The sequence below is a fragment of the Neovison vison genome, chromosome 2 (genome assembly GCF_020171115.1).
Source record: "Neovison vison isolate M4711 chromosome 2, ASM_NN_V1, whole genome shotgun sequence".
In the NCBI taxonomy this organism is placed as follows: Eukaryota; Metazoa; Chordata; class Mammalia; order Carnivora; family Mustelidae; genus Neogale; species Neogale vison.
In genome coordinates, this window is record NC_058092.1 from 51,784,641 (window position 1) to 51,856,729 (window position 72,089).

Sequence of the window (72,089 nt, forward strand, 5' to 3'; positions counted from 1 at the left end):
CTAATCATCTATGTCGTAAAAACTGTTATCATTGCCATTCCTCCTTTTTAGAGATGAGGAAACCAAAGCACCAAAAGGTTAAATAACTTGCTCCAGGTCACACACAGATAGTGGCAGAACAGAGATCTGAATCCATGTGGTTTGATTCAAGAGCCCATACTTTTAACCATTAAGATCAAATACCTCTCAAAGAAGTGACTGTCAAAGATTGCAAAGAGGCTTGCACAGGTGCAGAATGCCACAATGAAGAACCTGGGCAAAATGATATGTTTTGAAATGTAACAACCATCAAGAACTATTGGTTCTCATTAGTCTCTCTCTCTCTCTCTCTTTTTTTTTTTAGATTTTATTTATTTCAGAGAGAGAGAGGGAGAGCACAAGTTGGGAGGACAGGCAGAGGAAGAGAGAGAAGCAGACTTCCCACTGAGCAGGGAACTCAACACACAACCTGAGTTGAAGGCAAATGCTTAACTAAGCTACCCAGGTGCCCCTCATTAACTCCTTTAAAACTAGATTGTATGGTATTGTTTTCATTCTTCCAGAGTCACATGGGTAGTTTTTAAAAAGAGCATAACACTCTAAAAAAAAATGGGATGCCTGTCAGTTAAGTGTTCAACTCTTGGTTTCAGCTCAGGTCATGACTCAGGATTGTGAAATCTCTTTCTCCTGATGATTCACAGACCTGTACCCCTGGGGCAAATAATATATTATATGTTAATATATTAAAAAAAAAAGGTGCTCTTTCTTCCTCTCCTTCTGCCCCTCCTCCCACACCCTTTTTCCCTCTCAAATAAATAAATAAAATATAAACAAAAAGAGCCTAACAGCAACCTACTGAGCACCTTTTCTGTATAATGCTATTTATATGTTTATCTCATCAATCTATGTGGCAAATATGAGATAATATTTGACTCAATTTAGACATGCAGAAGGTATTCTCAGAGAGTTTAAGTGATTTTTTCCCCAAGGACATACAGCTATTAAATGGCTGAATCAGTACTGTTTTTACTGCATCAGTGGAGGTGCGTTCAGCTACAAGTAACAAACCTCAATACACACTGACTTGAAGAATAAAGAAAGGGATTCTCACATACTGCATATCCTACCTATTGGCAAATTCTGAGGTAAGACAGGTTTCAAGGTTGGTTAATTCAGAGGTGTAATGATGTCATCAAGGCCTATCCAAACTCAGATCTGCCCACTATTTGGGCAATTTGTGGGTTGGATTATGTCACTGTCCCCACAAAAAGATTATGTTGAAGTCCTAACCTCTAGTACCTCAGAAGGTGGTGTTTGTGTTTTAAAAAAAAAAAAAAAAAAAAAAAAAAAGGTGCTTTTGCAGAAGTAATCAAGTTAAAAGGAGGTTATTAGAATGAGATTTAATCCAATAGTACTGCCATTCCTACTAAAAAGGAATACTGGACAAAGAGACAGACATTCCCAGATGTAGGACAGTATGAGGATACAGAGGGAGAAGATATTGGAGTGATGCATCTACAAGACAAGGAACACTAAGGATTGGGGGCAAATACCAGACCCTAGAAGAGGCAAGGAAGTATTCTCTCTTAAAACCATCAGAGCGCAGGGCCCTGCTGACACTGTGATTTGCACTTCTAGTCTCCCAAACTGGGACAATAAATTTTTATTGGTTTAAAATATCTGGTTTGTGGCACTATGTTACAGTAGCCCTAGGAAACTAATCCAGCATTATTTCTGCCATCACTGGTATTGGTTCATCTTAGGCAGAGTGGCTGCTACACTTTAAGGAGTTACATTAGATAACAAAATTTCCAGAGGAAGAAAGACCACTTCTTTGGTTGGCAAGAAAACTCTTCTCTGAAGAAGCCCCAGCCGACTTCCTCTCCCACTTCACTGGTCCAGGTCCCATGTCCTTTCTCAAACTCAGCAACAGCAAAGGGAAAACAGTTGCTCATGACCAATCAACCTATATCTTAGAAGCAGATTGGGTCAGACTTTCCTGAGGGGCATGGCTGTGTGTAAGAGAAATAGATTCCTGAAAATAATCAGGTTCTGTGAGGAAGAAAGACAGATGAGGAGAAGGAATGCTGGCTAGGCCACCAACAGTGTCCATCATAATCTAGATTTTGTCCATTATACTATGGCCACATTTTCTTTGCTCCAGTTTCTCTCCATAGGATGGGAATGATTGCTTTTGTTTTACTTGGAGGTGAGAGAAGTGAATTTGGGTTTATAAGTTAATTGGATTTACAGAAATATTGTTTTTTATAGAACAAGTAGCTCAATAAGCTCAATGCTTGACTCAATGCCCAGAACACAGTAGACTTTCAAATGACAGGAATGGCAGAGCCACAGGAGAAATTTGTCATCCAGTCCTTTGATCTTTCAGCATCCAATTTTTGTGAAACTGTTCTGTGGGGTGGACGGATTAAGGAAGAGGCTGATTAGGCTGAACCTAGGATTTCAAAAGAATGAGGAAGATACACTCACCTCCACTCCTCATGCTCCTTACTCCTTACTTCTCCTTTGCTACTTACTGCTCCTTACTTCTGATATGCAATCAGAAGTATATAATCATATATATATACAGTTGCCTGTGTCTTCTACCCAGATCATCCAACAGTTTCCCTGAAATCTCTACTACTGGACATCTCTGTTTTTTTAAAGTAGATCCATTCCTTAGTGCCTATATAAGGAGTGCAAAATCCATTAAAGAGTTCTGAACATGTTGGGGGAAAAATATGACAGGATAAGTATGATGTAATTTAAGTATTTTGGCAGAGCAAATGGAAAGAAATTACATTTCCTATTATCTTCCAACAGTTATTGAAAATGAAATGAAATATATTCTATACTCCCCCCAAAAGTCAAGGTTTTTTTTTCCCTTAAATGCAATTTTTTCCGCAGTTTGTTCATTTGGTATGCATTCCCCTCTTTTCACGACATGGAGGCATTCTGTTATGAAACATTCAATGAAAAAAAATGGACAAAAAAAGTATACTACTTCTTTAAAATATATTGCAAGAATACTCATTTTCAGCTTTTTATTACAGCACTAGCTGGTATTCTTGCATGCAGTTTTGTAATTTATTCTGAACATTCTACTTAAACCTTTTTTCAATAGCATGATTTTATTAGAGTCAGCTCACTGGACTTTCCCAAAAAGGTATTTAAGATCAAATAAAACCAGTGCTTGGAAAAATATCATTACAATATGAAAGCAGTTACAAAAACATTAGTACTGCAAAGTTTTATTTCAAATGGCTGAGCTTGCTGTACCCTGGGTTATAGTACTTCTACTTCTGCAGACACACTTACTGGGGAGATAGGGAAAATTGTCATCTTAGCAGTTTTTGCACATGGTGGGGGGGGGTGCAGAGAGCAAGGGGGAAGATAAGGCTATAAAAATTTAAAGTGAAGCAGCCAAATTTTTAGGTGCTAGCATCGATGGTAAAAGTGGATTGCCCTCCATCCCAAACTCCCCCTCCCCAATCCACACTTTTGAACCACCCTCCACTCCTCAAGTGTCCTGGAGGATACAACAGAAATCTTTAAATTAGACTTTTACCCAGAGACAAAGTATTGTCTTCTCTAAAATATAGAGGGTAACTTTTAGAAATATGAGTAGATTGATTATTGAATTAAATGTGTCAGAATATTATATTCCTTTTTGGATTTTGTTTCATATCTCATAAACTCTTGTCAACACAGTGCCTTATTGGTCAAATGATGTCTTTTAGCACCTCTGTCTGGCCGGGCACAAAGTTTGCATCTGAAGGTTTAGTCTGGAAGCAGCTTCCCTGGGAAATTATACAGGCAAGGCTGGTAAGTCTCCAGGCTCCAGTGGGGAGTACTCTGCTGCTCTTGTCCTCTCCTTCAAGAATACTCCCTGCAGCCACCCCCCTACTCACCTTGAACTAGGCCCAGGGGTGACCCAGCACCTTACTCTCATTTGATTTCATAACTGAGCACCAAAGACAAATTTTTTTTTATTCAATTTTGATTATGTTTCTCCCTTCCCTGGTAACTGACAGGTGGTATGGCTGAAACTCAGCCTTCAGTGGGGGGGGAGTCAGCCACATCCATGGCTGCAATTTGATGGGCTTTCCCTAACCCCCAAGGAGGTTGCTTGCAATTAAAATCTAATGTTTATTAGAAGAAAAAAAGGTATAAAAATCGCTGCTACATAAGGTGTTTTTATTTTAGAAAAAGTAATCTATTAATTGTGTAGCACAAAAGGTATTTTTGGTGCAGATGAAATAAATCAGCCTTTTTAGACATTGGTATTTTTGTGTAGGTGATTAGTAATCCACATGCAATTCTATTACACGATATTTCCTTCATTCCTTTTCCTCCAAGCATTGAACCTATGGCAAAGAACCTGCACCCCTTAAGTTTGCCGATTAGGTGGTTTCTATGTGGACTTTCAAATGCGATTTTTAAATTGCAAGTTACTATTCGTATTACTTTTCTAAGGAGAAATATGCTTAAAAAGTAAAGTCTTTATTGCTTCTTAAAAGGCCTAGCACTCTGTGATAAATTCTCATATTTTGACTGTTAATATGTTTGAATGAAAATTATTTATACATTTGGGTGAGGTTGAGTGGTTTTCATTTGATTGCTGCCTCTGGAAATGAAAGCAGAGTAGCAGGAAATTTACATGTCATGCTGTGATGTATATCCAGATTATGAGATGATTGTGCAGCAGACGAACCCCAAGTAAAATCATTCCCATCAAACTGTGACAACTGCAATTCCTGACAAGGCCTCTTAGTTTTGGGGGCTATTATCATTGTACAAGAATATAATCTATTGACAGCAGGGCTGTTTAATACATTTAAAGGCAGACAGTGGAAGAAATCTTAACTGTTTTCATTCGCCACTGCACAAGGGTGCAGATCAAAAGTGAATTATATTTAAAAATATGCATGTATGATGATAAGATGCATGACATCCATCAACCTGTTTAGTCATGGTTAGGCTGAGGTGGGGAAGAGCCAATATTACTGCCATATGTGGTCTGAAATAGAGACGTGAGACTGGAAATTATATCATTGCCCAGTCAGAGTGAGTGTGCGGGGGATGCTCTTTTTTAATCCCCGCTCTCTGTCTAAGCATCAAGTGCCATCCATGTCTATAGCAGTGACTTTGGGACAAAATAGGTATGTGAGGGCTCCTGTGTCTTTACCCTTCTGTTTAGTAAGTGTGCATATGTGTACTCTGCATGGGCATTGTGCGAGCACTGTGGGTGAGCTGGAGATGAGTAAATCATTACCCTGAGAGAAGCTCTGAGTTCGACACTGACACGTGTGCCTATATAATAAGAGTGAAAACTAGGACATAGGGAATGGGAATACATCTCCAGGGACTGAGGATGGAATTGTTCAGCCTCGAGTTTCCAAATTCTATGACTGTGGTGTTGGTGGAGAAGGACTGCTTAATATCCTATCCTGCAGGTATATGCAGGTGGCTGACAGGGCTGCTTCAGGTTGCAGGGTACAAACTCAGCCAAGTGGTGTAGTAATGTTAACGTCCAATGTCAACAGGACTTAGCTTGGTCCCTTTGTATGAGAAAACTCTGGCAGGACTGTGAAGAGCTCTATGGTTTTCTATGTGATAGTGCTGAAAATAAACTGCAAGGGGGATTTTAAACTCCTAAGTTCATTAAGACTCTACAAACCACACATAGGATTCAGTCATTTATTAAAACAGAAGGTATTCAAGGGTAGTTTTTAAAAAATGGAATGAAGAGTCCTGATGGATTAATGGCATTTTTCCTGAGAAATTAGTTCATCAGCTAATATTCAGTATATAAGATGAAAATTGCTTTGAATAGAGAGTACAAGGAGAACAAAGGGTGTGGGAAATGGTTAAATGTTTAAATCTCAGCTCAACAGCCAAAAACTCCTTCTGGGTCTTTCTGTCCCTCTCCACTGCTTTGGAAAAGAAAATGCTTAAAGAAGCCACACCCATCTGTCTTTCCCCTTAAAACCTGAACTATTAAAGTGAATGCAAAATTATTTTTAGTGCTCATTCCAAAGGTTAATCATGACAAGAAGCTCTTGTCCTTTGAAAGGTTTTATAAGACTGTCCTGAGAGAAGCATGGATAGGTCCCCCACAGAGTATAAAACACTGATGAGGTCTAGGTCCCATTCAGAGTTGCCCGGCCAGGACTAAAGGATTATTGGAATGAACATCCTTCAGTGACTCGTCCAGATACCCTTGGTTATCTCTTAGTGATCACTGGCACACTGGGAAGGGACTAACTTTCTACTAAGAAGAGAAAAGTGAGCAAACTGAAATCATCCATGTCCAAGGGCAGCATTCCCACTGACCCACACCAGGCCCAAACAAGGTAGCATCTCTGAGTCCTAACATGGGGCCTCTCTTGTGAATGATAAGTATTAGTTTACATCAGCAAATATTTATTAGCTGCCTACTATATGTCAGGACTGCACTGAGTCTTTACATTTTCCTTTATCTCAAAGGACTTTTGGTATAAATCTTGGTAGGTCGATAAGAGGACAGAATAATATGAGGACGACCTTTCATTTTAGTCATTGCAGTGTGTAAAGCATCTAGCATAGTGACTGGCACAGAGGAAGCATGTAATACTGTGTTTTAATAAACATTTCAGTTTAAAAGAGTTGTGGATTTATGGAAAAACTGCAAAGATAGCACAGAGTTCCCGTATACCTCCCAAACCAGTTTCCTTATCATTAATGTCTTTTATCAGTGTGGTATATATGCTATAATAAATCAACAAATATTGATACATTATTATTAACTGAAGTTCATAATTAAAATTTCCTTAGTTTCTAAGTAGGTCTTTTTTTGTCCTACGATCTTATCCAAGATACCACATTACATTTAGTGTTCATATTTCCTTAGTTTTCTCGACTGTGACAGTTTCTCAGACTTTCTCAGTTTTGATGAACTTGATACTTTCAAGGAATTTTGGTCAAGTATTTATAGAATGTCCTTCAACTAGGATTTTTCTGATGTATTTCTCATGACTAGACAGAGGTAATGGGTTTTGAGGAGGAAGAGCACAAAGGTGAGGTGCCTTTTTTTTTTTATATATTTAAGGCAGTGGCTTTTTATTTTTTTAATTCCAGTATAATTAACATGCAGGGTTATATTCAGTTTTAGGTGTACAGTATAGGGATTCAACAATTCTATACATTATTCGGTGACCATCACAATAATTGGACTCTTAATCCCCTTCACCTACTGCACCCATTCGGTGAGGTGCTATTTTTATGACATCATATCAATTATACATACTATCAACATGACTTCTTACTTTGATGTTGACCTTGACTATCTGGCTGAAGTAGCATTTGTCAAGTTTCTCCACTCTCCAGGGTCCTCCCTTCCCAGCTTTGGGAAATTGGGTGACTTATTCAGGCACTGGATTTGCCATTTATAAAACAGATATAGCACCTGCTTCACAGGATTGCCATGACAATTAAAGGAAAGAATGTTTATAAAGTCTTTAGCAGATTGCTGGGTACACATTACATGAAGCACCCCCCCCACCACAACCACTAGCCACCCTCTCAGTGAAGTGGTCCTTGCTCACTTGGGCAAAATGTCATATGCTCAAAAACCTTTTCTATATCTCCATTATGTAGTGTAGATCTTACTGTATTATAATTATTTATTTGTTTATCTCTCAAACTAGAACACAATGTCTTTCTTTATACCCATAGTATTTAGCACAGGCCTTCATACAAAGAAGGTGCCCAATACATGTTTGATGAATAAATGAACACATGAATTTATTATTCATTTCAAATATTTATTAGGTACTTCCTGTCATGTTTAGAGGATAGGACTCCAATTACAGGTGAAAATGTAAATAATAGTGAATAACATCTGACAGTTTGCAGCATGTTTTCAATAGTTCGTATAACTGAGCTTACAGGGAATGTGTGAGGTAGAAAGGCAGGGTTTTTAATCTCCCCTATCTGCCAAACACAGAACCTGACTACCAGAGATTAAGTGTCCTGCTTATGGTCCCCAGTCCCTGCAGAGGCAGAGAGGGGCAAACACAGAGGGCTTGGGAGTCCAAGTTCAGCACTCTTGGCTCCTTGGAGGCAGTGGTGTAAAGGACTATCATCTGCATGGGATTCCTTTAGGTTAGGATGTGTAAGCGGCAAATGGGAGTCACTGCTAAGAGGAGGGAGGAGGGTAAGAAGGATGCTTCCTTGCTATGAGGGGCCCATCAAAATTATGGCTTGAAGCTTATTTTTACAGTGTAATAGCGTACCCCGTCTCAGCTGAGCAGAATCCTGTGAAACACAAGTTTAGCTCAGCAGAATTCATCACCAGCTGAGACTTAAAAATGTGTCTGAGCTCTGTACTTATTGAACACACAAAGAGTATGAATATCAAGTTATTCGGCTGTGAAATAATATCAACAAAGTTAGTTATGTTTAATTTAACTGTTGAATGGAGGTTTAGCAATTTGGGACTGAAGCCTCGATGAGGAATGGAGAATGGGCAAATCAAACACTAAATTCCCTTCTCCTAATAGCCCAGGCTCTGCCGAGAGGAAAAAGCTGATCTGTGCTTTCCCACCTCTGCCTATCATCATTAAACACAGAGCAGTACCTGTCTTGGGTCTTTGTATTTTTCCTAACCTCCTCCAGGGAAGAACAAATTGCAAACAATATCAGGTTCCCAAAGTCCCAGGAGGAGCCCTTTGAAAGCCAGAAAGAGTGAAGATCTATTCCCATTCCTTTTCTTAAATACTTCTCTAGGAGGGCAGTTAAAATAATCTTGTCTGTCTATATTGATATGATATAGATTGTGGGTTGGGAAGAAGAAAGTAGTATGAGCAGAGTTGTATACCATAATTGAGAAGGACTCTCTGTCTTCTGTCATTTGTAGTGTTAATGACAAAATGTTCATTTTCTTCTCCTCCATCCATCCTTCTGTCCCTTCCTTCACCACCCACCCTCCTTCTTTCCTTACTTCCTTTCTTCCTTCCCAGTTTCTAATGAAGGAATTTCCATGACCCCCACTGAATGGGAGTCAGTAAAGATACTATTGGCATTTGGTACTGGGCAGGTCACTGTGCAGCTTTCCTGTGCATGGGAGGATGTTCATCAGCCTTGGTTCCTGTCCACCAAAGACAATAGCACTGCCATAAACATTGTGGCTAACAAAAATATCTCTGTAAACTTCTTGATTAAGAATCACTGTTTATCTGGTTGATTTTAATAAACCAGGAAGCAAAAGGAAGAAAGAGTCTTTATGAAAGTTTCTATAATTTTCAATAAAGAGCTGAGAATCAAATGGAATGGAATTAAGCTGATGGGACATGGGAAAGGCACCCAATTTCCCTTGCTTGCTTCAAATCTATTTGGAAAAAATAAATGCTCACTTTTCCAGAAGCTTTTCCTACTACCATTGGTCATAAAGAGCCTGGTCAAGGATTCCTAAGTGGAAGTCCGCTGAGAGCAGTGGGAAAGCTTTGGCTTTTTCTGATAAATGGGAAGGATAGCTGTGGAACACCCTTTCCCTCTTCTTCCTGCCTTGCACAGAAATGTGTCGGTAGAAGCTACAGCAATTACACTGCAACCATGAGGAAAAAGCTATTTAAAGCATTTTCAGCAACTGCCCATCTCCAGATTCTTTGTTATCTGAGAAAACTAATCTCTTATTTGTTTAGGCCTTACTCTAAAGGGAAGGGAATTTAGTGTTTGATTTGCCCATGCTCCATTCCTCATCAGAGCCTTATTCTGAATAGCAGCAAAATATCAGATACAGCACCATTTAAAATGATATTTGTAAGGTAATGTAAGAATATAGAAATATTTTATGATTTAATATTGGTGAAAAGTGGGATGTGTGTGAGTGTGTGTGGGTGGTATATTTCCACTATAATATAAACCTTCCTTACACTTACAAAAACTTATTCACAGAAAAAAAAATACAGGTATTATTATAAATTATTAAATTGTGTTTTTCTTTGAATTATGTGCCTAAGAATTGTTTTCTTATTTTTTAAAAAAGATTTTATTCATCTATTTGAGAAAGAGAGAGCACACATGCAGGGGCACAGAGGGAGAGGGAGAAGCCCATGCCCCACTAAGCAGGGAGCCCAATATGGGGCTCAATCCCAGGACCCTGGAATTATGACCTGAACCAAAGGCACACAAATGACTCAGGCACCCTAAGAATTCTTCTCTTTACACTTTTCTATTCTGTATTTTCCAGATTTTTAAAATAAATCTGCATTATTTAAAAAAAACCCCACTACATGTATGTGTGTATATCACATCATTTCACATCACCTCTGAGTGTGCTAGGGGGAAGACGGTATCTACAATCACAAGCAGCAATCCTCTCACTATACTCAGCTTCCCAGAGTAGGAGCACAAGGCTGTTGAGGGTTCTAAAGGGTAACAAGATGAAGAGTACATGAGGCACTGAGATCATTAATCTTGTGACAATTAAATCATGGAAAAGAGAAGGATAAGCATTATCTTTAAGTATGTGGAAGACTCTCATGTGGAAATGGGTGTTAGTTCCTTCCCTCCATCATTCACTCCAAATATTTGTTGAGGTCCAGATGTCAGGTACTGTGCAAAGCCCATTTGAGCCCCAAACATCCATGTCCCTGTCCTCAGAGGAAATACAGTTTACTAATGGAAACAGTCATTTATCAAATGATCACAGAAATATACCACTTCAAATGCTGATCAACTCTGTGAAGGGATAGTAGGAAGAGAGGTGAACATGATCCAGTTTAGGGAGTTAGTATAAGACCTCCCCAGGGAAGGCTTGTTTGAGTTGAAGTCTGAAGAGCTAACTATAAAAAGTAGGTAAGAAGAGAGTTCCAGGCAAGGTATTTATAAAGGTCCTGGGGCCAGAGGGAATGTGGCCTGTATGAAGAACAGAAAAAAGCCTAGGACCCCTAGAGCACAAATCATGAGGCTGGAAAGGCAAGCAGGGGAGAGATCATGCAGGTATAAAGATTTTAGCCCCCTAGTATCTAAAGTCTATAAAGAACTTATCAAACTCAACACCCAAAGAACAAATAATCCAATCAAGAAATGGGCAGAGGACTTGAACAGACATTTCTGTAAAGAAGACATCCAGATGGCCAACAGACACATGAAAAAGTGCTCCACATCACACGGCATCAGGGAAATACAAATCAAAACCATAATGAGATACCACCTCACACCAGTCAGAATGGCTAAAATCAACAAGTCAGGAAATGACAGATGCTGGCGAGGATGTGGAGAAAGGGGAAACCCCCTACACTGTAGGTGGGAATGCAAGCTGGTGCAACCACTCTGGAAAACAGCATGGAGGTTCCTCAAAAAGTTGAAAATAGAGCTACCCTACGACTCAGCAATTGCACTACTGGGTATTTACCCTAAAGATACAAATGTAGTGATCCAAAGGGGCACATGCACCTGAATGTTTATAGTAGCAATGTCCACAATAGCCAAACTATGGAAAGAACCTTGATATCCATCAACAGATGAATGGATAAAGAAGATGTGGTTTATATATACAATGGAATACTATGCAATCATCAAAAGAAATTCAATCTTTCCATTTGCAATGATGTGGATGGAACTAGAGGGTATTATGCTTAGCGAAATAAGTCAATCAGAGAAAGACAATTATCACATGATCTCCCTGATATGAGGAAGTTGAGAGACAACATGGGGGAGGTTGGGGTAGGAAAGGAATAAATGAAACAAGATGGGATCGGGAGGGAGATAAACCATAAGAGACTCTTAATCTCACAAAACAAACTGAGGGCTGCTTCAGGGGATGGGGGAGGGAGAGGGTGGTAGGGTTATGGACTTTGGGGAAGGTATGTGCTATGGTGAGTGCTATGAAGTGTGTAAACCTGGTGATTCACAGACCTGTACCCCTGGGGCTAATAATACACCATATGTTAATTAAAAAAAAAAGATTCTAGCCCTTGGGTTTCCTAAGACCCATGGAACATCAAGATGGGCTTTAATCCAGGTATCATTTGTTCTGTGAAAGGGTCCCCTCTGGCTGATCTGGATCTATGAGTGGGTAGGGTTGAATATAGGAACTCCAGTCCCTCATCAACACAAGGAATTGGAGTCCATGAATGAAAGTGAGGAGGAGATGGATTTTGGCTAAATAGATACAAAACTCTAATCATAAGATAAATAATAACTACCATATACTCAGCTATTATGAACTGGGAGGCACTATGCTAAGAGCTTACAAGTTTAGAAGTGTTTTTCATTTACTCCTTAGGAGCACAGACCACTGTCATCCCATTTCACAGACTAGGGAAGTAAAGCTCCGAGAGGTTAAGTGACTTATGCAACATCACACAGCTAATAAGTAGTGAACTTAGAATGTGACCTGAGTTCTGGCTAATGCTAAAGCCTTTTATTCATCACTAAGCAACATCACCTCCCCTCACAGAAGAGTGAGCTCCCAACCTAAGGATGAGAGAAGCCTGATGTGACCTCCTATAACGGCTCCCTGCACTGAGGTTTCTTGTGTTTTCGGGAGGTAATAAGGTTGACCTGCTTCACATTCACCAGAGGACTCACCAGCAGCAGGAGGCATTTTCTTCCTGTGTCCTTTCCTAAAGAGCTGGGATACTTCTTTGTACCTCCATGGCTACCATAATTCCCACAGAAAATCATATTCTCTATATAGCCTAGAGATCCCTCTTGCCCACCATCCTTGGAGAGAAGCCACTGGCCAGAAATGCAAGTCTGGGGAACTTTCAGAACCTACCTAAGGCTGCTGGGCAAGGGGTGTTCTGATTTCTGCTGGGCCCTGGAGAAACACAACTCCATTTTGGAATCGAGGAGATGAAGGAGATAAGGCTCCTGAACAATGACCTTTGGTAGACCTGAGCCCCTGCCAGGGCAAACTACATGGACAGGGAAGTGCTTTAGTTGTTATCAGATGGTATTGATTCTCAGGAGAAGAATGAGAGATTAAGAAGTTATCAGGCATCTTCGACTTCCTTTCTGAAGTCACAGAGCAGCTGCTGCTCTGTAACAACCCTGAGCATGATGAACATTTGGGGAGAAGGGATAATTTTTAAATAAAGAAAAATGCTCTTCTCTGCAAGAAAATTTGGTCACTAACTTCATTTGACAGGTGTAATAGACTGTGGTAGTTTTGGGGGATACATGGTGTAAAGTAAAGCAAGAGAGGTAATAAGCATCTTGGCATTTATTCTTTATGTAGGAATATTTGTTCCTCAAAGTCAGACTACGTGGAATATTAGCATTTGAATAAATTATTCAACACCTTCTAGAGAAAGCAAGGGGAAAAATCTTTTCAGCATTATAACATGGCAATCTACAAGGTAGTAGAAAAAGAAGGCTGTCATTTTTTCTTCAATTACAAAAGGCAAATATTTATTATTTATAAGTATTCGCCTTGTATAGGCTTAAATGTTATTTATGAACCTGTTGCACAGTGATTTTCAATGTAACTCATTATTTTTAGCCTTAGGGTGTTGTAAAGGAGCATGGATATATTTAATGACACTCTGCTAGTCAGCGCAATTACACTGTAATCATTATGTAAAATGTGCTATTAATTAAACCAATTTCTAGTTAGAACATTCGCTTCTGCAGGGCTTAATCTTAATCTTCAGCAATCTTTCTCTCTGTTTTTCACCTATTAATTATATGATTACTTTTTAAGTTAATATGATAGAATATGTTTTTATTTTTAGGCTGAACACTGCCAATTAGGAATATTTGTCAAATGGGTCTTGTGTTTATGGGTCAAAGCTTTCTTTTCCTTAAACTGGTAAAAAAAAAAGGCTAAAAAGGTTATTTTGGGGAAACTGGATATTTTTCATAAAATCAAACTCATATCTTCCCTTTCCTGCATAGCAGCCTTATTCACAAAATTAGTTTCATGACTTAACAAAAATACCATTTCATTTTACTTGAGTCATTTCAGCATTGAGTTTATGTACTTTAAAATGTCCTTCAACATCAGACTTACATTTAACATTAGCATTTTGTCAAGGAAACTCAAAGTAGGTAAATAGTTGGTATTTCTGGTGGGTGAAGGAGGTAAATGGCCTCACTGTTCAGGCCTTTCTACCACCCCTCTTCCAAAAGTCTTGCAATACTTCTATCACTGTGTTTGCAAAAATGGGGATGGGAAACCTGCTTCCTAATCTTTACTAATGATTCCTGCTACAGCATTTCTTTTCTTTTTAAGATTTTATTCATTTATTTGACAGACAGCGATCACAAGTAGGCAGAGAGGCAGGCAGAGAGAGGGGGAAGCAGGCTCCCTGCTGGGTAGAGAGCCGGATTGGGGGCTCCATCCCAGGACCCTGAGATCATGACCTGAGCCGAAGGCAGAGGCTTTAACCTACTGAGCCACCCAGGCGCCCCACTACAGCATTTCTTAAAAAAAAAAAAAAAAGAAAGAAAGAAAGAAAGAAAAAGAAAGAAAGAAGAAAAAGAAAAAGAAAGAAAGAAGAAAAAGAAAACTTCTCTCTCTCTCTAGAATGACCCCTGGTGGAAGGGAAGGAACAAAAGGAAGGGAACAGGCTTAGTACACAGAAGCATGACAAGTGGGAAACGGCTAACACCTTGTCTTCTCACTTGGCACACCGTTCATCTGAGAGGAGGAGAGAAGAGTTTCACTTTTTAATTTAATTTTCTCTCAGTTTCTACTCATGGATTGGAAGAATCAACTTTGTTATGATGGCCTTTTACACAAAGCGATCTACAGGTTCAATGCAATCCTAATCAAAATTCTAACGGCATTTTTTACAGAAACAACACAAACAATCCTCAAATGTGTGTGGAACCACAAAGGACCCCGAATAGCAACAGCAGCGACGAGAAAGAAGGAAACGGGAGGCCTTGGGCTTCCTGACGTCAAACTCCCTTAGGAGGCTATAGTAACCCCAGCAGAGCGGTCCTGGCCTAAACCCCGACGCACGGCTCGACGCAGCAAGATGGAGAGTCCAGAAATGAACACGCACCCAAATGGTGCGGGCCAACCGGAGAGCCACACGGACACCGTCTTACACCACTGACAAAAACTAAAGACGCCACAGTTCGCCACATCAAGTCCTTCCTCTAATGGGCCCTGAGTAGTCAACCGCACATAGGAAGCTGCTTCTCACTTCTCCTTACCTTCTCCTCCCCGGCGGGGCCTGAGGAAACCGAGTTCCTGTCACCGTCGTGGGGACCCCACCTCATCCAGAAACTGAGCCTGAGCCTCCTTGCAGGTCCTGAGGAAACCCGGCTTCCGTCAAGTGTGCTCGTGGAGACGCGTGCACGTGGACACACGTCCAGGCCAGAACACGCATGCGCGGGCGGTCAGCGGAGGGTGCTCGGCTGCCCCCTGGCGGCCCTTAGGGTAGTGCAGGACTTGCTAAGCTCACAGGTGGCACCCTTTCCCCACAGTCCAGCTGAATCCCGTCAACTTTGAAATTCGAACTGAAATGAAGCTAAATCCCGGTGTCTTACTAAAAACAGTTGAGGAAACCATAATTTAACTGGAAATCATATGGGGTGAAATGAATCAGACACAAACTGTAACTTACACCGAAATGCACACAAAATTGTCCATAGCCAAGTTTAAAATGCAAACGTAGAAAGTTCTGAAGGAAACATAAAAGAAAATCTACATGACGTTGGGTTTGGTGATAACTTTTAACACTTAACATCAAAAGCCTATCCACAAAACAAAAAAGTTGAAAATGTGTACTTTATAAATTTAAAACCTCTACTCTGTATAAAGACCCTGTTCAGAGAGATAGAAGACAAGGCACAAACTGAGAGAAACTATTTGAAAAATACACATCTGATAAAGGATTTGTATTCAAAATACACAAAGAACTCTCAGAATTCAATAATAGAAAAAAATCCCATTAAAAATCTGGATAGATTTTTGTCTGTCTGAATATGCACCTTACCAAAGAAGATATACAGATAGTAAATAATCACACAAAAATATCCTCAACATCATATATCGTTAGGTAATTACAAGTTAAAACAATAGTAAGATAGCACTGCACCTATTGGAACTGCTGTGAATACCCAGAATATGAAAATATAAACTGCTGGCGGATGAAAAGCAATAGGAACTCTTCTGTTAAAAAAAAACAAAATTCAACTGAGTACATTTGAAGATCTAAATGGCTTTATTAAACAGCTTGCAAATTGGGCATTTGGAAACTACTGGGATGGTCTCTAGAAGAGTTTTAAAAATTCTGAACAGTTGAATAGAAGCAAGAATCTACTTCAAATGGATAGGAAAATAGATCCCAGAGGAGACAGTTTTGAATCACAGTTACAAGTTGCTGGGAAGTTCTCTACAACCTTCCTCTTTGTCCTTTAGGTGAAACAGAGTGCTATATAAAACTGTGCAGGGATGATTTTAATGGGAGTTGAAAAACAGAGTCTCTTATCAATATTTAAATTCCTGTGTGCACCCTGTCCCTTCTATAAACCGTGAGGCTTGGTCTTCTACTTCAAAATTTCTGGAGTTGGCTCATGAAAAACTTTTGGAAGGCCCAAGGATTCTGATTGTCGCTCAGTGCCCTAATGATATGCTTTTATTTATCTTGCTTGCTGCCTGGGGTTGACACTGACAAGATCAATCACACCCTGCCAGTGTATTAACATGGCTGCACCTGTTTAAACCATTCGCATGTTGTAACTCAGAAGTTGGGAATCAAAAGCAGTGTTATTTATATACTTTAATTTGTCCCATACTACAAAAATTCCACCCTGACACCATTTGCTAAGGAACAGGATTTATTTATGAACATGAAACACCTACAGAACCAGTATCAAATCCAGCCAACAGTTATCATGCTATGAAGCATCCAACAAAGCCCTATGGCCTTGTTTCCAAATGATTAATTTCCCTTGGTTGCTGATTTTAGTTACAATAGACTTACTGTGAAAAGTTATGTGGTGTCGATGTCAGAAATTCTCTGCCTAATAAGGAAAGGACAATGAAAGGGGGATAGAATTTTCAAATGGAGCCAAGTTCAAGAGTCTTAAAAGAAAAAAAACTGATAAATTAAGAAATTTGTATCATAAAAATACAATAAACAAGGACAAATGGAGGAAATATTTGCCTCATATATAACAAAGGGCTAATGGTTCAATATACAAAGAGGCTTTACAGATCAATAAGCAGGCTAATACCTCAATAGTAAAAAGGAGAGAAATGAAAACATGAACAGCATAGAACAAATCTGAATAGTTGACAAACATATGGAAAAGATGTTCACCTTCACTCTCATTTTTTAAAATGAAGATCACAACAATAAGAATATACCATACTTATCAGAGAGGTACAACTTTTAAAGTTTAATGATATTGGAATTAGAATATGGGGAAACAGGCATTCCCACACAGAGTGTCTCTATGAGAATCAGTGTCATCTCTTTAGCTGGAATTTAGAAATAACCATCAAGATGTAAAATGTGCACCCTTTGACCTAGTTCCATACCAGAATGGATATATGCCCATAAGAAAGCAACAATGTATGTATGTATAAAGGGATTTATTGCAGCCTAGTTTGTAAACACTGAAAACTGGAAATACTTCAATAACAGTAAGAAGAGGCTGGTTAAGTAATCATGGTACAGCCATGCAGTGAAATACTATGTAGCTATGAAAAAAAAATAAGGTCAGGACACCTGGGTGGCTCGGTGGGTTAAGCCTCTGCCTTCGGCTCAGGTAATCATCTCAGGGTCCTGGGATTGAGCCCCACACCAGGCTCTCTGCTCAGCAGGGAGCCTGCTTCCCTCTCTCTCTCTCTGCCTGCTTCTCTGCCTACTGTTGATCTCTCTGTCAAATGAAGAAAAAAAAAAGAATAAGGTAGATATCTATACCTAGATATAGATATATAGAGATATAGATTATAGCTATATACAGATAGATATATACATATCTAAGTGTGAAATGATTTCCAGGCTCTGTGACATTGAGCAACTTACTTAATCTGTGCCTCAGTCTCCTCATCTGTAAAATAATAAACTTTAAGAGTAAATAATTATCAAATATAATAATTAAGCATAAAAATTTTAATAATGGCACCTACGTCAAAGGACATTGTGAGGAAAAAATAAGCTAACCTATATAAAAATGTTTAGACCAGCTTACACATTATAGATAATAAATGTTAATTATAAATATTATTCTTGCTGTTATATATTTGTATGTGAAAAAAACAAATTTCAATAAGGTATGTAGAAGGGAAAAGCACTGTGTGAGAAAAGAAATGCACAGATGTCTCTAGAAAGATACATAAGAACAACTGAAAGTGGTTCATCCACTTTCAGAGAGACTTCTACTGTTCACTTTATACCCTTCCCTGTGACCTTGTACTAGTTTTATAATATTAAAAAAATGCAAAAACAAAATGAAAAAGAAACAGTGTAGGTATTAGGGATTTCGTCAAGATGAAGACAAAGAAAGATGTTCTTCTGGCAGATATTATTCATCACTCACTCATTGAAAGAACATTTGTTGAATATAATATCTACTGTATTATAGGCACTAGTTATAAAAGATGAATAAGATATGATGATATGATTCTCACAAGTGCATTGTCTAAAGGGGGAGAGAGACTCATAAGAAAAATATTCAAATTGCTGAGGGAACCCAGAGACGGAAGTAATAAATGTTGGTGGTAATATCTGGCTGGATTTTAAAGGAGGAATAAGGAATTTTGCTGGTGAACATACAAAGTTGAAAAGACAAAAATATTATATGTTGAGAGAAATCAGAATCATGGTTGTTCCCAGAGTACAAGGGGGATTGATCGAGACAGGGGCACAAGGGAACTCTTTGAGGTGCTAGAAAGGTTTTATATCTTAATAGGGGTATAGGTTACATAAATACGTGCAGTTGTCAAAACTGACCAAACTGTGCAATTAAGATATATGGATTTCACTGTATTTATATGTAGTATATGTGTCTGTAGTATAGAGTATACTTTAATTTTAACGGAAAAAAGTGGGGGAAAAAAAAGGATGAATGTGCCAATGAATGGGTAGGCACAGAGAGGGAAAGAGAGGGTGCCGTTGTAGTTAAAGATGCGACAGCCCTAGCAAGAAAAGGAGAGGGAAGACTGGAATCAGAGGGTGGAAGGGGCAGGAAGGCTCATCTTGGCAACGTGATAACGTGTGATAGTCCCACGCAACAGAGGGCTTCACATATCTGATAGGAAGGTAGCACACTCCCTATGTTCAAGGAGCTTCCATTCCAAAAGAGGGGAGCCTCCCAGTACAGGAAGGTGCGCCTTGCTTCGATTCAGGGCGCTGAAGACTTGGAACTCCTCATTCCAAGGAGTCCATGCCTGCTCATACCTATAGGAAAGCCTCCATCACCAGGTCTTGCTGAGCTTGGCATAATGGCAGATGCAGTCTTCACATGAGAGTGGCCTGCCCTTGAACGATTTCTCCAAGGACTAAACACAGCATTCTTGGCTCTCAGGTGTGTGACCACATCTTCTTGCTGCCTCTCTTATGTCATGAGTGAGCTTCTCTCATAGACCACTTGGGGACAAACCCTCTTCTCTCATTTCTGGGCCCATCCTGCACCTGAATTCCCTCTCCGGGCCTCAGTAAAGTCAAAGTGTTATCTTCTAGCTGGATTTCTCCTGGTCCCTAGAGGGCTGTTTGTTTTGTTTCTGTTTTTTAAAAATATAATTTGTTTTTTAGTACAGTTTTAGGTTGACAGAAAATATGTTTATCCACCCCCCTCCCCAAGTTTCTGTTATTATTAACGTCATCCATTAGTGTGGCATATTTGTTACAATGGATGAACCATTATTGACACATTTATTATTATTGTTATTTTCACTATTATTATTTAAGTAGGTTCCATGCCCATTGAGGAGCCCAACGTGGGGCTTGAACTCACACCCCTGAGATCAAGACCAGAGCTGAGATCAAGAGTCAGGCACTTAACTGACTGAGCCACCCAGGTGCCCTGATACATTATTATTAAAAATATTATTAACCATAGTTTTCTCCAGGATTTAGTCTTTGTGTTGTATGTTCTTTGGGTTTTGACAAATGCATAATGTCCTATATCTACCATTACAGTACCACACAGAAGAATTTCATTGCTCCAAAAATGCCCTGTGCTCTGCCTATTCACTCCTTCCCACCCCCACTTCCCACCCTTGAACTGCAGGCAACCATTGATCTTTTTACTGGTCCTATAGTTTTGACATGGAATGTTTTAAGGTTCTTAGAAAGACTGACAACTTGTGAAGTCTTTTGCACAGATTATCACAATATATACAGTCTAAAATGCATCTACTTCCTACTTTAGATTATCTTCTGAAATATTATAAAGGAAAGGAGAATATTTATACTATCCAGTTAATTTAGTATATAAACAGTTATTTATTCATTCATTCACTTATTCATTCAACAAATCAACCAATCTTTCTTATATCTTTTTATGTGCCAATCATTGCAATGCACCAAGGTTGGGCAAAATAATTCACTCTAGAGGCAATAGGATAAAGTGGAATAAGTAAGTACCTAATATTCAAAAGCATAATTCTTGGTATTTATCAAACACTTACTATGTGATACACAATGCTGATACCCTTTAAAAGCATTATTGCAGGTAATTCTCCTAATAAAAATCCTAGGAGGGAGAAACTATGATTATTCTCATTTCAGACCCAAGGAAAGAAAATGACTTGTTAAAAGTCTTACAGGTAAAAACTGTGGAGCTGAAACTTGGGCCCTCCTTCCCTCTTCCTTCCAGCTCCAAAGCCCACACTCCTAACCAGTACTCCATACTATTTGAGAATGTGGTGGTCCTGAGTTCAAATCCCTTTACTGGCTATTTGACTTTGGACAAACCACTTACTGTTTTAGAGATTCCACCTAGTCACTCATTTAGCTGGAGTTCCCTTTCTCTCATTTCTATTTGGAAAAAATAAACTCTTCTTTTGAAGTGTAGCTCTTAGAGAGGCAGATCCACCAGGATCTCCCCATCTTTATCTGCCCCCCTTTCCCACAACTACTCTGACTGCTCTTCTCCCTTCCCAGACCCTCCCCACCACTGGGCTTGTTTGCCTTGAGTACAGTCCATGACTCAGTCTGTAGCACTTTTTAATTCTGGATGTTCATGTCTTTATTACTTTACACTAGTATTTCTTAGCCTTTCTCATATAATTTCTGCCATATTCATGCACCATCTATATGTTATCTTCTTAGTCTCTTTCTTTGAGTCCATTTACTTTTTTGTTTGTTAGCCCTGAATAGTCATATTCCAGCAACCATGAATGCAAAGGGCTAGTAATGTATTTTTCCTAATATGCATTAAAATAAATGCTTAACTATTCAAATAAAAAAAATACTGTGCTACATAAAATTATCTCACTACCACCAGATATTCATAGGGAAACCAGCTTTAGATGGACACCTTTCTGAAGGGTGGACTTGATCTTGTTCATCTTGTATCCCCAGACCTAACACAGCTCTTGGAACACAGTGAAAGCTCCACAAATGTTTGCTGGGTAAGTGAAACTTAAACGAGTGAGTGGGTGAATGAATAGGATTTTGGAGATGGTCTCTAGACTTCCATCAATGCTTTCTTGATGTTTATGGAATTGATGGCCATGGAGCTGGAGATCAATAGGAAATTTTGAGTTTTAATGATTGTGGTGTGCTGGTCACTGGGTTAGTCCTCGGGGAGGACTAGCCAATTACATAGGAGGAATGCACAGGCCAAACCAGCATCACTGTGTGTAACCCAAAGAGGACACTGGTAGTTGCCCACCTAGCATGAATTTGAGGGGCTTTGGAAAGGCCATCTGTTATCACTGGTAATCTATTTCTTGATGGGGAAATATCACCTTCTACCTTTTAAAGTCCAGGTAGGGACTTTAGAGTCCTGGGTGGCTCAGTTGGTTAAGCCTCTGCCTTCAACTCAGGTCATGATCCCAGGGTCCTGGGATTGAGTCCCGCATCAGGCTCCCTGCTGAGCAGGATCCCTGCTTCTCCCTCTCTCTCTGACATATAAAGAAAGAAATCTGAAGAAAAAAAAATTAAGGCACATATCTCAAATTCCTTTAAAATAAACTGATTCTTGGTTGTCCTAAAGTAAGGTTCCTTTGTGGATAGGTTTGAATGAATCTTGCTAAAGACAAACTCAGCTTATTTCTCAAGTTGACTCAAGTCTGGCAAACAGGGAAAAAGGAAAGAAAGGAACTTATTGACTGTCAAGAACTGTGCTGGGCATTGGGAATAGGGAGGTTAAATGACTTGTTCATGGTCATTCCAGCCCCAAGTTGTTGGACCTAAGATTTGGACATAAGGGTCATGTTGTCTGTGCAATACATCCCACCAAATCCTTTATGCAGACAGAAACTTATGTCTGCCACACCTACTCTTGTAGAAAGAGAAATGACTTCCCTTTATAAAGAGGTTAATAGCATGAGTTAAAGAAGGTAAAATTCTTAACCCCAAACCTGGTCCACAGAAAGTACTCAATAAACGGTGTGATTTTTAATAATCTCAGCTATGCTATCAATGGCTTAGAAATGGGATATTGTCAGGTTCACAACTGAGATGGTTATAGGGAAATCTAGTGCCGAGATGCTCAAGTAAGAAGTATTGTTTTGGGGGCGCCTGGGTGGCTCAGTGGGTTAAGCTGCTGCCTTCGGCTCAGGTCATGATCTCGGGGTCCTGGGATCGAGTCCCGCATCGGGCTCTCTGCTCAGTAGGGAGCCTGCTTCCCTCTCTCTCTCTGCCTGCCTCTCTGTCTACCATGATCTCTCTCTGTCAAATAAATAAATAAAATCTTAAAAAAAAAGAAGTATTGTTTTCATAGTCTTAAATTAAGTTAGCCCCAATGAAATGGATGCAACTGAAGGATATGAATAGTAGAGTAACTTGACTTACATCTTAAAAGGATTACTTTTCGGGGCACCTGAGTGGCTCATTGGTTTAGCATCTGACTCTTGATTTTGGCTCAGGTCATGATCTCAAGGTTGTGGAATCGAGCCCTGTGTCAGGCTCCCTGCTCAAGGGAGTCTACTTGTCTCCCTCTCCTTCAGTCCCTCTCCTGGCTCATGCTCTCTTTCTCAAATAAATGAATAAATCTTAAAAAAAAAGGGGGGGGGATTACTCTTAACTTCTGCGTTGAGGCCAGGAGGAAGAGTAGGCTCAGGAAAACCTAGTACTATTTATTACAAGACAGGCAAGAGGTGATGGGGACTCAAAACATGATAGTAGCTGTGGAGATGATGAGAGGTGGTCAGGTCTGGTTTAACTTTGAAGATAAAGCCAGTTGGATGTCCTGATGCCCTGAAGGCGGGTGTGAGAGAAAGATGTCCAGGATGGCTCAAGGTTAATGGCCTAAAAATAAACTAACCTCCTTCCCTCAATGACATATGTATTGAGGGAGAGGTATGGGTTTTCTTTCCTAAGCACCCAGAGATCCAAGAAGTCACCTGAGTGATCGCCAGGAATGAAAAGCCACTGCAGCTTCACCCAACACAGAGCCATTTGCCTGAAGAGCAGAACTCATGGGAAACAGAGAGATGCGGGAGGAGGGACAATGCAGCTGTAAGCTGGTTTTTTGTTTTTTTTTTTTCCCCCTTGAGTTTCCTTACTTTCTTGCCTTTCTTCCCCATATTTATCAGTCCAGCCTTGGGGCAAGCTCCCACCCTCACCCCCGTGTGTAGGGAACACCCTTTTATGTAGGCCTGTTCCTTATGAATGCATATTTAGGAAATATTTTTCTCCCTACCAGTCTCACTCGGATGGAATGTTTCCATGGTCCAGGCACCTGGGAAGCGATCCGTGTTTCCTGAGGGCTGCAGGCATTCTCTTCCCTAACTTCATTTCCAGCCTGCTTCTTTCCAGATGAATCTACGGAACATATTCAGGCTCACATGGAGGAGGAAGATTTCTGAGGAAAGGGCAGGCAGCCTGCAAACTCCAGCTGGCGAACTGTTTGCGGTAACTCTATTTTTAATATACATTGCTGACCCTAATGATGGTCTATTAAGATGAGGGCAAGAAATGTCTGATCAAGTGGAGATTAATTTTTGACTGTGTCGCCCTGAATGCATGAAAATGCACTCCTTTTTCTATTTAGACTCCCAGGATGCTTTGATTGATTGACTAGTTTACAAATGAAGGTGATAAAATTAGGTTGAAGACCACATACATTTCTTAAAATGAGGCTGGCTGGTCGTAGAGACAATGAGGTTTGGACAGATTGTATTGCTGGTTTAGGCAATCTTCTGAGCATGTCAAGATTTATAGACCTGTACTGTAATGTTACAATTGCAGCTCACTGATATAGGTTTCTTTTCAAATTCTTTCCCATTTTATTTGAAAAAGGCCATTAGAGAGTTATAGACTATTGAAAAAGCTTTTTCTTTGCTAACCCTTAATAAACTCTTCTAAACAAGGACTACTGCATTTTTATATTAAATTTAGACCAAAATCTATAAAACATGTTATCCCAGGTTGGATAATTTGATTATTATTATCTAAATGGAGTTATGGTTCATATTGGTTTGCAGTAATGTACATAGTAAATAAAATGTAAGTTGAGATTTGTATAAGATCACAGGACACTGAGTTTTCTTTCTGTTGTCTTTTTTTTTTTTTTTCTGTGAGCCCTTCTTTGAGAAATCTCAACCAATTTTCCTTAAGATGAGAAATTAAAGAGAAAAAGAAAAAAGAGGGCCCAGTGGTGAAATTAATGCTGCGTTGTACTAAAAACAAATTGCTATTAATATTTACTTGTTCTCATCATAATAGAGGCAAGCTACAAATGTCTTAGGAGTTACCCAACTAATAAGATTTACCAAGGGAACCAAAAAGCATGAGGAAATACTCAGCAGAATTAGAAACAATTATTCCATTGTAAGTTATGATGTGAGAAATAATAGATGAGAATCTGAAGTTATTTATGAATTAGTCAATTTTGTTTCATACATTTTTGCCATCAAAATAACTTATGAAATCATTTTCCAGGCCCATAGCATTTTATGAGAGTTCTGCACTCAGTTAAAGATTTTCTTCTAGGGCTTTCTGCAGCTACTCTGAATTCTTTGGTGGTGCCCAGATTTCGACCTAAGTTCTCCACTGTGAGGGCAACCTACTGGCTGGGTTTCGAACCTCCCTGAGGCCTCCATGCTGGGATTGCACAGCCAAGGCAGAGATTCCAAGGATTTTTTTCGGTTTAGCAGGAGGGACTCCAAGACAGTCGAGAGTGTCAGATAAGGTGCAATAGGTGAGGGGCTCAGCCTGGGACCTGGCACTCAACAGGCACTCAGAGATCATGACAATGATTGTCATGGCTGTTATCACTTTTGCCATGCCTCCTGTCTCCAGGGGCAGGATAATCATGAGACAAGTCCAAAAGTCCAGTTTAGGTTGTTGCTAACATGCTATACAACCTTGAGCAAATCCCTTAGAATCTCTGTTCCTCTCTCCTTGGGATGCCAGCTACTTCTAGGAGCCGTTTTCTCCAGAGCAACAAAGTGATGGATTGGAAAGCTCTTTGAGACGTCTAGGGTGATGTAGCAACATCAGTAATTATTTTTAATCGTTACTAGCTGCCTGCTCTCTGGCCTTTGGAAGAGTGGAAAGTGGACCACGGTGAACAGTCAGTTAGTGTGCGGGACCTTCCCCAACTGCTGAGGGCAGTTTACAAGGGGGTTGCCAGTGTGAGTGAAAGGATTTAAGGGGGCTGGGGGTCAAGTGGTTTGAAGAACCCAGAGAAGCACCAGACTGCTGTCACTGATTTAGTTTAGAAGTGGATGAACTTTGAAATGCAGAACATCATTTCTGCAGAAGGTCGTCATATTTCTTGATGATTTACACGGAGAAGTCTGAAACTGTGCTGGGTTCATTTTAGATCCTCCAGTGCCAAGAGAAAATATGCTGATGGAAGGAATAGTGCCTGGGTGGCGGGTAAAGACTCTGAGTGCCAGAAGAAATGGCAGAAATGGACCGAGTCGGTTTCAGTAAAAACGCTGATGGAATCCACGGGCCTTCTCCATCCCTTTCCGGGAAACTTTGCAGTTTGGAGTTTTATAGACAAGAATCCCTCAACTGACTTTTATCTTCATGCAGCCAAGGACCTCTCAGCACTGTTTGTTCAGATTGCGGCTGGGAGATGGGGTATAACTTCCCTTTAGGAAGAAGTCCTATATATTGCCTCTCACCCAGGAGGCCCCACGTGAGGACCCACCTCCACTCCCCGCCCCGGCTTCAAGAAGTGGTCTGCAGTCCAACTGCAGGAAAGAAATTAAAAAATCTGACTCGAGGTTGCTGCTTCTCAAATATACTCATATATCCGTATTTGAAATGTTCAAAAGCAATGCCGATCTTTTTCAGTGCTTTCTGTCATTTAAATAGGTCATTTGTGTATAAGAATATACATTTTTTTCTTTTTCATTTTGAGGGAAAAAAGAAAGATGTAGGCTGTATACATTTTAATTTTTCATGAACTGACTCTCATGGGAAAAAGATTGCCCATGACTGGAGTGTAGACAAAGTAGAATCCCAGCCAGCAGAGAAAATCATACTGAATGGGAGGGGACTAGGTCCAGGCGTCCAGTGGCAGCAAAACTGACAGACTGAAGGCTCTGAAGATGTGGGTGGAATAGAGGCAGGGGTTCTTCTGCACCAAAGGGGTTCTCCTAACAATTGTCTCATGAGGCACATTTAATGAGGTTGCTGCTATGTTCCTCGTTACAGAGGAAGGTCCGTGCTTCCTGCCTTCCCATCACACTTTTGATGCCCTGCAACACACACAATGACATCAGTTGCAGTGACAAGAGACACAGTCCATTCTGCTCTGGCATGATGTCATTAGCCTATTGGTAATCTTTCTAAATGTTTGCCAGAAAGATATGAAATCTTACCAACAGAGGCACTTAAAGGTTTGGATAAGTTTGAAACACAGCGATTTTTCAATCTTATAAACCAACCAATCCAGCGGCCTGTTAGTCTACAAGTGTCTGCCATCTTTCTCATGGTGTCAGAGAAAATCGAGTGACGGATCACTTTTTGGTGTCACTGCTCGAGACCGGTGACAATCAGTGAAATGATTGTGTCTGCCTCTACACATATCTGTAATTGATTGCCTAAACCCTACGACTCTCTTTCCCAGTTGATATGATGGAACATTGGAGTGAAATCACTCTCGATGAGGAGGAGCCAGGTCCATTTGTTATTTACTTCCCTGCCTGCTTCTTTCTCCCCATCCAGTGCCAATTGTCCCCCAAGAGCACATTATGGTAATCAGCTGGAATGTATGTATAGGAATCAATCAAGGTGAGAGCCGTCGCAAGAGTTATGACATTACAAAGTCTGTTTGTAACTTTTGATTTATGGAAGATTTTCCATTTTATAAATTGGGAGTGAGGCATGTTGGGATGGCTTAACCCTTGAATTCCCTTACAAGAAAATCCACCGGGCATTAAAGCTAATAGACGATAAGGCATTTTAATTATCTAGGACCTAGAGCCAATCTGAGTTGCTGCACGTTTGGCTTGTGACTCTGGGTACATCATCCCACTCTCTCAACACATTCCTTATTCTTCTTACAAAAGAAAACTGGCTTCGTTTCTGGAGAGTAAAGATATGCAATACATATCCATGAAGAACTGACACCGACACACAATGATTTCTTCCACCAGGAGCCTGAGAAACAACCATGCCGTAGTAGCAGTCCCAGGGAACCTCCCCGTTCTGATTGTCATATGCTGAGAGGATATGACTCAGGGAAAGGATGTCACGAATGCCAACTCGGAGGCCCACAAGACATATGCCATCCTGGCCTCATCCCTTTTAATTGCTTACAGGGCTGCTGGAGGCCAGGGCATAGCCAGGTTCAAGCTATTTTCCCAAAATGGACAAAGCAGCATCTAGTGTTTTGTTATTAATAACTATGCGTGTTGAGGCTTGGCAGGTGTCATAGTCATATTTTTCAAGAAGGCGGGAAACAAAACACTATCGCTTGCTGATCATATTAAAATCGAGACCTTCTTCTTCATCTCATGCATCAGTCATTACCACACTTCACAAAGTATGCTGAGCTGGTATGAGGAGTCCCATTCTTCAGATGCGGTAGCAGAGCCAAAAAGATGAAATACATTTGTCTGAGAACATACCGCTGGTTAGCAGTAGCTCAGCAAGGGAGGCCAGGCCTAGTCCAGGGCTTTGTCAGTGAACTGAATTTAATTTGCATTTGGGATGCCCACCACGTGCAGGACTCGGTTCTAGATGTGCTTCCTTCTTGCCCCAATTTCTGGAGACCAACCATCCCCCAACGCATCTAGGGTCGCCCAGATGGGCATTTTAGGTTTCATCATTCTGACCCAGTAGCTGGCTGACCCCCTTCACAGACAGTCTCTGCTTCATGGTGCGCTGTGATTGGTTCACCCTGGCGTGTGGAAGATGTGGTTTCCTTTGGTGGAGAATGAGCTCAGGGAAGAAAAATATTTGTCCTGTTCCAAGGTCACTGGGAGGCCCTTCTTTCAATCTGCTTTTTGCTTGGCAATCTCACCACATTATTTTGTGTTGAACTAAAGTTCTGTTTCTTTTTTTATTAGCACGGTGGACCTATTCTGCTTAAGCTCCCTTTTTTTCTTAATGTGAATCTTAAAGCTAATAAGAATGCAGATCCCAGCAGACCCACTCTCTCTCTTATAATCCATTAGGAACGTGAGATCGCCGTCTCTGGAAAACTTAAAAAACCATTTAAAAACAAAAAGATGAATAAATGAAAATGTTATGAACCTGGAAATGTTAATTAAGCCATTCTCAAGGAACAGGCTTTCCAGCCCAGATTAAAACATCCCATCACTTTTTAGTAGTTAACATCTTTCTCCTTGAAATAAGTCCAAATTAAGGACAAAATCATTATAAAAAGAAATAGTAAAGGGACCAGAAAATGGTGTTAAGAATTTGGCTATCGACTGACGTACTCGAGTTAGTGGAAACCACGAAGGCCAAAGCTGTAAAGTGGAGTCTATTTCCAGACATACTGTAGTTATTGCCAAGCAATCGTCTGGTTACCTTGATGGAGAGTCAGAGGATGTAGAAGCTCACAGATCATCCCGTTGAATCTTTCCACTTTTTTTTAGATCAAGGAACTGAGAGTCAGAGAGGGTTAGTCACTTTTTGGAAGTCATTAAACAGATCGGAGGCTAGAACCTAAAACAGACTCACAATCTAGTGCTCTTCCCATTGCCTACACCCTTGAGCAAGATGATCTCGAGACAGTAATAATAATAGCAACAACAACAATAACATTTTTAAAGGTACCAAATCTATGCCATGTTACCTAAAGATCTGCCTCCTAGACTGCCTCCTTTTCCAGGAAAGAAAGAGAACAGAGTCTTATTCAGCCAGCAATCTTAACCCTCAGAAACACAGACACAAAGTATAATACTGAGTCCCCACAGTAGATGTAACAAGGACCATGCACTAAATGTCATTCACTCAGCCCCATGGAAGGTGTCTGCAGTCTCCACTCAGAATGGTATTATTCATTCCATTTGACATATAATTCCAAGCAGATTTGAGGCAGAAAGTTAGTGGGTAGCAGCCTGACAGCAAGAAGAGACAGCTGTCATATCTTACAAATGGCCATTAGAATTGACAATTGGTAGCCTAACAGTGAGGGAGCAGATGGGAAAACTATAAAACTAGACGTAAGAACTAAAAGTACAGTAATATGGGGCCATTTCATTTCGAGGCAAAAAGCTCTACAAAAGTGTCACCACTGTCAACGCACTGCAATGATAACTAACGATGAAAACTTTGTTTTGTTGAACACCTACTATGTGTGAGGGAGGGTACTAGGTATTTTCATAGATTGTTTCTAAACTTCACAACCCTGCAAGGAAGGTAATGTCATCCTCATTTCGTTAATAAGGAAACTGAAGTTAAAAAAATAAAAATCAAGAATCACACCCAGGAGGGTATGTGCTTTTGGGTAAATTGGAAGGGGAGATGAACCATGAGAGACTATGGACTCTGAAAAACAATCTGAGGGGTTTGAAGTGGCGGGGGGGTGGGAGGTTGGGGTACCAGGTGGTGGGTATTATAGAGGGCACAGCTTGCATGGAGCACTGGGTGTGGTGAAAAAATAATGAACTGTTTTTCTGAAAATAAATAAATTGGAAAAAAAAAAAAAAAAAAGAATCACACCCAGGATCACAAGATGGATAAAAGGCAGAGTGAAGATTTGAACAGGAGAGATCAGAATCCCAAATCTATGTTCTTTCTTTTTGCTCTGTGACTCAAATCCATCTTTAAGACCTAGAGCAGGATGGAAAATGAAACATCACATATGATTTCTCTATAAAGGAGAATGAGGGGAATGAACTACATTTTAGAATATCCCAGGCACATATATGCCTCTTGCATAGAGTATGTAAAAAGCACAATAGTTTTTCAATTAATTGGCATCATTGAGAAATGAGGTTGTTATGGAATATATACAACTTTTGCAGAAAATTTAAACTTTCCTTTGAGTTCTAACACTTAAAAATGCTCATTGCTCTGTTAGAGTCCTTCTAAAATGTTCCATATACTTCCCACTTCTAGCATAGCATGGAAACCTCTCTCCAGTAGGCTGGGCCTCAAGAGCTCGCAGACTGGTTTGGGACACAAACCTGTAAACAATTCAGTGGTGAGAAGGTGTAAACGAAGTCCTGAGGGAACTGAGAGGAGGCATTAACTTTGCCTGGCGGATACAATAAGTAAAAATAAATCTCAACTTCAACATAGTCCCTAGCAATAAAACATTTAAAAATATTCCATTTTTGTTTTCCAGAAGAAAAACAAGCAGCTGTCAAGAGTCACTGCAAAACAGCCATCACCGTAAGGGAGCAGTTCCGAGAGTGGTTCAGTGTGAGCTTGTGTGGTCACTTAATGACCCATCATTTGGCTTCCTGGAGGTGTATGGAATGGGAGCTCTCTTCCTGTAGAAAAGACAGCAAGCTGATTTGTGGGGCTTAATATGGATTTACATGGGGCTTGAAATTTTTCTGTCCTGATGTACACCTTTCTGGATCTGTATAAGAATGTCGTGAGTAAAACTACCATTCTTTCTCCTTTGAGGTGGAAAAATGAAGCCCAGAGAAATTAAGTAACTTCCCAAGGTTAACACAGCCGGCCATTATCCAAAACAGAGCTAGAATTCAGGACTCTCAACTATTGGTACAGTCTGTTTCTAGGATGAGGTGCTATCTCCTGTGCAAGTTGCCCTGGTTTAACTGCTTATTCTTCCCTGCACCTACCAATGTAGGAGGCAATTTCTCTGCTTGAGATGGTATATACTAAGCATTTGTAGGCATCTTGAGGGTTAAGAAGGCATATCTTTGTTCAGCTCCATTCCACCAGCTCACCTAATTAGAAGACTTTCTAATTGATTTGTTCAATTACGTAGTTTTGAGCATCTACTACATGCTAAGCACTTGTCGTCTAGAGACACTGTGAAGAGCACCCTCCCCTCAAAAAACAAAACAACAAGAAGCGCCTTCTCTTCCAGGCACATATACAACCATATCTATACAAAGGCAGGCTGTGGTAAATGTCAGCTCTAACAGAGGCACAGGCAAAATACTAGGGAAGCACAAAAGGGAGACTGATTCAGACTGGTGAGTGAAAGGACGATGAGAGAGTATCTTGGAACACTTCCTGGAGCCATGACATTCTGACAGACATTCACAACTGAGTACTTTATTTTGTATAGTTCTGGATTAGTCTGCTATTGCTATGATAATGGGGTATAACCAACAACCCCCAAATATCATTGGCTTATAATAGCAAACATTTATTTCTTGCCTATAAGTCTGTGAGTCTCTGGGGAAGCTCTGCTTTAAGCTACAGATCTCTGTTAAAGAAGCTTCATGTGTCTCTCATTTTGGGACCCAGACTAAGGAGCAACAGCTTTCTGTCGAAAGTACACTCTTTAACGGTGTAGGGCAAGGGCACAAGAGAGGCTACCTATTTCTTAATGGGAGAAACATACAATGTCTCATTAGCCTCTACCTGGAACTGGGACACTGTCACTTCTACCCATTTTCCGTTGTTTATAGCAAGTTACATGGCAAAAGTCAATGGATGGAACAGGGAATGTACTTTAGCCTTAGGGAAGCTGGGGAAAACAATGAGAGAAAGAAAAATTGTTAACAAATAATGCAACCTACCACATGTTCTTATTATTTCTTGGGCTGTATCTACTTAATATCAATAAAAACAAGAAACAACAAAACAAGCAATCAAAAATGTCCTTCTTGGGCCATTTGTACCCCAATGTTTATAGCAGCAATGGCCACAGTCGCCAAACTATGGAAAAAACCAAGATGCCCTTCAACGGATGAATGGATAAGGAAGATGTGGTCCATATACACTATGGAGTATTATGCCTCCATCAGAAAGGATGAATACCCAACTTTTGTAGCAACATGGACGGGACTGGAAGAGATTATGCTGAGTGAAATAAGTCAAGCAGAGAGAGTCAATTATCATATGGTTTCACTTATTTGTGGAGCATAACAAATAGCATGGAGGACAAGGGGCGTTAAAGAGGAGTAGGGAATTTGGGTAAATTGGAAGGGGAGGTGAACCATGAGAGACTATGGACTCTGAAAAACAATCTGAGGCGTTTGAAGTGGCGGGGGGGGTGTGGGAGGTTGGGTTACCAGGTGGTGGGTATTATAGAGGGCACGGCTTGCATGGAGCACTGGGTGTGGTGAAAAAATAATGAATACTGTTTTTCTGAAAATAAATAAATTGGGAAAAAAAATGCCCTTCTTTTCTCTTGACCTCCTGTCCATTCCCAGTGGAAGGGTGGTCATATTGAGTGAGGGAAGAGGAAGGTAGGGTGGGTGGATTTCAGCTGCACAACAGCTACCCTAACAAGGAAGAGCTCTGTTCATCTCTTTCACTGTGAGCTCCAACACCCAGCACAATGCTGGCACAGAGAGAATACCCAAGACATATTTATTGAACGAATGAACCAGCAAAAGGACAGAACTGTCATGTTTACTATTTTGATCACTCTGGCCCTAGACTGTGGTTCTTTTTTACTGATAGCTGATACATGTGAAACCACAGTCATAAATACTAATTTATTCATATAACATACTATGTAGTCATTAAAAGTGATGTAAAAGAATATGTAATAACTATGTTTTGGTAAAATATATCTCATATATGTTTGAGTAACTCTGATTTTCTTTTTTTGCTCATTTTTGTTTTCTAAAGTTTTTATAATAAGCACATGTTTATTGTGCATAAAATTATTTTAAAAATTATTTTAAAAATAAGACTAGAGCATTATTTTAAAAATAAATAATGTCCTGAAATCTCATGTGAATAACATATTCTAATTTTTTTAAAGTTTTATTTATTTAAGTAATCTTTACACCCAACATGGGGTTTGAACCCATGACCCAACATCAAGAGTCAGATGCCCTACAAACTGAGCCAGTCAGGTACTCCTAGCATATTCCAACTTTAGATGCGGTCTGAGGAAGCACCGTTGTTTGGAAGGTAACATTTATACTTATACCCTTATGTCAAGATGTTCTAAAAAGTGAATCCAAGTAGTCAGTTGATTGAGCTTTGACCTGAGTCATAAAAAAAAAATATTTTTAAAAGATTTTATTTATTTGAAAGAGAGAGTGCGTACACAACTGGGCGGGGAGAGATGGGGCAGAGGGAGAAGGAGAAGCAGACCCCCTTGCTGAGCAGGGAACCCAATATACGGTTCAATCCCAGGACCTGGGGATCATGACCTGAGTCAAAGGCAAACACTTAACTGACTGAGCCACTCAGGCACTCCAAATATAAAGAAAAAATTTAAAAACATGTAACAATCAGCTGTTTGTTATCTTATTGATACAACCTGGGACTGAAGAGGCCCAGGCCAGGCTCTCCCACCAATCAACATTGGTACAATGGACAAATCACCCAACTCTTTGAAATTGAATTTTCTTCAAAGGAAAGTGAAGTTGATTCCTGCACTGCATTAGTTTAGGCAAGTTCTAATAGACCCTGTTTAATGATCATTGTTCTCATGAAGTAACAGACCTATAATTTTACTCTTACACAAAAGAGAGGACTGCCTTCTCTTCCAACTAAAAACAGTATGCTATGCAACTCTGGATCTTGGGGTTGTAATTTCGAGCCCCATGTTGGGAATAAAGATTATGTAAAAGTAAAATCTTCAAAAAAATAAAAATAAAAACATGGTAATATTGAGAACTAGTATTATTCATTCATCACTGATTAAGTTCTGTATTAGTTGGGATAATGCTAGCTACTCTAACAGATAGACCAAAACCTATGACCCAAACAGAATATAGATTTAATTGTCATTCATATAATAGTATTTCCAGCCAGCAGGCAGCTCTCTTCCATGTAGTAATTCAGGGACCTGACTCCTTCCATTTTGTGGCCTCACTCTCCTCTAGAGCACTGTTGCTTTCTGCACCAATCGGTAGAAGGGAAAAGAGAGTAGGAGGGGGACATAACCATTTTCTTAAAAACCTTGGTCCAGAAATAGCACATGTCACTTCTGCTTGGACCTCACCAGCTCCAGTTCAGTCACATGGTTACAAGGGAGGTGGGAAATGCAGAAGAGTTCTGTGTCCTACGAGAAGAGGAAGGAGATTGGGGTAAACAACTTGCAGCCTCTCTCACACATGCCTTGTATATGCCAGGCCCAGAGCTAGTCAATGAGGATACTAAGGCAAGTAAGAAAGGCCCCTGGGTAGCTCAGCAAGTTGAGTGTCTGCCTTCGGCTCAGATCATGATCTCAGGTCCTGGGATCTAGCCCGGCATTGAGCCTCACATCAGGCTCCCTGCTCAGCAGGGGGTCTGCCTCTCCCTTCCTGCCTCTTCTTTCTCTTCCCCAACCCCACATCTACTTCTCCCCTCACTCATCCCCCCCCACTCAATTGTGCTTTCTCTCTTTCTCAAACAAATATATATTTTTAAAAAAAGACAAGATAATTTTCCTGCCCTACAGGAACTCCCCATCTAGTGGGTGAGACTCACTATACTTACAGATAATTAGAGGTAATGTAGAACGTGCTATCAATGAGAGCAAGGCAATGAAGGCAAGCCATCAAGAACACTGTATATACATGTAACTCTGCCTATAAGGAAAGGGGGTCATGAAAGATCTTGATTATGCCACTTCCATAAACATTTATTGAGCAACTACAAAGAGGCAGGCACCTATTCTGTGCAGGTTGCTGGCCCTCCGGGGAGATGGATATACCAGCTAATAAATTCAAATAAATAATTACCCATGTAAGTAGGGAATAGGAGAAGTATAGTACATGCTTGGTGGGTTTAATGCTCTAGATTTGGAGTCAGGCATAGTTGGGCTTGAAGTCCAGCTTTAACACTGTCAAGTCATTGTGTGACGCTGGGCAAGTTTTCCAACCTCTCTGAATTCCTTTTAAATGAGTTCCTTGTCCTAAGGGGTGCCTGGGTGGCTCAGTGGGTTAAGCCTCTGCCTTTGGCTCAGGTCATGGTCTCACAGCCCTGGGACTGAGCCTTGCATCGGGCTCTTTGCTCAGCGGGGAGCCTGCTTCCCTTTCTCTCTCTTTGCCTGCCTCTCTGCCTGCTTGTGATCTCTGTCTGTCAAATTAAAAAAAAAAAAAATTAAAAAAAAAATGAGTTCCTCGTTTTAAAACAAAATAACAAGTCTACCTCTGGCAATATATAGTCTCAGGAGCCAAAAAACCCGCCTTTTTCAAATACTAACTTTGTGATCTTGGAAATTCACGTAACCGTTCTTGGCTTTATTATCTTCATCTTTAGAATGGGGTGGTTAATAGTACCAAGTACAGTTGGGAGGTGTATGTAAATTAAGAGAACAGAAGTGTCTGGTAGATAAAAAATGCTTAATAAGGATTAGGTCTCATCACTACCTACCTCAAAGCTTGAAAGAACACTAAATGAGATTATATCAGTGCCTGGCAAGCATTGAATCTTCCCTCGATGGCCACAATTGTTATTCTATGTGATGAGCTGGAGGTAGGATGACCATAGCGTCCTTAAAAGAAGCCGCTGAGAAGCCAGACGGAATGGAATGACTGAGGCAAGATTTCCTGGCCCGCAGGCTTCGTCTCCACCCATCCTTACACAGAGGAAGCAACAAAGGGTTGCGATGTTTGGAAAGACAACACTTTCAGTTTCCTGTAGAAGACTGCTCATTTTCTTATTTGCCTTCTCTGCCTTTTCCATTGGTGAGGGTTTTGAGAATATGCCATAAAATTTAGGTGAAGGAAGGAAAGCATAAATGATTTGCTCCAGCAATGCAGGAGGAAGGTCTCCCCAAACACAGCATTCACTGGTAAGAGTTTCCAGAACCTTCCAAAATTCTGTCTCCTTTTATAGCATCCCGCAAGTCCAAAGTAATGAAATAAAGGCATGGTAATAGGTAAACACAATTACAGCACCCGGATAGCTCCTTGGCAGGCAAGGGGAGCATTGGCTGGGGTCTCATTTTCCATAATCGAGCCCAGCCCTGCTGTGATCACTATAGTATTATGACCTATGGGGCAAAGACGGTACCATACGTGATATTTCATTTTTGGGTAGCTGGGGGTAGTAATGAACCAGTTGCAGTCAAGTGAATTAATCTCCCCAGCTATTCAAAAACGAAACTTCATGTACAGCAATTTGTTCTTCATTGCCTTTTTCCCCACTGTAGCCTTTTCAAATTACTCTTCCTACAGAAAAATGGAGAGAAAGAAAAAGAAAACTCAATGAAAAAAAACATTTTAACCTTTGCTAAATGTTGATATCTTTTCTGATCGTCGATAATAACTCACATGCATCCCATAGACATGCAGCTTAGTGATCTCACTGGTTAGCCTCAGACCTGATTATGAATCTTAAAAAGTGGAATAAATATGCAAAGAGTTGGTATAACATAGATTCCAGAGCCAATTTCATACAGTTTAAATTATCAATCGGCATGTATCCAAACTCCAAAGAACACCCTAATCAATCTCACTCAGTAGAATTACTCAATTATTATGCATTTAATAAATAGAAGTTAATGATTAAAAACACATTATTGAGAATGAAAGACTCTGGCATAGGTAGGTATAGGCATATAACACAGCTGTTAATCCTCCATAAATTTGTTTTTAATAACACTGATGTTTTGGTTGCATATAATAACTATTTCATTAAATCTAAATTAAATGCATGGTTAAGCATATTTAAGACATGTAATGTGTTGCTCGCGTATTTCATTTTATGTTTTCACACAGTTCTAATAATTTTCCGAATTCAAATTGACGAGGTGTAAGGAAATCCCTGGTCATTGATATGATACCTTCTTTCTGATATCATTAAGTGCTCCGGAAATTTAATATCTCGGAGTTCTAAACACATCACTAGTCAATCAGTGTGCAGGAAAGACAATGTGTTTATCTGCGGCAAAGAAATGCTTATGGACCCAATCGAAAGGGGGGAAAATGCTTTTAAATAATAGTAAAATATGCATTTTGCTTCTTCAAAAAATAAAGCAAAGAATCTAATACTACAAAAGCTATCTTGGAATAACATTTCAGAGTGTGTTGTTGTGCATGATTTTTCATTTATGGATAGCAGGAGACATTAATATACTTGCCTATGGCTTGTGCATTACTATTCCCAGCTATGCAGAAATGGAACGTGATTTACAGCAACACATTCTTTGTTGCTGCTCCAACATACCTATTGTCTTCCCTGTGTTCTGACTGGCTGGCTGGCTGAGAAAGGGGATGGTGCTGGACTGCACTCAATCATTATGGGTGTCTACAAATAGAGTAGGTGTATGTGAACTGGGATTTTTCAGCTTTGTATACCCAGCAAGCCAATCAGAGCACAGAAAGAACAATAGCTGAAGGTTTTACTGCACTTTAAGTTTCCCACTGATTCCCATTGCGACTGATTATATCACAGAAGTTATATAAAAATCACATTAAATGCCAACTAAATCAAGACTTTTCATATCTTTTTTCCAAAGCAATGAAATTCAGGACAAACACTATACTATGCATGAAGATCACCGCCTAGAGATCTAAACTCTTCATTCCAGACGTCGTATTTGAAAATGGAACTAGAGAAAAGTGTAGTTTATTCATTTTGTTATTTTCTGTGGTGCTTGCACTGCTGTTTTGAAAGCCCACCACAGGAGAGCTCAATTAAGAGCCTTCATAATTTCCACCAGTTAACTTTGATTAAATAGGCAGTCTTGGAAGGGCATTCAGTAAATTTAAGCTATAAATTACCTGCATTGAGTTTTCAACTTCAAAATTCTAAAATATTAGGGCAGGGACAGGCCATTTCTTTCAGATGGCTTGTACTTTACCAGCTGATTTGGAATAGGTGTGCTGTATTTTATCGGAGCGAAGAACAGAGGCAAAAACTTCCCTCTGCTGGTTGGAACAACAGGTTCCCTGCAGTGAATGTGGGTAAAGAAGATATGGCTCTCTCCACTAGCGGCTGTATTAATACTGTTGTAGGATTGGAGGTTCCCTTAAACCAAATTCTTCTACTTTACTGAGGCTAGCTGGCTTTCCAAATCATGTTATTTGCCAAAGACTAGAGGAAGGACGATGAGATGAACAGGTTCTCCTCAACAGCTGCTTCTTAGCCAAGGACAAAATTCTTTACAAATAAGCAAGCTCTTTCCCACTGAGCAGATGGGAAAATCGCTTCCGTTCGACTAGAACCAGTAAACTGAGGAGTTGAATCCATTTGAGGAGATAGTTGGCAATTAGATGCTCACCTCACTCCTTCTTTCCTTATATTTTTAAGGATGAGGCTGAAAATCTAGTAAGATCTGAAAGTCTGTGTACTATAAATTCCACAGATAGAGTGATGAGGAGTTTTTGCTTCCTACTGTCTGACCTCAGCCAAGTTACACTGTCCTTGGAGCCTTAGTCTTTCTTATCTGGGAAATGGGGTTAATAACAGTGTGCACCTCATGCAAGTTTTTCTGTAGATTCAGTGAGCTAGTGCATGTAAGGCCCTAATACAGGGCTTGGCATATGTAATCATCAATAAATGTCAGGTCTTAATACTATTAACATTTTACTCAGTTGCATTTACATTGTTTAAAGACATGTATGTTCTGTCTGACTTACTTCACTTAGGCTCATACCCTCCAGGTCCATCCATGTTGTTGCAAGTGGCATGATACCTCCTTTTTTATGGCTGTGTCCTGTAATTTCTGTCACATATGGAATCTAAAAAACAAAACAAAACAAAAAACCCCAAATAAAAAAACAAAAAGCAGAATCAGACCTGTATATACAGAGAACTGATGGTTGCCAGGGTAGAGGGGTGGTTGGCAAAATGGGTGAAGGGGTGGGAAATACAGGCTTCGAGTGACGGACTAAATGAATTATGGGTCTAAAGGCACAACATAAGGAATATAGTCAATGATACCATAGTAACGTTGTATGGGGACAGATGGTACCTACACCAGCTGTGAGTCAAGCATAATATATAAACTTGTCAAATCACTATGTTGTACACCTGAAACTAATGTAATATTGTGTGTCAACTATACTTAAAAGCAAACCAAATCCCTCGAGGAGAACAAGAAAACTAAAAGTAGTGTAGGTAGAAAAAGCTTACGTTTATTAGTGCTCCTTTTGACTTTTTAAACCTTTAACATCAGTTAATTTTATCAAAACATCAATTCTGTAGGTTGGGTGTAGGATTATTTTATCCTCCCTTGATTGCCAAGAGGGGTAAAATAAAGAATTAAGTGGCATCACTGATGCAAGTACTGGAATCTATATGTTGACTCATTTACTTCCACAGTATGAGTGGGGTTTTCTTGGCAATGCAGAACTGTTTGCAGATTTCAGTTAGGGATTAAGATCGTGGCGGGGGTGCAAGTTCGTTGGCTGGGGGAAGTGGCAGCACTTATTTACACATGGCCAAATTTTGCTTCAAAAAAATAAATAGTGTCGGCAGCGTTCAGGCTTCTGAATATATTAGGTTTGTAAATCCAGGGTGCAAATTGTTTGTAGAATCTCAATTAAAGCCCTTATAATATTGTCATTCGTAATCAGCTCACTATGAAAACAGGGCTTCCAGAGGGCACCAAAATCATTTGAACTTGCGATCTGTGATAGATTTGAATATTCAGATAAGGTCAGCGGTCAGAGCAGAGGCGACAGTTTTGGTCAATAAACAGGTTTAGTGAGACAAAATCTTTTTGTCTACATGGGAATGGCTTAGAGAAATTGGTTCTCAAGGGGGAATCAAAAGATTAAATTCAGCTGCGTTGCCAATTTATTTGCAGGTCAAACAAGTGTGTGATGGAAATTTTTGTGGGGGAGGTGCCCGCCCCGGGAGAAGCCCCTGTTGACAGCACCAGAGGGGACTCCCAAGCAGCTGTCCTGACTGCAGCTGAGACTGAGCCCGATGGAGGACGAGTAGGTGGGGAAGACAGAAAAAGCATCCCCGTGCCAGGCTGAGGCTGTCCCACATTATGCCCGCCAAGGGAGGGCGAAATATTTGGGCTGATGCAACCTTTGCCATCCTCTCCCTCACCCTTAAAATCTGCGCCTTGGTCCACAAGCCATTACAAACTTCTTTCTTTGAGGACACTCCCCCCCGCCAGCCCCCCGCCTCCAGGAGACATTTCTCTCTGCTCTCATGCTAGGAAGATTTGTATTTCTCCTGAGTGCCTAGTTTACCTTCAGGACTGAGCATTCCATGTTTCCCACGCTGTGTTCTCAAGAGCCTTTAGGGGTCTTCTGGGCTCCTTCAGGAGCTGCTGAGAGATCGGGACAAGAGTGAAAGGAGAAGAAGGAATGGGCTCTAAGGTGTGGATTCATGCTTCTACCCGGGGAAGCTCCGTGTTTATCGGTTTCCTGCATTTGACTTAGACTGTATATGAAGGAAAGATTCAGTGGCCAATAAGAAGGTTGGGAAACCACCCAGGGGCTGTTCTCTCACCTAATTGCTCCTGAGGCACTTAGAATAAACCCTGACCCAGAGCCTGAGTGGCCCTCTCTCCCCTGTCTCCTCAGCCTCCTCACGGACCAGTCTGTTAATCCCCAGTTAGGCTTCACCTACACCCGGAAGTAAACCAAGGTCTTTCCAACCTTATGGCTGCTGACTAGAATCCTCCTTTCTCAACCCTTTGCCCGACTGTCTCTTTACTATGGAATCAGCTGGGTTCATGTTCAGGTACAGATAACAGTGAAACTCAAAGTTTAGCAGTGTATTAAACGAGAGACCCTTGTGTCTCTCTTAGAGTAGAAGACTGGGATAAGGAGCCTACAGTTGGTCTGGCCTCTCCAGAGTGTTATCTGGGTTCCCTGTGTTTCCTTTCTGCCATCCTCAGTACATGCCCATCATCTTCAAGATCCCTCAGTATCCAAAATTGCTATTGGAGCTTCAGCAATCAGTGGGAGGAAGTGGGGAGTGCAAGAGGATGCTTCTCCCAGCTGAGGATGCTTCTCTAGGCAGCTTCCAGAAGTTGATCCAGTATGTCCATTTACATTTTTTCAAAAAAGATTTTGTTGGGGTGCCTGGGTGGCTCAGTGGGCTAAAGCCTCTACCTTCGGCTCAGGTCATGATTTCAGGGTCCTGGGATCGAGCCCTGAGTGGGGCTCTCCGCTCAGCAGGGAGCCTGCTTCCTCTTCTCTCTCTGCTTGCCTCTCTGCCTACTTGTGATCTGTCAAATAAATAAATAAAATCTTAAAAAAAAAAAAAGATTTGTTTATTTATTTGAGAAAGAGAGAGCACATGAGCATGAGCAGAAGGGAGGAGCAGAGGGAGAGGGAGAGGCAGGAGCTGACTTGGGGCTCAATCCCAGGACCCCAAGATCAAGATCTGAACCATAGTCAAAGACAAAGGACTGAGTCACCCAGGTGCCCCTCAATTAACATTTTATTGGCCAGAACTTAGTTCATGTGGTCATCTCTAGCTGCAAGTGAAGGTGGAAAATTAATGTTTCATTGGGGCAACAATGCGCCTCGCTAAAGACTGAAGTTGTATTATTAAGAATGATTGGGGCACCTGGGTGGTGCTGTTAGTTAAGCATCTGACTCTTGGCTTGGGCTCAGATGGTGAGATCCAGCACCACACCATCAGGCTCTGTGCTTAGGGGGAAGTCTGCTTAGGACTCTCTCCTTCTCCTTCTGCCCTCTTCTGCCCTTTCCCAATCCCCTCAGATATATAAGTTAATTTAAAAAAAAAAAAAAGATTGAAACTCTGTTATTAAGAAGGAAGGGGAAAGTGGAAACAAGGAGGCAATTCAGGGAGGACTCAGCTTAAATTTTACTTTTCCCAATCTAAAGCTTGATTTTCCCTAATATTTTTTCTCTTAGGATGCTGTTTTTCCTTTGTGGAATTTTTATAATTTGTTACTGTATGTTTAATTGTTACAATTTTTCTGCATAGCTGGATCTAAGTTCCCCAAGGGGAAAAACTGAGTATCTTTCTATCCTATGCTGTAGAATCAGTGCCCAACAAAGTGCTTTTCATCTAATATGTGAAATAAATATTTGACATATAAGCAAATTTATATTTTCCTGATTGTATTGGTTGCTAGAAATTTCAGAGCCAAATTTGTGGATTAACTTCCAGAAATGTTCAGTACTTCTGGAGGTTATTTAGGTCACTAAATTCATGCTAGCCTCTCATTTTTTTACTCCTATTTTTGGTTTGGTTTACTTAAATTTCCTAATGTATTTAGCAAATTTGCCTACATTGTATGGATTATGTATTTTAGAGTCTCATTGTTATTCATTTGGAAATTAAGGAAAAGGGCACAGATAAACAAATAATAAAGGACAGATAAAATTTAAGTATTCAGCAAGAATGCTATAAACAAAATTTTTTTAAGTGTGGGAAAAAAAGTCTAACAACAATAAAAGATAATAGACATCTCTTTCAGTGTATTGTTTGATGGTCCCAGTTCTGGGATGCGCTAATGTTAGTAAAGAATAATTAACTAACCATAAAACAGGATGTTGTTTGAAAGTCACTAGTAAGCAGCAGGATCACACTTAGGAAGCTAAGGATGGTTAACCTTTGCCTGGGTTATAAAATGGCCCATTTGAGAACTGTTGCCACTGGATATATTACCTGGATATCAATTGGATTATTGAGTGAGAGGTTTTACATGATATCTAGTATGATGATATATATCTGGTTACAAACTGTTTATGACAAGTAGAAAAGCCAATAAAAGATTAATGCAGATTTAAATAGATTTTTCTTCTTTACTTGAGTCGTGGTTAATTTATGCATCTATAACTCAGTACCTGTATATTTAAAAGAGATGCTAGTTTATTATTCGTAATGAAGACAGACGGCTGTTGAATATGTAAGTGAAATTGTAATGCTGACATTGGAGCTGCTTTTTAAAGGGGTTTTTCAGTTCACTGAGATTTTTCATTGGAATTTTTATTTGGTGCAAACTTTGACAACTGAACCTTAGTTTAATTTGGCAACGTCACAGATCAAAAGAGAAGTCACTCTCATGAACTTGCAAGAAATTAAATTGCAAATAAATTGTATTTCCTTGGAATTACAACTTCTCTTTGACTTATAAAGTACACACCCTGGGGTAGTCATTTTTCATTAGGTTTCTTTTGTTTTGTTTTTACTTAAAAGTAAGTTTTACTTATTGTCTTTAAAATTTTCATGGACATTAGCTTGAAAGTCTTTGTGGACAGGGACGTCTGTGTCTTAAGCTTCTTTTGCGTTTCTTATAGTGCTTAACACATGTTAAGTACATGATAGATTCTTAAGATTTGATTGGATTTCTTTCCTTCCTTCCTCTACTCCCCTCCCCCCCACCCTGCCTTTCCACCCTTTCTCCCTCCCTGCCTGCCTTCCTTCAGCTAGCATTAATTGAGTAGCTACTATATTTTGGGCTCCTTGCAGGGAATTAGGATACGAAGATGAATAAAACGCGGGTCTCACGTCTTAGGTTAAGTAAAGGTTGAGAAACTGGTATATCAGCGTCTGGGTGAAGCAGAGCTGAAGATTTCTCTGCCCAGTATGCATCACATGGTATCACTCTGAAGATAAAGTAAGGGGATTCAATGAGAAGACACCGACTTTTCCACCATGGATGGTTAACTGAGAGAAGCAGTGTAGGGAAAATGGCCTGTAAACTATAAAGTGCTGTACAAATACATAATTATCATGAATTATGTACATGTCAATCCCCCCACCATGAAAATATTAGGTGCTTTATCTTGTTCATCTTTCATCTTCGGCACACCGCAGGCATACATATTAAGCACTTAGTAAGTGCGAGCCTGGGTAAAATATTGATTTTTCAGTGTTATAATCATCATTACCCATGCTGTTTACCTTGTATCTTGTTTCATTTTATCAGGATACTGATAGAGAAACTCAAGGGTTTTTTTTTTTTTTTAAAGTTTTTATTTTAATTACAGTATAGTTAACTTACAGTGTAATATTAGTCTCGGGTATACAATATAGTGATTCAAGGCTTCCATATACCACCCGGTGCCCTTCAGGACAAGTGCCCTCTTTACTCCGCATCACCTAGTTCACCCGTCTCCTACCCACTTCAGCTCTGGTAACCACCCATTTGCTTGCTATAGTAAAGAGTCTGTAAGAAACCCAAGTTTATCCTCAGTATGGGAGTGCTGACTATCTTGGGGTGCCCTGTGGAACAGTCTACAGGGGTTTAGCCAGAGCTCCTTTGCCCTTCACTTGTACCCTAGGTCAGAGGCAGAGAAAATAGCCTAGAACAAAACACAACAAACCGAAATGAACACAAATACAATAGAAGCCACTTGTGGTTGACTAGATTTTGTCAGAGCTAATGAAAACTATGAGCCCACTTGATTCCATGATTTCACCTCATTCAAATTGATGAGCTCTTTGTTTGCCATATAACATCAAGCTCGTTGTATTTACATGGGAAACAGGGCTATAAAAGTAAAATACCTTCCCTTGTTTTGAATTCTTCAAAGCTCTCCACTGTTTCGAGGGGCTCCTATTTTGTGTCATTAGATTAGATTATTTTTGCTCATATGAACTGTAGACAAGCACAGTGATAGATTCTTTATACATGATTTTCTTACTTTAATCCTATAGGAACATTTGTGAGATTGGTGTTATCATCATCACCATTTTACAGATGAAAACACCGAGGCTCAGAAAGGCTTGCGCAGGGTTGTAAAGCACTTTAGCTGTGTAACTAGAATTGAAATCTCTGAAACCTGATTCTTTATTAATATTATTTTAATATAAACTTTTTCCTCCTGTTTTCTTTATACTTGTATCTTTTTAAAAACTCTGTCTCAACTTTTACTTCAAAAGCTTCCAAGCATACAAAAAGTTTCAAGGTATAGTATAATGAGTGTCCATATCCCCCTCACTTAAATAATGCAATTGTTAACATTTTCCCACATTAGCTCATCCTCTTTACCCAAACGCACATGCGTGTACACACACCTCTCTCACTTTTTTCCCCTGAGCCATTTGAATGTAAGTTTCGGAGATGGTGAAGATACTTCATCGCAAAATATTTTGGCAGGGAACACCCAGGAGGAAGGACATTCTTTCTTATAACTCACAATAACAGGGGCATCTTACTAGGTAAAAAAAAGTTTTTTTAAGTGACAGAAATTCTACAAATCATCTAATATCCAGCCCATATTAAAATCTCCCCGATTGACCCAAAATTTATTTTATGTCTGTGAAATACGTGTTTGTACCCATTACACTGTATTCTCACTTAGATTTGGCCCTCTGGGGGCTACCAAGGAAACAAGGTCAAAGCCACACCCTGGCCAGTTAGGTGATTACAGATTCCTACTGCTGGTTTCATGACTCCTAGTCCAAAGCCTTCTCTTCTTTTGCCTTTTTTTCCTCCTTCATTTCTTTTTGGCTTTATCATACTTAATTTTTGATAACATCTAAAATATCAAATAATACTTCTTCTGAAATACTACTTGAGATATTTTTTATGTCTGCATCTAAAAAATATTATTTTCCTTATAAAAGTCATACATTCTAATTGAAGAAAATTTAGAAAACTCATAAAGTAGAAAGAACTATTTTAAAAACCTATTATATTTCCTCCCTCCATACCTTGTCACTTATGCATTTCTTTTCAGTTTTTTCCATGCACCAAATGCTTTAAAAACAATTATGGTAATATACACATACAATTTTGCACTCTCCTTTTTTTCCCTCCTAAATGTTAAAACAAACGTATTCATTGCATACTGGTTAAGAACATGAGTTTGGAGTGGGATTATAGGGGTCCAAATCCTGATTCTGCTACCTACCAGCTGTAAGACCCTGGGTAATCCTATAGCTCATCACCCAAATGGGAACACATGAGAGTGAGAGGGGGCAGTGTTCATAATTAGTCCAAGACACCAGGCACGAGGCAAGACTGTCCCAGAATTTATGATCACCACGTCTTGGGAAGTTGCCAATGCTTAAGGCTCAGCTTCCTCATCTAACAAAAGATTGTGGGAAAAAAAGAGCACATAGCTTAGTGAGTGTCCAATAAACGTTAGCTATTATTATGGTCTTTATAGACATCGTCTTTCGTAGTGGTGTGATCCTCCCCTAGAAGACACATCACAGTTCCTGTCACATCCAGGAGCATCTTTCTGCAGTGTGCTGGTGCTTCTCTAGTTCTTTCTCCCCACCCCCATACTTCCCTGACAGGTAGAGCCTAAGACCTTACTCCCCATTGGTCATCCCTGAGACTCTTGTGATAACCCTGCTCGTAATAGGGATGGCCTTGATTTATCCCAATTTCACGGAGTGTAAATCCCGAGTTTTCAAGGTTATACCTTTAGAAAGTGGTGGAAAAGATAAGTCTCCTCTATTGATCCCCATGTTGATCACAATTTCTATCTATTCAGAGTCTTGTGATAATGACAATTGATTCAAAGAAAACCCCACAAGAAAGAAGAAAATCACGAACAATTTTTTTCAGAGAGAATGACAAAAATTACTACTACTGCTTGGCTGTTGTAAGCGAGGCAAAAAAGCATATAGGGTGAGAGACAGATTGGCACTCAGGATTCCCTACTGATCTGTTCCTTACCCTAAAGAAATCTCTTCCAGAGCTTCAGTGAATGGAATCTATATTCACCACTTAGACTTCTGCGATTAACCTTTTATACTCTTCGTCCAACCACCCAGTGACTCCCACAGAAGCAATGTTTATCACCTGTTGCTGGGTCCCTCCGCCCAAGAGGAGTTGTCAGTATGACTTCTCTCCACTTTTGTTAAGGATGTTTGGCTTGAAAACTACACACACACACGTATCTGTATAATATCTGGATAATATCGGTGCATACATATACACACATGGAGAATATCTACACACAACACACATTGGCTTTTTTAAAAAAAATATTTTATTTATTTATTTGACAGAGAGAGAGAGAGATCACAGGTAGGCAGCGAGATAGGCAAAGAGAGAAGAGGAAGCAGGCTCCGCGCTGAGCAGAGAGCCCGATGCAGGGCTCAATCCCAGGACCCTGGGATCATGACCTGAGTTGAAGGCAGAGGCTTAAACACTGAGCCACTCAGGCGCCCCAACACACAGTGTTTTTAACAAATCTTTCTATATTTACAAAGCGTAAAATCCTAGAGGACAGAGATGGCATTAAAATCATCATTTTATCTCTTTTGCCTGAGACAAGACATGTCACTGAATATCTTCAATAAATATTTATCAAATAATGAATGCATCACTGAAGAAAGAAAGGAAAGAAACTTCTGAGTCTGGACACCTTTCCTAGAATCTTCTGGGTGGTTATGATCACGTCAATGATGACTATGGTCCTTTTGATCAGAAAATATTGTTTGGAAAACAACAGGATTCAGGGTCCTCTTTTCCACTGGGCTAAACTGTGTTCTACAAATGCCATTCCAAATATGGGACATGATGCATAACCAATACTAACACATGCCATTTGAAGCTTTAACAAGACAGTCCTCCTTCAAATTTATAACAGTCTATGTTTAAAAACCTGACAAAACCAAAATGTGTTCTCCATAAATTATAGTGGCACCATTCCTGCTGCTGAAGTGAAGGTTGTGTCAGCATTTCCATTATTCTGTGGATTGCTGTGTTTCAGGGCTTTAGTTCTTGGCTATAAAAATGTACCTTGGGTTTAAAACTGGCAAGGAACACCTCAGCCTTGGAACAAATTTGCTTCACCAAATTTTGAGAGCAAAACCTATTTGTTTATTTCCCCCTTTGTCAATGACTTTAGTGAAGAGAAAACATCCATGAATTTCATTTCCAATTTCATCTCTCTCTCTCTTTTTAGGTTGGATAGTTTCAGATCTTTACTGAACAATGGTAAAGTCCTGTTTTCGGAGTTAGGGAAGACAGAAATTTTAGTAAGCCTTGCTTTTAAAGAAAGATCAGCCACCTCCTTCCTCCTCATTCTGATTTCATTAAGAAGGGTTAACAATGGTTTTATTTTGACATGGGCAAATCAGATGGTTATGGTTGGTTATGGTTGGTGGTAAAATTTGATTATCTGATTAGGTTAATAACCTCTCAACAACAGATTTTATTCTGCCGCTATTCGTTAGGTATAATTTCCCTTTGGCTTCCTGGAGAAATCATTTAGTATAACTTCATACAGTTAATTAAATTTCTTTGCTTCCATTTATTTAAGTATGTATTTATTTGTGGTCCCTTGGGCAAGTAAAGTTTTTCAGTATGGCTCTTGATAGTGTTCTCAGAATGTCAATTTTTAGAAAGGGAGCTACAACTATTAATTTAGTAACATAAAATATATGTAAGTGGCTTTAAGGTTCTGGTGCTCAACCATATGAACTATAGCTTCCCCTAAAATCAGAAGTCACTTATCTCAAGTTTTATTGATTCTTCTTGAGTTTTATATGTAGATGCATGTGTATACTTTTACCATTACAATGTTTTTTCTCAATAAGCCTCTGTGCTACCCAACCACAAGGCAGGGTACAGCAAAGGGACAGAACCCATTCCCAGCAGTCAGGGAGGGCTTCCCAGAGGAGGTGATATCTGAGTAGAACCTCAAAGCAGGGGTAGGAGTTAGCTAGGCTTTGCAAGAGAAAAATGCATTTTAAACGAATAAGACAGAAGATACTCTTCAATAAAAGGTCAAAAAAAGTGTCACAAACTACTTTGTTTTCTAGGTTTAAGCAAAATATACACTTTTGAGGTGGAAAGAGGTATGTGTACTAGTGGCTTACTACAGAGTCACTAGAATGAATACTGTTTTTTTAAAATCAAGACTTCTGTGCTGCTGAGATCATTATGGAAGCAACAGTAGCAGGTGGCCTGGCCATGCAGAGGTTTCTCACTCTCAGCAGAGAATGTTGCTGCCACTCAAAGTCACCAGGGGCTGGAAGAGCTCCTGCTGAAACCCGCATCATCTAACAACACACATGCTTAGAACAGGGAAATGTGCATTTTCAGGAGAGGGAGAGACAAACCTTTTGTTTAGCTAATTGGCATGACAGAGTCTGCAATACACGTGCTCCTGGAAGAAAGGTGTCAGGTGTCTGGGGCCCCAAATCTTCAGCCCAGGTAATCCGTCACAGGAAGGTCTCCGTGGCAACTATTTTTTATTGGGGGAGGGGTGTTGTTATTTCTTTTTGTATTTAAAAAGTAATAGAAATCGTGCTGAACTGGGAAAAGGTTGCTAGAAGGTTTAAAAGGGACTGTATAGTATTACGATATAAATAGTAATACTTATTATTAAAGGAAAGGTCTTAGGGTGATTAAGCTGTTTGAATCGGGGTAACTAGAGTGTCCTTAGCACCACTTTCCAGATATAATGTGGGAAGATTGCGCATGCCAAGTTGTGGAGGGCGAATAATAAGGGATGTAATCACCACCTGGGAAAAGAATAGGAACTGGAAAACAGATGTAAAAAGTTTAGCAGGTGCTCCCCACTTGGGAGGAGAGTCAATGAGAGCTGTGTTCTAGCTGGCCTGTACTGAGAAGGGCCAAGAGCCCCAGGCTGTCTCTGCCACTCCGCGATGAGAGGTGAGAGGGCCTGAGAACAGGAGCCAGCTGCTTCACTTGCTCCCAGGCCTCACCGTTCCAGAGTGGCCAAGCCCATTTCTTGAAATAATCAGCTGCCAGGGTCTCTGGGCAGCAAGAAAGGGAGAGGCCTCCTGGCCCCACATGTGAAAAGCAGTTACTGACCTAACCACTAGGAGGCGAGATCACATTATCTAACCCACTGGTGGGCTCACCCAGGTGTCTAGGCAACTTTTCAAAAGAATCTGCTCAGTGTCCGAGAGTAGTCACCCACCACTCTGGCTCAGCAAAGATAAAAAGAGAATTTGTTTTTGAATTCTGGCTCTGCCGCTTACTATTTGTAGGCGCCCAGGGAAGTCCCTAACCTTTGCAGTCCTCAGTTGCCTCATCTGTAGAATGGGGGCAGTGATGTCTGCCCCCAGGGTGGTTGTGAGGATTAGAAAGGATATCTGGCACTCGGCAGGTCTTTGGTAAGTAACAGCTATTGTGTGTGAAATGGGCAGTCCCTCAATGTCCCTAAGTCCTTCCACCCACACACCACTTGGGCAGATAAAATCCAGTTTGGGCAGCTCAAGGGAGTTGGAAACATGAGCCCCTGTTAAGAAGCCCCCAGCTGCTCACTTTGGAACATGCTGACAGAGATGGAGGGAAGCAGCAGGGGGCTCCGCATGCCAAGCACCCTGGCAGGACCCTGCCTGAAGAATAGTGATCTCTGCCCTCCTCTGGGAAACAAAATAGTGTGTTCTTAATCCTCTTTGGGGGAGAAGGCACAAGAATTGTGCCCAGATGAGAATGCCAGTGTCTTGGGTATCCACAGAGTCTGTGAACAACCAAGGATCTCTCAGGAGTGAGGAGGGGAGTGGGACACCTTTAAAGAGAAAGACCCAGAGGGAATAGGTGGCCATTTGGCGGCTTCTCCCGCTCAGGTCAGCCGCCTGAGGCTGTCCACACTGGCAGCTGCTGCTCTGCGGTCTAACAAGTGTTAGAGCTGGAAGACTCCGGAAGAGGCTCAGGCCTGATTGTGCCCACAGATGAATTCTATCTGACCTATGTTTCAGACTTTCTTATAACTATGGCTGCTCCGGACGGGGATTCAGAAGAGAGCCTGTACCTCACTTTGCTTTTCAACACTGTGACTGCTCCTATTGGCACAACCCATTTCAAATCCCAAACCCCAGCTATAAAGAAATGGGAAATGTTGTTTCATGCTCTCGTCTCTGAAGGACAGGAGGAATCCAGGACAGTTGCTTGGAAGATGAGTGAGCCAGCCTTCTATCCACTACAGGTGCCAATATTTACGAGATCCAGAAATTTCACAGAAAAACCCAGAGTTTCAGATTTTCTTAAAATTTTAGAAGACATGGGGGACACCTAACTGGCTCAGTCGATTTAGAGTCTGACTCTTGGTTTCAGCACAGATCATGATCTGGTGGTTGTGGGAGCCCCACATAGGGTTCTCCGCTCAGTGAACAGTCGGTTTCAGATTTTTTTCTCCCTCCCTCTTTATGCCTCCCCACTCATGTGCCAGTACTCTCTATCTCTCTCAAATAAATAAAAAATCTTAAAAAACAAAACAAAACAAAACTTAGAAGACATGAAAGCAATGGGCATTCAGTCTCATGTCATCAGTCTGCTGATGCTGTAGGTCACTGTGCCTTTAGACAGGCATTTGCTCCCCTGTGCCACACTGGCCCCACCTGCCTGGCCCCTGAAGGCAATAGGGTTTGCAAACCCCACCTTAGAGACTGCTCCCTCCAGCCCCCAACCCCAGCCACCAAGTACCAGAGACTAATTGCTTGGTCTGACTTCTCACCTCACCAATAAAGAGGGTGAGGCCCAGGTGATGAGACTTGTTCTGGGTCCAAGGGCTCAGAGGGGAACCTGGAACTCATGCTGCGGACGGAGTCCCTGGTGCCCTCCTGTTTCACCATGTTGTTCTGCCTTCACTCGGTGTTACATAAACCATGGTCTCGGTCAGGGAGACCGAGAGCAGAACTAAATGCACCACATTTCCCCGACAAGCTTGGCAAGACTAACCTTTGGGACGGCTATGCAGTATCCAATTGGTGGTCCTGAGTTTTAAAACAACAGTTTAATTATGTTCTTTATTCTCTGGTTTAAAAGGCAGGGAAGAGTGTAACATATTCACCACAAAACCATTAACATTTACAAAAAAGTTTTAGTGCTATCAGGAAAATTAGGCTCTCTAGAATGAATTCATTCCCTGAGGGCTTCAGATGGCCGAGGTTTGATGAAAATGACATGTATCTTGGGAGCACCTTTCACTTACCCAAAGCCTCTTCATGGGTAGCGGTGGGTTGCGATATTTTTAATTTTTTTTTATTATTGTGCTTAAACCATGTAATTCTCCTTCAAATGTGATCTTACTTGAAAACCCAATATATAAAAGAGATCGAAGCACATCATTCTGGGTGACGCTGAGCTGGGCGACTTTGGCTTGAACCCAGGGGTCCTGTCTCCTCTTCCCCCACCAGCACCCGCCCTGGAGGAATTGCCACCCAGCCAGGCCAAAGCTCTTCATTGTTTTCTGTCTCTTATCAGTCACAGAATAACCAGAGATGCTGGGCGAGTGCAGAGTCCCCCAGCCCCACACTGATCCGCTGATTCAGGATCTCTTAGTCGAGGCCAGGGAACCTGCATTTTAACAAGCGCCCGCTTGTTAAAGGGTGCCCGCCCCTAAAGGGTGAAGCTTGAGAAACGCCATCCCGGGGTTCCAGGGAACACAGTTTGAAAACGCATTTCATACTCTATTAGTCCTATGACAGGTTGAGCGGGTATTGAGGTACTGCCTTGATTTCGCAGTTGACTTTGGACGTGCCCAAAGTTGCACACCAGCCGCACATTCTTCCAGCGGACACCACTTGGTGTGTGGACAGGGTTGAAGTAAGTACCCGTGGTGACCTGCGTCCAGGTCCACATTCCAGCAAACGCGGTACGTAACCCTCCCTCCCCGGGACCCCACTAAGTTGTCTCCAGCCTTTCCCCCTTCCCTTTTCAGGGAGAGGGAGAGGAGTCACACAATCATGGCTCTGCGTTGGAATTCCGACCCTTCCGTGCACCAGACAGGAGCCTCGGTAAGGACTGCGAAGGGCACGTGTATACAGCCCTGCGGAGCGCCTAACATCCAGTGCTTAATAAAATGGGAGGTTATTACCACTGCCCTTAAAAGGTGGCCTCCTGCCAGAGGGGCCCGCTGAGGCTGTCCCCTCCGGCACCGCTCTGGGTCGTCCCCCCGGCAAGGCCCGGCCCACAGGCGGTGGAAACACTCGGCTGGACGCCGGAGTCCTGCTCCGCGAGCCCGCGCGTCCCCGGGCGGGAGCGCAGATTCTTCGGCCGACAGGGCGGCCTCCGGGAACCAAAGGAGGATTAGTTTTCCTCGGGGGTTTCGACCTCCGCCCTCCCGCCCGGGAGACCTTTGTTTTGCAGATGTCTCATTTCCCTGCGGCGGCGTCGGGCGGAGTCTCTGCCGGGGTTGAAAGGGAGGGAATCCCCAGTGCCTCCGCGGGGCCCCAGGCGGGAGAGTCAGTGGGGTTCCGGTTCACGCCTGTCTTTCTGCTTCCCCTAATCCCCTCTCAGAAGGTGGCCCAGGAGAGAGGCCCGTGGGCCCACAGCCCTGTCCTGCGGTCCCTGGCAGGATGTCCGCCAAGAAAGGCTCAGGGCTGCGGTCCTAGCGGGTGCCACAGTCCTGGCGCTACAGGACTGCATCCCCCTAGTTCCACGCAGCGCGGACTCCTTTCTGATGTGTAGGTGGGCGCCCCCTGCGCAAGAGCCTTACAAGGTAGGAAGGCCTCTTCCCACGGCGGGGACCGGAGGGACGGGTGTCCGAGACCTGCTCAGAAGGTGTCTAAGACAGAGGTGCTCAGAGAGTACCCCAGAGAGAGTTTTTATTAGAGACTTTTAGGCCAGCAGGAACCTGAGAGAAAATCTATCAGTTGGGAAAGAGGGGTCCTCTGGTTACCCGTCAGAGAGGGCCGGCCAGGACGGAGGGGAGGAAGAAGGGAAAGGACCCTAAGCATCCCCTTGTCCACCTTGGGGTGCGGGTCCTCCCTGTAACAGGAAGCTGCCCAGGTACTTTCTCACTCTCAGTCTGGAGCAGTGTTGCCTAACACCCCGGGGTCACCTCTCCAGTCCCCCCACTCCCACATGTACCCACTGCTTCCCTCCTCAGATCTCTAGTAGTGCGCCCTTCTCTTTGCGCCTTCACCTTCCCTTTCCTCAAGAGCTCAGCGCATTTCACTGAACTCAGCCGCTGGCTTCTGGGGTGACCCCAGAGGGAGGTAAAGCCCTCTCTTGTCCTTGCTTCTAGCCTCTTCCCTATTCCTGGCACTCTTCCACGTTACAGCCGGTTTACATTGTTTTGGAGCTCTTTTGTATCTGTGTCTGTTGATCATCCTGGACTGAACTTTTCACCTCATTATTTCAGTATTCCCAGTGTCTACTACAGAGCCTGGCACACAGTAGGAACTTAATACCTGCTTGATGGATTGCATGTTCGATGGATGCATACAAGCATCTCACCATTTACTGAGCATCCCTGAGCCTGTGCCAGTCTAGGGAGTGTATGCATAGGTGACTAGAACATACTGGAGCCTTGTTGCCACAAATACCCCTGAGCACAGACAGCATGGAAATAAATGCATAGATATGAACTGGGGCAGGTGCTGTGAAGGAAAACAGTGCATGAGTTTAAGAGTCAAGAATGGGGACCTGCTAACAACTGGAGGTTTAGGAAGACCTTTGAGAGGGTTTGGGGGCCGGGTGTAGGTGCGAAAGGAGGCCAAGGGAAGGGCCCGTGAGGAGGCCCTAGCAAGGCAAGAGCTGGACCTCCTGAAGAACTTTAATAGGACAGTTGTGGCTGTGGTCAGATGAGCAAGAAAGAGGGGCAGGGAAGGGCCAGAGAGGCCAGACGGGCCAGATCATCAGGGCCTTTAGGAGGAGTTTCCCCAGGACAGTTGTGCTTGACATCTGTTGTCAAGTTATTAATGGCACCCCTTCACCCTCAGAGGTTTCCCAGTTTCAGTTATAAATTGTAAGGTCACCCTACTCACAGGGCATGGGACGAGGTTTATCTACATCCCAAGCTTAATGGAAAAGTAATGAAGAGTATTAGGCAGGACAACAACATAGCATTTACTGAAGGTTGAATGAAAAAAGGAAATCAAACAGAAGAGGATGAGACACAAGAAAAATCTAGGGAGCAGAGCAGCTTCACCAATGGGAGAGGCTAGAGGTGGGAAGAGATCCCTCATGTCTCAACCTGTTGAGTGATGTTACCAGATGCCTTCTTGAAACAATGAAATAAATAAATGGTGTAAAAGAATGAGATAAGATGTCCTAAACTAAGGAGGAAGTGGGAACGATTGGGCCTTACTTTTTATTTGGCTTTGTGGGTAGAAGCTAGGCTTCAAATCAACCTCATTTATTGAATATCTGCTCTGGGCTAGGTGCTACCAGAAAGAGAAGCAAGTACAAACCTAAGAATGGATTAAATAAATATATAAATGGAAATAATGTGTATAAATTGCTGTACATATATATACATATTATATAATACAATATTACATACTATCATTATTGTAAAAGTGCATATTATTATCTAGTAGGTACATAATTATTATACATAATATTATACATGTTATATAGGTGGAGATTATTATATACGGTAAGAAAATGAATTAGAATAAGAGGGCTAAAGGTGAGATGGGAAGGCCTATACTATCTGAATGACCAATGTAGACAGTGTGTGTGTAGCAGGAGCATAGAGAAAGGAGGGAGGGCAGGAGAGCGATTTGGAGGAGTTGGGATAAAAGTCCTTTGAGGAACGGTTGGTGGGAAGGTGGAAGGCTTCCAGAGGAGAGCTGTGCTTGACTCAAAGCTCCCGGGGTAACAAATACATGCTTTTGGCCCACGTTTATTGAACACTTCCTATGTACTAGGCTTGTTCTAACTACTTTACAAATGTTCATACGTATACTTAATTCTCATGACAGTTGTATGAAACAGACATATTTAATTCCCACTTTATAGGTAAGGAACTGTAGGCACAGAAACGTGGGTATTGCGGTTGCTGTGCCCATGCCCCCTTCCCTTCCCTCTCCATTGCCTTCCCTACAACCCCCTAATGGGATCCTCCAAGGTTTTTAGGGCAAAGGCAGTGTGGAATTTCAAAATTTCCAAGAGGTACAAGAATTGAACGCTGATTTTTGTCATGCAAACTCTGTGTGAACGCTCTATAATTATTACTGGCATCCTAATCCGGTGTTTATAAGTTATTGTCCTCTCTACCCCATTTTTTTACATGCCTGACAACTAAACTTCAGCCAGGTTAAGTGACTTGCTTAAGGAGCAGCCCCAGGATTTGAACCCAGGTTAGTCTGACCCCAGAACCTAAGCTAGTAATTGCTGCTCTGCTAAATTCTTCTGATTAAGATGGTATTTTATTAGAGGTCCAACTATACCCACTTAATTAGAATGATGTATTTTCTTTTAAACAAATTAAGATGCTTTTTATTGTCACTATAGTGATAACTCTGTATGATAGAGATATGATAAGATAGATTGGATAGAAAATCCAATCTTGAAACCTGTGTCTGTGGAAATTCCTGGCTCTTTGAAGTTAGACAGGTGTGGATTCAAATTCTGGCTGGCTAGTTCTATGATCTCTGGCAAACCCTTTGCTCCTCAGTCCTTTTATCTATAAAATTAGTATAATAGTACCTTGTTGGGCAACAAGCAGGATTTCAGATCATGAATATAGATCACTTGGAATGTTCTCCATTAATAGTAGCTTCGTTACTATCAGCAGGACCCAGATCATTTCTGCAAAAAGTCACTGGTGAATCGCTTCTCTTTTTTTTGAAGTGGCAAGTTTGTTTCCACAGTTTGTGGTCACTGCTTGCAAAGCAGGATGCAGAGGAGACTGGCCACTCGCCCCCAACTTCTCTGTGATAGCATTCTCTCTCTAACACAACGGGCTGCTTGAGCCAGAGGCGGGCAAGACCGTTATCTTCCACATTTGTCATCAGACTTGATGGATAGTATTCCCAAGTTAATGCCATAAATGCTGTTTGGAAATTACAAGTCCATGCTGCTGGTGGTCCATCCAAAAAAAGAATTAATTTATAATCATGAATATAAATTTCATAGATAGTATTATTGTCATGCAGGGTTTGAGTTATGGTACATATGGGGAGTGGCTTGCAGAACAGAAAACTATGTCACTATAACTCAGTGTAATTCCAGTGACAATAGTTATATCTATCATTTTGTTATAAATCAATCGATATCCTGTGAACAGGCCTTACCACCCCCACTGCACAGGGTGGAGTGGCAAGGAGGGCTCTGAGCTTTGTTGAAGGCATAGCCAGTGCTGACTCATGTCGATGGGAAGGCAGAAAAGAGATGCTTCAGGAAATTCTTTATGAACCCCAAACGCCTTGGTTCACTGGACAACACGACCCTATCTATAAGCATTTAAAAAGTAAGTGACATACCCAAGGCTTTAAAGAAAGGCCCTTTCCTCGCATTTTGTCTAAAAGCACTGTTTTCAGAACAGGGAATTATTTACTAATTGCAGACAGGACTCTGAATCAGCATCAATCCTGGAAGAGCTGGTGTGCATTTGAAGGCCTCTCTAAATGCCATGAATTAGGTAGTATATCTTTCCTGTTAATCTATATTGGTTCCCTCCCAAAGGCAATTGACCCTGGGGAAAGGTAAAGCAGAAAGAATCTGAGTACCACTGAGCTAGCATATAACCAGCTTTGAAAGTGCACTGCTGGGGAGAAGAATGCCGAAATATCACGGGGAGCAGTAGCTTGAGGAGAAAAGAAGATGGTTTGAAGTCGGAGGAAAGTAATTTTGCCAAGTGCAGAGTTATCTAGTTAACCTATTGTTCAACATAATGAAAAAGCAGGGCTATTCTGGAGTGTGTTACAGTGTGTAGTTTGTCAATTACCCAATCAGGGGGCAGTGTTCATTCAGCCAGAATTGAGGGCATTACCCATACTATTTTATTACTATTAAGCCTCAACTTGGCATATTTTTATATAGACTATAGGGTGTTTAATAGCCATGCAAAACTAGGACTTTCTTCATCCTTTCTGGCCTAAGTCCATTGTCAGTGGGCTGCACTGGTTTTTGTCCTTGCAATTAAGGTGTTAGAATATGCAGTATTTAGACTGATAAAGTGATGGTCCCTTAGGAATTGTGATGGTCCCTCAACTTGAAAAATGGTCGGGATCGGTGAACAGGGAGTGAGAAAAACAGCCTAGGAAGGGAGGGTAGCCACCTACTAACAATCTAGAAGTCACCTTATAGTCTGTAAAAAAACAAACAAACCCTGCATTTAAAGTCTGCTGTATACACCTAAAAATCTCCTTCACCCCCAGGTGTCCCTGCATTTAATAGAACTGAGAGTGAATTTTAAAAACCTCTTAGAGAAAAACTGTGTTAAATCATGTTAGCATATAAACAACTTAAAATCATCATTATCTTAAAATATAGTTTTAAATTTTACTTTTTAACTTAGGAAGTTCTTATTAAGGTTGGTCAACCGTCTCATTTACAAATAACACCCCAGAGCATACTTCACTTACAACTGATGTTAACGACTGATAGTCCTACAAGCTGTTATAAATTTAAAAAAACATATATTCTGAATTCTTCCGTTTTGAAGAACATAGTACAAATTTCCATAATAAAGCATATCTCCCCTTGTGCCTGTGGTAGTCTGTTCAGTGGTGTCAAATATTTTGTGACTTTGATAAAAATGTACTGAGGGTCAAGATCATCTCTTAATAGTTCACACTGCTATTTAATAACCTGCCTCAATGTCAAAAGACACCTCCATCCTATTGCAGTTCCAGGAAGTATTATGCACTGCCATCCCGTCTCTGGACGCTCATCAGCCATGTCCATGTTATTCCATATTCGGTCCATTCCAGAGAAAGGCTAAAGGAGACAGAGGGTACGGATCTTGTTAGGTACAGCCTCTGACACTATCACTATCAATTGTCTTTTGCTGGGGCTGATCATCACCTCAATTATCTAGTGTCCAGCCTACCTGATAGGTTTTTGCAAACTATAACTCTTCTGTCGATGAGCAGGGAATAATGACAGCCAGGGGCAAATGGACAGAATACAAAAGAGATAAACCCAGAAGTAAAATACATAAGTCTATCTCTGCGGAGAGACATACAATATGTTTTCAGTAGTAAGCAATTCGACATAATGTATAAGCAGTGGTTTCTTTGCAGACCTCTTGAGATTATGCTAATATGCTAAGTAAATTAGATAGAACTATTGGCTTAAATATTTTCCCCATTTTATCATTTCAACAGAAATATGCTAAATATTTAAAAATATTGTGATATGCCAAATGAACATAAATATATAGAATTTTTCCTTAAATGATTACATTTGCAATTTATAGTAAAAACAATTTTAAAGTTAAATAGGGATCCTTTATTTAAGGGAAGATACATTTTTTTAAAAGATTCCAGTTGAAATTCAATTTCAAGCTGAAATCATGAATCAAGGAGAAAAGTAAAATGCACTGGTAAAGTGTACTGAGGCATCATAGCACTACATATTTTGAGCCATACACATTTCCATATAACATGAGAAAATAGATTTTAGTACAATATTAATTGAAGTTTTGCCAGTGTGTGGTTCAGGAGGTTAATTTGAAAAGAATACATTACCAATATATTTATAGCATTTAAATAAATTAAAATTACACTTCACACATCAATAACGCAGCTGTTAAATAATATTTTTATTCTATGTAAATCCCATCCATTCATCTCGGTTGTATAATAAATGACCATAATTACGGCGCTTCATTGGGAGGAAGGTCATTGGTAATCCTGTAATTCCTCATTGGTGTAAAGAGAGAAAACAGAACTGTTTGTGATGAATGTATTCAACCTTTTGCATACTTTGGTACTTTGGACCATGCATTAAAATGCAGTCAGAAATTAAGTTCTTCACTTCCACAGCATTTTTAATCTGCTGTGTTGATTTTTTTTTTTTTTTTCCTGGTAACTAAAGCCTTCTTGAAGTGCTTCCTTGGCTATTTCTTTTTCCTTCTGGATGCAGGTGTGTTTGTGTGTGTGTGTGTGTGTAACATTATATACACACAGACACACAGACACACATACCTACACACATGCTCTCTCACACATGTGTATACCAAAGAGCATGTCTACCAAATTCATACTGTCCTATGTCACATAAATCCAGCTTGGAAATCTTTTCTGTAGAAATAATCTTCTTAATTTTCAATGTTTCATATTACTTATAAGGGGAAACATGGTCTTCACATTTCCCTCCACTGTGGCATTATAAAAGTGAACTAAAGTTCTCAACCTTGTTTCTAGATGAGCTCTTCTCTTGGCAGATCTCTATTTTCAGGTCACCAGGGAAGGCATTTAGTAAATTTTTTTTTCCTTGTAGCATCTTTAGCAATAACCTGGAAGATCTTTAGTTAACCTCGTTCCCATTCCCCTCTAATGCAAGGATGAAACCTGTTTTTCCTTGAGGAACTGAAGATACACAGAAGTGAATGTGAAATGTTAAAAGTAATGGACCAGTGACAAATAAATTACAAAGAAGGTAACAAATTAAGACATTAACAAAGATAGCTATTAAGATAGTTTTAAATTATCTGTATCTCTTGCTTTCTTCTAACCCTAGAGACTGGTGCATTTTCTGTCCTTTCCAGGAGCAAAGGCTTGGGCTTTGCATATGGAAATAAGGACAAATGACTGTTAATTCCTAATGAGAAAAATATCAGTGAGCAGGATTCCCTATGTGTGCCATAAGGGCTTATAATTGAAAGGTCTTTGGAAAAAAGGGTTCCAAGCAGAGGGAATTCCTTTTAATGAAGCTTGGATTTAGTCCCATTATTCTAATAAAGTGTAATCAATTGGTGCCGACAATCTGAGGGTCTAGCTCAATCTCTGATTAGATCTTGGTTGTTTTTAAGGCAACGGGCATGAGGAAGAGAAACACAAGATAATAGGCTTTTGGGTCAGTGATCCACACTTCCTGAAGCGAGTTGGGAGTTTTGAAGGAGGGCAATTTGGAAGCTGTCTTAGCATAAATCTAAAAGCAAGGCTCTTGCTGTCCAGGGGGAACCAGGCCCTCAGCATTCCTCAAGACATGCTTCTAGCCGATTCTACTCTTAATCCAATTTACTCAGCCGAATAAGTCCCACTGCTTCAGCTTGCCAACAAATTAAAATCCAGCTTCATAAAAACACCTTGAATTTGGAAGGTATTGGCTGGCCCACTAGACTTGAAACTTCATTTATTCTGGCTAACTTCTCAATTATCTTCCCAGCAGTGGAGATGTGTAAAAGTGCAAAAATCAATAGGGTTCTATTCCCATTCTATTGGAAAGGGAAAAATTAATGAGATAGGACACTCTCTTAATCAGAAATAAATGTTTTAATTCAGATAATGACATAGTTTTCCCTCGCTGAAGGATGACAAATGCTGGGCTGCACCCCCAGCAGAAGCAGTTTCAATTTTATTGTAAATATAAAAGGTATTGATCGGTGAGATGTACAAACCCCATTGCTTACAAAAGCCATTCAGGGGGACTGGGAAAACTATTAAGCACTGGGTCAGAAATCAATAAACAACACTGAAATGTAGCAGAGGTCGCCCTAGGCTTTGTGGCATCTTTGAAAGCCAAGTGGCAGGAATAGTGACAGAAATGTCTCTTGTGGAGCAATGTTGGGGATGAAGAGGGTCAGATGTTTAATCTCTTCTGTGGTTTGACAGGTCCTGGGAACGGAACGAATGCAGTCTTTCATGGCTGTCTTTGATTTAAATACATGCTGATTCATCCCCTTGCTGACAACTGTATTTATTGGCTTGGGGCGCCTACATCCATTGGCAGGGAAGAGATCAGGGTATATTCTGGAGGCAGAATGGTTGTGTTCATGCAAATGGGCCACACCTTGATTCATCCTCTCTCTTCTCATGAAAAAAACAAACACACACCTAAACTTCTTTTAAACACACCAATAGATGGGAGTACAGTCTACCAGAACGAATCTCATATTAGAGCAATTACAGGGCAGATGATAGAGCATGAAGTATTTTTTGTAACAGCTGACTAAATGTAATGTTCCTCCTTTTGGGCTTTTAATTTTAAACACTTACTTTAAATTCAAATGTAGTTTAGGCTTCCTTTTCTTAAGTCCTTTATCATGGGTTAATATATTCCACAGTCTTCAGAACACCCTCCTTTCATACGTGTTGTTTGGGGGCAAAGAGATGATAATTTATCATTATTTTCCTCCCAACTCGCCCCCACTCCCTCCCCACCATGGGGTTTTGAAGCTAGAAGATTAACCCAGATTAGAGATCATCCTTACATTTTGAATAGAATTCAGCTGAATCTTTAAATAACACCAAGATAGTCATTGAACTAAAACACACGTTTTATTGCTGAAAATGCTAGCCAGGAAATACCCCGAATGGAGAAAAATTACAGGAGGGAAGAGATTCCATGCATGTAGGTGGAATCCAATTTTTCTAATAAGACATTGATTTGAAAGGTTTAGAGCTGAGTATTGAAACTTTTAACAACATCATTTCAGAAGCAGAGACAAAGCCTTCCCTCCCCAAAAAAGCCAGAGCTGAGCCTTGTGTTGCTGGAGACTGTGCTCCTCTCTTGACACGGGTATGATTATGAGATTGGTGAGGGTCAGGCTGCCCATCAGTAGGTGAAGTGTTCAGCTGCCGAGGATTTGAGTTTCATCTCACCTCAGATATTATGTCAGTTTCATGTCATTTTCATCCCCGAGAATGATTTGAGAGCGCTCCTTGTCCCCTGTTATTGCGGTCACTTGACCTCAGATGTAACTTCTGTCGAATACCATCATTTTAACAAAGTCAGGAGTTGCACATCCCTAGCCAGAGCTGACCTTTCCAGCCTGCCGCTCCCCAATTGGCTCTGACGGCAGATTTTACTGCCCCCCTCCATTCCCAACAAATGAATGTTAAGGCCTCAATGAATTGGTTCACATTGGAAGTTATAGTTTTTCATTGCCATGACCATTTTTAAAATTAGATCCCCCTCCCCTCTTTGTATTTGGCCTGTAGTATTGGTATTTTTCTTTTTGCATTTGGATGCTCAAACGTAGAAAACCGACTTTCTGCTTAAAAACAATATTCTGGCCCCCGAATGACAAGTCCACGTTTGTCATCTAAAACACATCTTGAATTCTGGGAGACGTGTTCCCTATTCCCTCACAGTTCCTTGCCTCTCTGTCCCTAGTCTCAGGTCCTTTTAGCATTTTAAAGTTATCCTTAAATTTTTAAGAAGAAAAGTAATTGAGTCATCATGATTATAATGAGCTTTCAAACTAGAATACATGTCCTCAACTGGGCCCCCAGACTCGCCCTAATGAACTCCTGGACTCTTGTGAAAGGGAGTTCTCTTCCTAGGGCATATTTGATAGGAGAAGCTGCAGGCCTGAGAAAGTTTAGGGAACTTATCCAAGTTTACATAGCAAATGTGAGAAACAGAAAGGGGACCAGAACCTTTGCTTTCCAAGTTATTTCCCCTTTGCTGTCTGTTGTGGCCACACCCAACACCAATGCCATCATGCCTGAAGCTTAAAGGGCCTTCTCACTTTCATACTAGGTTGGCATATTAAAAGTATCTGGCATCTAGAACAGGGGTTGACAAACTTTGTCTATGAAGGGCCAGATAGCAAATATTTCAGGCTTTGTGGGTCTCATTTGTCTGTGTTGTAAATTTCTTCCTCTCTCTCTTCCCTAACCATTCCCGCACATGTGTGTATGTGTGTATTTATAAACCGTTAAATATGAAAAACCCATTCTTAGCTCCTGGGCTATACAAAAAATAGGCTGTAGGTGCACGTGGCCCATGATGTCTGACTGAGTCCTCAACTAGAAAATGCCGAATATGTGTTTGTTGATTCTCAGATGAATGCAGGAGGGAACGGTCTACTTTAGGATCAAATAAGACAATGTTAGTGAAAGTGTTTCCCACAACATAGGCGCTTGTTTAATGTCAGTAGTTATTGCCTGCTGGGAGCTTAGCCCAATTGTAAAATGAAAGGTGGACTAGTGAACCACTGGTCCCATATTTGAAATATACACTCACCTGAACAATAGTGTAACTAAACCATAGTGTCTGATTTTCTTAGTGAAGCACATGAAATTACTGCTATTAGACCAATTTTGACATACAAAAATGGCAAATTCTATGGTTCAACCTAATATTATGATCTTCCCCAGCCCACCCAAACTCATTCATATATATATATATATATATATATATATATATATATATATTTCATGTTAAGAATCTGCTTTAAATCAGGGAATATTCTTGATTGTCTTCTCATCCATGACAAAACCAAGTAAACTTCCCTAGGTCATGGGGTCAGCTCAGATTGGGACCTACACCACAAAGCTGGGCTCAGAGTTGCTGTAAGTTGCTGTAAGGTCACTGTAAGGTCCTCCTGCATTCTCCCATCCCCACCCCATGTCGGCTTCCCAGCTCTGGCACGAATGTCCAGCTGTTGGTAGGTACTACAGTGACCTTGGAGGCTGGGATGTGGAGACAAGAGTCTCAGGGTACAATAGAATTGGGATGGGTGGGTGATCAGGGCACAGGGCCTTTGCATATAGCAGGCCTGTAGCCAGTTTAAAGATTTAACTTCCTGAACTGTATACATAGGAAGAGGCCCCAGGCCCCAGGCAGACACCTTTGGCCCCGAGCCAAAGGCAGACACCTAAATGACTGAAGCACCCAGGCGCCTTGGGGGCTCCTCCCAGTTGTATACAACTGTATACATAGGAAGAGGCCCCAGGCCCCAGCCCCAACCACTGACTGAGCCTGAATCAGATGGTCATAGATGTCATCTCATAGTCCAAATCCCTACGGTTTTAGGAATCATTCCTTTAAGACTTTGCGAACATTTTCCAGACTCTATAATTTGGGTGAATCTTGGATTTTTAAAGAACCGTAATTCAGTTAATGTTTACTGGACATCTACTAGATGCCAGGTACTTGTTCCCCCTTAGGATTATTTGTTTATTTATTTATTTGACAGAGAGAGACACAGAGAGAGAGAGGGAACACAAGCAGGGGGAGTGGGAGAGGGAGAAGCAGGCTTCCTAGTGAGCGGGGAGCCCGTCGTCGTGGGGCTCAATCCCAGGATCCTGGGATCATGACCTGAGCCGCAGGCAGACGCTTAATGACTGAGACACCCAGGTGCCCCTGCCAGGCACTTTTTAATCCAAAATAGCGTTACACAAATTCTTCGACACCAGTGAGCTTTAACAGAAACTCTTCAGGGTAAGTGACAAAACACAAAAATCCCTATTCTCTTGGGGTTTCTATCCCTAATTCCACTAGTCATGACTCGTTCTCTAGAGATAAACCAAGTGTGGAAAAGGGTAAGGAGCGTATTAGAAGAAGCTTCTATAACGTAGCCACATAGGTATGAGAGAGGGAGCGCCTTAGCACGTGGGCCTGTGCCTGGGGTCTTTGAGGAGCGGCCAGGAGACGGGTGCGTCCCTCACAGTGAGTGAGGGGACAGCCCATGTTGTCTCACAGGTGATTTTCTCTGAATGTGTCTCCCCTGTTCGCTGCTGGGTCACTGGTGCCTAGCCAGGGTTGATAACTTGGAGATGACAGTGGGAGGCTGCTCCCTGAGATAACACTTGTAATCTTTATATTTTCTATCCCGATGAAAAATATGTAGAAATAGCAGAATAAAAGGAGCTGAGATTTACATCTCACAATTTAGATAACGAATTCCATCTTTTTTTTAACAATTCCATTACCCTTTTCATAATGCTGTTTCCTCTTTGGGTTTGGGGGTTCCTTCTTTTTTCTTAAGATTTTATTTATTTATCTGAGATAGAGAGAGAGGGAGCATGGGTGGGGGCAGGAGCAGAGAGAGGGGGAAACAGACTCCTCACTGAGCGGGGAGCCCAATGCTAGGGCTTCATCTCAGGACTCTGAGATCATGACCCGAGCCAAAGGCAGACACCTAAATGACTGAAGCACCCAGGCGCCTTGGGGGCTCCTTCTTTTGCACCTACTGCTCTGCTTATGCTTTGGGTGGGCTTCCTACCTGTTCTGCTTCCAGACTGGAAGGACCAGCCTCCTCCATGCTATCTGACCTGACTCTTCCTCTCCTGACGTGAGTTTGCATTGTCATCTGCACCACACAATTTGGCACTTGGTTTACAGCTTTCTGCATCTTTCTCTGGTGGTTTCAGGGGATCTCACTGTCCCCTCTCCTCAGTGAGGTGGTGAGCTGTCTGACAGCAGGGCCAGTCTTAGGTTTCTTCTTCCAGACTCTAACTGATAGGGCTTTCCACAAATACTGCCAATTGATTACATTCTACTTCCTCAGGAGTCACTATGTTTCCTCTCTCTGACCCACCTTGCAGTGTAGAGAGCCTTGCATGAGATTGTGTCTGCTTTGGCAAGGCGGTGTGGTGCAATGGAAAGCACACTGGTTTCAGATTCAGAAACCTGGGCTCCTAGCCCAGCTCCCTCATCACCTAGTTGTCCTATTTTGGGTAAATTCCTTAACTTTCCTCAGTCTCTGTTTTCTCATCTGTAAAATGGGCACGTTACTTACCTCGAAGGGACGTTGCAAAAATTAGAAAGGTAATTAGAAAGGTACTGTTTACAGAGTGGTTGGCACGTTGTAGACATTTCACAAACAGGATTTGCTACCGAAACAATGAAAAACAGAAACCACAGCAAAGTCTAAAACACTTAATTTGGATATGACTTTTTGCTCCTTGACACTTTATCTCCCTAAGAAGATGAATTAGAAGTTAGGATTAGCCATCTAGAAATTTCCTAAGTGAACTTCTGGAAATCAGTGGGAGGGTGGGGTGATGCATTAGAAAGCAGAAGCTCAGCCTGGGTAAGGCACATTTTTTTTTTTTTTTTAATTTTGTTTATTTGACAGACAGAGATCACAAGTAGACAGAGAGGCAGGCAGAGAGAGAGAGAGAGGGAAGCAGGGCCCCCGCTGAGCAGAGAGCCCCATGTGGGACTCGATCCCAGGACCCCGGGATCATGACCCGAGCCAAAGGCAGCGGCTTAACCCACTGAGCCACCCAGGCGCCCCTGGGTAAGGCACAATTTTAAAAAACTGTGTGAATGTGGGCCACTAGCAGGTGATGATGGTCAGGAGTGAGGCTGGAGGAGTGGACCACAGCTGCATGCTCCAGGGCCTCCAGGTCTCCGCTGGGGAAATGGGATCCTGGGGAGGCACTGAAGGAGGAGATGCAGGTAACTACCTGCATCTATGACTTTCCCACCAACTTTGTTCTTGAATTTTTAAAAAGATTTAATTTATTTACTTGAGAGAGAGAAAGTGAGAGGAGTGGGGAGAGGGACATCAGGAGAAGGAGAAGCAGAATCCCTGCCAAGCAGGGAGACTGACATGGGGCTTGATCCCGGAGCTCTAGGATGATGACCTGAGCTGAAGGCAGATGCTTAACTGACAGAGCCACCCAGGCACCCCTTCTTTCATGTTTTTATATCACACAATAATAAACTGATGAGATCACACTTTTAGACTGAGTCTGAGAACACACATATGATATTGACCGTTATTAATATGGGGAGGATTTTTACAAAAGGAACAACATAATTTTAGTATTCGTGGGGTTTTTTAGTATTCATGTTTTTTATATAACGTTATATTTTAGGGGTGCTTGAGGGGCACAGTTAGTTAAGCATCTGACTCTAGGTTTTGGCTCACGTTACGATCAGGGTTGTGAGATCAAGCCCTGAGCAGGCTCCAAGCTAAGTGCAGTCTGCTTGTCCTTCTGTGTTGTACCTCCCCCTGCTCATGCTGGCTCTCTCAAATAAATAAATAAAATCTTTAAAAATGTTACATTTTAAATTTCATGGAATCATATAATAGAATGCTAGAGATGAAACGGGATTTAGTCAGTATTCACTCTCCAACACTATTAACTTTCTGATGGGGAAACTGAGGCCCAAGAAATTCACCTTGCCCTAGATAAATTCACAGTCCAAGGACATTACAGAAGGCTTTGTAGTTGCTCTTTGTTATGCATTTGTTCTCTTCTAGACATTGTGCTGGACTCTGTATCTGCCCTTCACATGCATAACAATCTGTAGAAAGCGATCATATCATCCATTATACAGATATGTAAACTGAGGAGCAGGTATCTGAAAAGCACACAGCTAATCACATTGTGATTCAAATTCACTTTTATCTGGATCCAAAGTCTGAGTTCTTCACACCATCCCACGTAGCATCAGTGCTAGGAATTGGACCTGGATCCAGGGCTGCTTCTCCCTAGCCACATTTCACTCTTTGTTCTCTAAAGTTATTTCCTGATTTAAGCCAGGCCAGCACTGACTTGGCTACAGATTGATGTTGATCCACAAATAATTACTTTTATAGTCTTCACCTTCGGTGGGATGTTGATGTTTTAAGTCTCTACTGAGGAAGAGTCCCATGCAGAACGCATTGTTTATGCAGGAGTTTCACTGCCGTGTTCTTGATCTCATCACGGGGTACCCTCATTATGAGGAACCTGGGAGAAATTCCTGTCGGCTCTGAGATCAGGACTAAAAGGGGTTTTCCTAAGTATTTGACCTGTAAGTACCCTGTCTCATGGATGCTGTAAATTGTATGACGGATTGGGTTTTTCTGCTTAGCACTCGTTGCTAGAACTCTCAGACCCGACTGTGAATCCTACCCACAGTGAGTATATAGAACTTCACAGAATGCATTTCCGTGTGACAGTCTCACTCCCAGCTTGGTTTTAGGTTCCAAATCCAATTTCTTTTTCTCTCATCTATTTATAATCTATTTTTCCCTGATATAATTGATACACTCTTACAAGGAACCTTAAACTGTTTTCCGAACAAGGTGAAGTATCAATGAACTAAATAAAATTTAATTCTGTATTGAATCTCCAAGCCTTTTTGTAAAACCCAGTAGCAGACTCAACCTGCAAAATATTCCTGTCAGTGCTGGCAAGAGAAAAAAGCTTAGAAGTTATAAACTCCTTACACAGAGCAATCACGCCCTGGGAACACACTGCAGGACCCAGGTGGGGACATCCAGGAGATGGAACGGTTCCCTACTGTCCCGTCCAAATGAACTAGGATGCTGTATCCATCCTACCTAATTAAGGAGTGCTTGAAAGCAAGGCCTTTTTCTTGATTTACAAACCCTCCTCATCATCATTTATAGTGCACTGATATGTGAAGGCAGGGAGGAGAGACACTTAAGGGAAGATGGGTATTTCCTTAGATGACATTGATAGGGGCAAGTGTCACCTTCACACAAGCACCTCCACTGTGATGGCTTGTTAAGGGTTCGGCAGCAGTGGATGGAACACGCTGTGCTTATTGACAAGGCACTGAGCTATTATCCATATTGGTACAGGAATTCAAGGACAGGACACAGATCAAGTGAGCCCAGTAGTACATCTTCCACACTTGCTAAAAGAGTTTTGTTGGTGATATTCATGCATATGAAACTAGGGAAATGCAACTTTATTCATGTATTCATTCACTCATTCCTTTGTTCGTTCATTTATTCATTTGGCAAACATTTATTGATACAGCTCTTTGTTGAACTCTGGAGATAAAAGAACAAGCAAAGAGACATGGCCCCTGCTCTCCTGCAAGCTGTTTTGGATAGATGTGGAAGATGTGGCTGTCCGGAAGAAAAAATATTCCAGATACAAAAGAGAAGAATATTACCTTGGTTTTTAAAAAGGGAAAGGGTAAACATTTTGAAGTCTGGCTGCCCTATTTTCCACTGGCTTGAAGATAACCTAAGAGACAGAGAGGGGGATAGAGAGAGAGAGACAGACAGACAGACAGACTTTCTCCCCAGGGTAGACAAACCATCAGTAACATCTTAGAGGTGACAAAGAAACTGACTTTTTCCATAGAGGTCTTGTGCTCCCTGGCTGAGTGGGATAAAAAAGAAGAGGGTCAGCCTTCTTCTAGCTTTTCCCACCAATACTCAAAGTTTCGTAATTGGTCTCTACCACTGTTGGCAACAGAACCCCAGAATTCACTTTCTACAGAAATACTTGCAGTTGGTCAGACAGCCCTATCTCATTCCATCCTCCTCCTTAAGACAGCCAGTCCCTAAGATCAACCATCACAACTACTAATATCATTATTCCCAAACAGTTTGAACTTTTTAACCCCTCCCCTCAAACCCCAGATGAGTACATGTGTGATATATTGAGCAAAGCCATACTCAGGGACACTGGTGTACTTCTACTCTCCTTCAGGTGGGCTCCTAATTCTAACCACAACTCCCTTGCCTGTTTGAGTGGGTTGAATGGTGGCCCCCAAAAGATATGTCTACCTGGAATCTATGATTCCCAAGCTTATTTGGGAGAAGAGTCTTTGCAGTTGTAATTAATTTTAAAGATCTCAAGTGACATTATCCTGGATTATTCAATGACCCTAAATCCAATGACAAGTATCCTTAATTAGAGAAAGGTGGAGGGACACACAGAGGAGAAGGCCATGTGAAGATAGAGCTAGACATTGGAATTATGCAGCCACAAGCCAAGGAATGCTTAGAGCCACCAGAAGGTGGAAGAGGCCTTTGGATGGCCCCTAAAGCTTTTGGAAGAAGTAATACTCTGCCAACACTTTGATTCAAATTTCTGGCTTTCAAAACTGAAAAATATTTCTGTTGTTTTGAGTCACCAAGTTTGTAGTGATTTGTTAAAGCAGCCCTCGGAAATGAATAAATATGTCTTTTCTCCCACTTACCCTAAACCTCACTTAAACCAGAACGTTTAAACCTCTTTCTTCACCCAGTTCTTTCAACTGACTCTACCCGTCCCCACTCAGCCCTCACCCTCCAGCCTGGACACCTAACCTTGCCCATACTCCAGATTCTCACTCCTGTTTCAGACAGGTGTCAACCACAAACCCAGGTCATGACTCCTCCCTGTTCCCCTCTGTTCTTTCTGTCCTGCTAGAGAGGTAAAAAACTATGAAGATTTGGCCTCTAAAAGTTTGTAATGTTAAAGTTCAATTTACTGCTCAAGATTAAGAATATCCCTCCTTCATCTAGTCCACTCAGAAACTCCCTGACTTAATCTTATATGAGAAGACATAGCCTGTGTGGTACGTGTTCTAGAACATTCCCATATCTCACATCAAAATATCTCTCCGGTTAGCTTCATTTTCAGAGGAGATTTCTCTCAGTTGAAAAGAACAATTTGCTTGACCCTGATGGCCCATTTACCCACCATTTTGAGTCTTTTCTTCCTGCTTGCAGAATTTCTCAGGTGAGCAATTTATGCCAGCTACCTCCATTTTTATCTTTACCTGCAGCTTCCATAACCCTCTGAAACCTGGCTTTTTTCCTTATTGAAAGCTCTCTGTGATTTATTGCAGAAGAAAATTTACATTTTCTTATCCTGATTTTCTTTAACTTTTCAGGTAATACTGTTATTCTTCTTGACTCTCTTTCCATCAGTGACTTCTGGGATACTATGCTATTCTGAATCACCTTTCTATCTCTCTGTCTACCCTTTCTTTTGTTGGTTCTTCCTTCTCCTCATACCTCCAGGGCTATGTCGTTGCCTTTCTTTTCTGTCTTAATGCAGCTCCCCAGAAAGCTCAACATTTTTGTGATTACAATGGTCACATCATTACTTCTTATTCCTAAATTTAGATCTCCTGTTCCTTCCTCAAACTCCAATGTTGATCCATGTCTTGCCAACTAGAAATTTTTTACACAGATGTCTTACAACCATCTCAGACTCAAGATGTTCCAAACCAAATCAACTTCTCCATCTGACCTCTCCATCTCAGACAAGTTCTATCACCCAGACTTTTCTCTGTCACCCCCCAAATTTACTCAGATACCACATTTGGCCAGCATTTCCAATAATGTCTTGCTCATATAATCTTGCTGCAAAAAAAATAATTGTATGTCGGCAAGTCTATACCAGACCTTCATCACTACCCACTTCTCA